Source organism: Cyphomyrmex costatus, unplaced genomic scaffold, assembly GCF_001594065.2.
Source record: "Cyphomyrmex costatus isolate MS0001 unplaced genomic scaffold, Ccosl1.0 scaffold158, whole genome shotgun sequence".
NCBI lineage: Eukaryota > Metazoa > Arthropoda > Insecta > Hymenoptera > Formicidae > Cyphomyrmex > Cyphomyrmex costatus.
Window position 1 is genome coordinate 983735 of NW_017275587.1, and position 61628 is coordinate 1045362.

The following is a 61628-nucleotide window of genomic DNA, read 5'->3' on the forward strand; positions in this document are numbered from 1 at the left end:
TTCGCGCACTAAAGCTTCAGTCGGCAGTAATAATACGACGCTCCGCGCGTGTGTTATCCATCGAAATGTGATTATTTCCTATGAGCAATTATCTCGGTTATTATCTCGTAACTTTCGCGATGTGGACGACTGTAAATTTATCGACAGTTTTCATCACAAATATTTCACGCGATTTATCCAGCTCACTTGAGAATTTCAACAATGAATATAGGAAATGGAAATTGTGAAGTGTGTAGTGTTATATCGCATTGTTTACACGCGCAAGCAATAATGAATTATTTAACAGTAATTAGAATTGAATGCATCAAATTTTGAAACATCCCTCTGATTTAATTTATATCGACACTTTCAGATTGAAGTATAAATATGTTAAATATACTTTAAAATATATTATATTTGTACAATATAATATGAATTTTTATTATAGATTTTCAGATAAATGCATTTTAAATCATTAATTTAAGTTATTAATTTAACTTTATTAATTGCTCTGTGTATTGCAGTTATTGAAACGCCAACGTTTTATACATATGTACATATATATAATATATTATAGTGACTTTCCTGTTCTGTAAAAATTAATGTCAGTGCATAGTGTCCTGTAATTCTATTCTAATAATATGTGCAATAATTGACAAGTTTATCACTATAACGAACGAATCTGAAAAGAGGGAGAAATCTAGGAAACGATGGAATAAACATGGTATGAGTAAAAATAGATCGAAATGAACGTTGAAAATGTTAATATCTATTAAGGTAACTATAATTATAAAGTATTGATTATGAAATGTTGTCGAGATATCTAATGAATGGTTTGCTTGGCTATAAATTACATCAGCTTGAACAAAAATAACTAATATTGGAAAAAATAATATCCTGTGATTAAATTCCAATATATGTATCCCACATTATGCATTCGTTTACCATGTATAAATAAATAAAAATAGCATCATACACTGCATCGCGAATAAGGAGATTAAAATAAGATTGCAAACTTGAAAAAGAAAATCAATAAATGTTAAAGTAAAACACAGGAAGAAGATATGTGAGAAATACCTACAAACTAAATCAGTATAATTGCAATAAATAAGTGTTGAGTATTTAACATGTCTATTATGCTTCTTGTTATTCTTACAACCTTTCGCACGCACAAATATTTATATTTAGGTACTGTTTGTTCACCTAAATACCAACCAACTACGAAACTGTCATTTGCACGCTACCTGGCCGCGACAGGTGTATTTGATACGCCGCGAAATCGGCGGGTAAATACATAACGGCGGTGCGACGCGCATCGAACGCGCATAACCGACCGTCGAGAGGGAAGGAGAAAACGACCCTGGTTAAGAGGAACCCTTATCCTCTTTCGGGGAGAAAGAGAGAGAGAGAGCGGAGTGAGAAGCTCCACGATATAACACACATCGATCTGCTGTGACGGCGAATGCGCACTAGTTCGGCGCGAGAGCTGCGCCGCGGCGTCGCGCCGCTCCACTCAGCAGCGGTATTTTCAGTGTGCCACCCCGTATAAAACCGTGACCGGGGTCACGGCGCGATACCAACAGGTGATGCCGAAGAAGGAGGAGGACACTCCCTCGAGCGGCATCTCGTCGAGCGTCTCCCACGGGTCTCGCCGCCGACGACGACGGTGATTTAATATCGTTCTCTCGAGCCTACCGCTCACCCTGTATACCCTACGGATCGCCGACCAACCAGCCAGAAATCCATCCAGCCGGGACTCACCGCCAGGATAAACTCGCAGGAGGTCGCATCCATTTAGCTCGGAGCGGAATGCGGGAGGAAAATCAGGCGAGAAACGTCGACGCGGCGAAAGTTTCGATCGGTCGATGATTTAATGGACAAGGCCGTTCATACAGTGAACTCCCCGATTGCGATTCTCCTCTGACGCAGCTTCCCGCGCGCCGGTTCCACCCGCGAGAGCCACCAGACTCTCCGAGATGTAGTTACGCGGTTGTCACGAGCGCGGGAGCGACGTGTGGATGTGCAATGATCGAGTGTTCCCTTCCACGCGCTGGATTCTGACAAGGTGAGCACAATTTTAAAATCCTTAGATAGCAGCGGGTGGAAAGCAAAAGCTTTCTTCAAAACGTACATATATTATAGCGACGATCATTGGATCGAGCAAGTAAATCTTTGCGATCATTTAATACTATCTCAAATTCCGATTGACCAATATTCATAGTCGATTTTCATTTCAAGATCATCTTAATGTCTTAAGATGCTAATACAGTACTCTGATTGATTCAGAACATCTTAAGATTGTACTTATCCTAGTTATAAGATTCGACAATGAATACCGCCCATAAATTTCCCTTTGCAAGAAAGTTGTTGAAAGTTGAAAATCTCAAATCCGCGATACATGATATTCTATTTTGACTTACTGCGCACGCTGGGCATTTATCAAATGAAAAATATCGGCTACGTAAATTGAAAATAAACTACCTTCCGAAAAAACGAGGAAATATTTATGAAAATAGATACGTGTACGTAGAGATACGAAATACGAGAGTAATGAGATTATACGATTGCGAAAACAAGATCGAACGGCGCGCATATCATATAAGATGAGCGCAATAATAAAAATACAGAATTCTTTCCTAGAGATGGATAATATTCTTCATTGGTAGAGATATATTAAAAGTGTTTTATGGGAATACATAAAGGAATCCAAAGAGCATTGTATTCAGACAGGATATTTCACTGTTCAACGGGCTGCACACATAATGGACATCTTCACTTTATACATGAAATCATTGATTTCCTCTTCTCGCTTCGCCTTCAGAGCCCGATTGCACGGTACTCTGACTTATTAATAACCGAATCCCGATCTCAGTATAATTTTTTTCTTCGGTTCGCTGGCTCCGTTAAAACTATTGAATAGGTATACGAATCCATCTGCGTAGTAAGGATTTAGTCTTGGCCAGTGCAGTTTCTTCTGCTATACGTCGCTATTTCTGAGCAAGCAAACAGGCGCGCGGAAAAATATTTTTCCTTTAAATAAGTACGATCGCATCGACCCGAGCCGATCTAGATTGTAACAAATTAAATACACCAATATCGATACATCACGTATTGCAAACTGTACATTCGAGAGAAAGTTGTAAAATGTGATTTGTGAAGATCGCATCGCACAGCCAATGTTACGTTAAACATTTCTATTATACGTAGCTGTCAGAACAGAGTCGTGAAAGGCGTCTTTAGAAAAGTTGACGGTTTAATTATATCGCGCAGGATGACGAAAGTGAAATGACGAGAGACACACGGCACGAGTACGAATCGCCCTGAATATATTATCGTATTTTCTTAGTTCGCCCGCGCAACACGTGTCGACATAAAAATAAAGCCCACGTCAATGCTCTCGGTAAGGTGCCTAAAATTTCCGAGTTTATCGTACAGCGTCGTTGATTAGCTCTCTTGTGCGTCTTTACCACTACGGAGTAACATAATAGCACCGCCTGAAACTTTACCAGCGAGATGTATGTGGGCGGCACGTTAATTTCAATGTAGCTTTTTGATTCGGGCATCTGACTCATGAGCGAGGAGAAAAGTCAAAGGTGACCGATCGTAATCATCGTCGAGCTTGCGATTCCCTCAGGCGCGAAACGCGAAATGCGCTGTGACACCAGGGAAAAGGTGCATGAGAGAAAAGATAGCCGTAGTTTGAATAATTCTTGAAATAGCTTTCTCTGCGCAAATAAAAATTTTAGATCATTTGAAATATGTAGATATAGGAGAAATGTTTTAAAAGCATATTATACAAAAGCAACACGTAGAAGCAACATAAATTGTTTAACTTTAAGTACTATTCTAGATATAGAATAGTATATACATATATATATATATATAAAGATATATATACAGTACGCGAAAATGGCGAGATAAATGATGAAATCGTGCGCGACTGTGTGTGCACAAGGACTCTGCATCAAGAAGATTGCGTTACGAAGAGTAATTAAAAATTCAGATTCAACGGCGAAGCGATAGCGATCCATTCTCTTTCTCTCGCCGTACTTGTACGTATATTTTTATATTATTTGAAGTAACGCGTGGAAAAGCTAAATATCATAATAAATACATATCTCTATGTACATAATTATATCAAATATATACACTGCAAATATAGCACATTCGTTTGCTAAATATATGTTAATAGGTATATTCTTCTTTGTGTAGGAATCTTTATTAATATAAAAAAAAATTTGCAAAAAAAACCCATTTTTTATTGCATATTTTACTAAAATATCTGCAGCTAGACACAGATCTAAAAAAAAAATAATTTTGTTGGATTATCAAAATTACTATTATTAATAGTAAAACGCTCGAACATAATAAACAATGCTGCAAAAAATTTTAACATTCAACAACGCTTTAACGTCCTAATTTTAATAATATATCGAAATTTATTTTCAGATTTGTATCTAACTAAATTTTTAATTACTTTAGCAAAATCATTCTTGTATGGAGGTTTTACAATCTAAATTCCAACTGAAACTGTATCAGAGCAAAAGATACGTAGATTATTATCGCATGTTGAATACATCAATATCCGTAACAGCCTCCATAAAGCCTTAGAAAGCTTTTTATGCCATTCTTTATATGAACATTCGGCATGAATACCGAAGCGATATATGGAAAGCTAATACTATAATATATATATATATTATATAAAAATAGCACTCTTGCTAAATATGGACATAGTTTAATTCTTTTTACAAATCTGTATTAATATTATATATCATATGAGGGATAAAATTTCTCAAACATTGATTAAAAGGTGCCCGTTTTTTTTAAGTCAATTACAGAGATTTACACGCTCTAATACAAATTTCATCTGAAACTCTATTAGAGCGAAAGAAACTCCCGATGTTGATTACGTCGATATCAGTAATGGCGTATTGGAAGCTTTTTTATTTTGTTCTTTTCGTAAACACTCGGTGATTACTGAAGCGACATGTGGAGAAGTCAAATACTATAATAAATTAAATAAATATATATGTGTGTATACACACACACACAGGGTGTCTCGAATTTAAATGACCAAACTTCGGGAGTGTGTAAGGAATCGATAAATAAGAAAAAAAATTCTTTAGAGATATGCTCATTTTTACTTCATTTTGAAGGAAATCGCAATCATACGAGTAGAATATGCTGCAAACAGCACACTCTTTTGTAAAATATAATCTTTTTTTAGAAAATCTGTATTAATATATCATGATAAAAATTTATCAAATATTCAAAATAACAGACATTATGACAAACTCGTAAAGGTAATTAATAATAATAAGTAATTGAGGACCAAATAACTATCATAAAAAATGTAAATGTATATCAAAACAATTTAATTAGAAAAATTAAGATATATATAAAAACCATTTTTATCTCTTGTGTGAAGTTTTTATAAGTACATCTTATAATTTTTATATATCTTAATTAAATTGATTTAATATCTTTACATCTTTATATACACATTATTTGAGCCTTCGATTACTTATTATTCTCAAATATTGATTAAAAAGCGCTCGTTTTTAGGCAAATTTTACAAGGATTATGCTTTAATATAAATTCTATCTAAAGTTCTATTAGAGCGAAAGAAACTCCCGATGTTGATTACGTCGATATCCGTAACGGCGTAGGCCGTATTGGAAGTTTTTTATCCGTTCTTTTCGTGAACACTCGGCGTGAATACCGGGTGGTTTGCTTCGACATACCTCAAAGGGTTAAATATAGATTGCGACCTCTCCAGATATGATATTTGCACGATATTAAGGAATAAGAATATAAGACTTTGCGTGTCCAATGTATTTATATAAAATAATAATGCTATAAAAATATAATTAAAAAAAACATTCAATATGTCGTCTACACAATTAGCGCTCATATGCTGAAAGAACGCGTGTATCTCAAAATTTAGATTATATAAACACAGATCTAAAAATAACTTTGTTAAACCAATCAAAATAATTGTGTTAGAAACTCAAACATGACAAGCCAGTGCTGCATAAATTTTGAAATTCTAGCAATCAATATGAGTTAATTGAGTATCCTATACATAATTGCTTGGATAGTTTAACAAAATTATTTTCAGATCTACATTTAGTTAAATTTTTCGATACTTTAACAAAACTATTCTTTTTATGTACGCAAAAATTTTAGTAATAAAAAAAGAGTAAACGACGTTCTTTTATAATATACTAAAAAGAAACATGCCACGTGTTTTCAAGCTTTTTCAAGGTAATGTTGGAAAAAATCATTCACGAGATCTTCGCGAACTCGATAAAAACCTTGTACGGCAACGGTTTGGAAAACGATCGGGAAACTATTGGGAATTCGACATTTTCCCACGATGCATTATTCAAACGAATCATTCGGTAGATCGGAAGTCGAGCTTTGATTGGACAAGGAAGAACACGCGGTTATACGACGAAAGGTCGTGGTTATGCAAATGGCACTCCAGTAACCGAGTCGGTCGTTATGGTAACCAATCCGCTGCACAAGCATTGGAATTCATTATTTATCTCGCAGTAACGTGGGACACTCATTGGTGAGAAGTGAGCACAGGTGTCAGATTTTAATAATCCAGATGGATATGAGCCCGAACTACGCGAGATTACGTCGGAAATACTCGGCGTTGCCTGAAATCATAGATAATTCGATCGTTTCGTAATTCGCGTCTTCCACGAAAGGGATAAATCACGCTCTCATATGAAACGTGAGCCATGATATAAAATCGATATTTTCTCAGCTCAATCGCTCGTAAATGATTTGCGCGCGTACGCGTGTTAGATAACAATTGAATAAAAGAAACGGCGAATTTAGTTTAATAAAAAAGAACGGTTGAGATAGGTAAGTTTAAGAAAAGATTTACGAGGCTAGATCGTAAGTTTGTTGCATCTTTACTCTGTAATTAGAGTGACTAACTCTCGATCAATCAATTTCGGAATATCAACTATAAAATATTGGAATACAACCAAAATTCGGGATGTTTTCATTGTTATACGTTGAATTACAAAAATGCTTTATAACATTAACAAAATTAAATAAATTAAATATATATATGTATATAGGAAGGCTCCTTTCAAATGTAATGAATCGAATATCTCAGACAATATGAAAGATACGCAAAAAGATTTCAGATAAAAGTTGTACGATCTGAACAAATGCAAAGATTGGTAAAATTAATTTCGAAAAAATCAAGTTTTTAAAATTATATAAACGATATCGCCATTTTTTTAATGAAATTATATGATTCTTTTACATAATATGATTCCTCTGATTATTCCGCGAAAAGATTGAGGTAACATTAACAAAAAATCAACAGTTTATGAGATACACTTGTACACTTTATACTGACACATTTTGACATAAACTGTTAAATATCTCGTTAAATAAACTATTAATGTATCTTAATACTTTTATAAACAAAGTTATAAAATAAATTAATTGGTATAAAAAAATATATAATATCGTCTAAAAAAATTTGTAAATTAATGGATATTTTTTTAAATAAGCAACCATCTCCGCGTTATTTAAATATACTAATATTTTTAAATATACTAATAATTTTACATTAATTTATATTTTATAATAAATGGGGACAAACGATGCCCCACCTAAATTTCTTTTAGTGCAGGAAAGTCTCCTGCACTAATTATATGAAAAAATGGCTTCATCAAATTGGCTGAAATTATAATATATTTTGTAAATTATGAGATGTTATTCAAAAGATATATGGATTTTGCTGTTGTATCATATAAAAGTTGCTAAGTTGAATCTAATCGGACTGAACAGAGTACTATTTTTACCTACTTAATTGATCAATTTTTGATAACTGCATTTTATACACAATAAATCAATTAACATAAAAAAAAGACATAGTTGTTTTTCAAAAAAGATATGCATGTTGCATATTGCAAACTGTATAATTTTTTTGAAAAGAGCAACTACAATATATGTTTTGTTTATATCAATTATAATTCATCGATTATTCTATATATATAAAAGTATTAGGGTATAGTTATCCAAAAATAAATATTTTAAAGAATAAAATAAATTTTTCAGTTAGATATTATAAACCTAAAATAACAACTTTCAAATTATTCAAAACCAATCCATTTTTTATGATTGTGCCTAGACTGAAAAAAAGTTGAAATATTCGCAAGGAAATGTTACATGTGACCTTTTCTTTGGTTATAAAAAAAATTTGATTCTGATGACAAAATATACTAGAAATACATTTTTATGAAATATGTCCTATTAATTGTAAAAAAAAGTATAATAAATGATTTATTTGCTAGAAATAAAATTTTATTTCGTCGTATTTAAATAAGAATTTATTTTAGTGAAATATAAACATTATACGTATTTGTAAATTTTTAAGTATCTTTTTCTCAGTGTGTGTATGGAAACTTTTGATTAACATCTCATAATCTATCACAATTAGTGAGAAATTCTTTCATAGGTGATATTGTTAGATAATAAAGAGAATTAATATTAGGCATCTAGTTGTAATATATAGTATGTATATATATATGCATATATATAAAAATTTCAACTTTAATTAAAGTCTATTAAAATGAGTTACAAGTTGTAGTTAACTGTATACATTTTGTGGGAGTTTAATTCTTCCAAATCTTTTTATTCTCAGGTGCTTATAATTCTCTTCGAAACTTTGTTTTTCTAGTTTGAACTTTAATGTTTACAATATATATGCAAAAAAGTTGCGCGATAAATCCATTCTGTATTTATATTCCCTATTCTGTATTTACAATTCCTAGCTCTATAAAAAAATTCCAATTTTAAATAAATAATCTTTTAATAAATCTTTAAGAAAAATTATTAATTTATATAGGTATCTATCAGAATAGGGGGAAAAATAAAAATCGTAAACATTTATTTCATTTACAAGGAGAAAGAGTGCGCGATATTTTTAAACCGAAAGGTTTGCTATATTGATTGATTAGCATTATCGATAATGAACGATATATGGTAACATCTCGGACGTTATATATAAATCAATCCAAGTTAAAGTCTTGAAATGCCATAACGTGGAACGTTCTCTTGAATTAGGCGTTATACTGTACGGAATGAAGTGCGAGAAGCAATCCGGCGGAAAGCAGTTTCTCCGGAGCCCGTCGGATCGAATCGTTCTGAAATAGCAGAGTGGAGTTCGTAACATGCAACTTAAGTAGACTTGTGCACGTGCGCTTGTGGATAGACAAGGAACAAGAGCGATTGTGAGCTATATCGTTAAATCTCGACTATTCATCATTCTGCACGAGATTTCGTGTTGTATCTAACGCGAACTTATACGCAAATCTTCACTCTCGCCAATAGAAACCATAATTGTTGAATCGCATGCGTGACCATCGCGATTGTTTTTAATTAAATTGTGGTTTAGTTAAATTGCATTTTGTGGAATCACTTTGCTTTTTCCATCTATGCATTCGTTTAATCCTTTTTTCTCTTTTTTTTGTGTGAAATATAAATATATTTTGCTCGCGTGATTTTTTCCGCGCACAGAAAAGCAGATATTTATACTGTAAATGTCAATTTTTGAATTAATTTTTTACGAGAAAAGTCTACTACAAAACTAAATAATTAATATCTTTACTCGCGCGTAAATTTGTAAAAATGAGAAGAATAGCGAGTGATAATAGATGTTTTATTATATAATATTAAGGCTTATTACATCTATTGTGTTTTTGGGCGTAAAAAATTGATTAGTCAATTATTCGCCATACATTCGACAGTGATTGATCAATTTCTTGCGGTTTAAGAAATTTAAATTAAATTTAAGTTTGACGCCTTAAAATCTCACTGTAGATGCCGCTTTTAATAGACTTAAAACGTATCGATTTCTCTTTTCTTTGTATAAATTGTAATAATACCTTCGTTAAAATATCAATTATTTTTAGGCCGCGCAATCCTCTTCTTACCTTATAAGAAAATTATTTAATAAAGTTTCCCTCGAACGATTTTACTGACGAGAAAAACAGATTTAGGAATACAGGCACAAATTACTTTAGTATTAGTGCAGAGATCTCGATGAATGTTCGAGAGACAAGCTTACAATCACCAAGAGAGTTTGTCAGGTGAAAATGACCAACTTTCGAGACGTTATAGAAAGATCACTGCTGCAACTGTAAAGAGGGATTTGAATCGATAGGACGCGCAAGAAGTTTCGACGTTGAAAGACGAAATATAGGGAGGCGCACGAACAATGCACTTCTACAGCGTTCGCTATATACAGGAGCGATGCACACTGGCGACGCAGTCAGATAATTTTCACGTACACATTGTGCTGGGTTCCGAGTGGCGTATGCGTGGCTAGACGCGTGTGATGTACAAGTGAATGTCAGTGTATTGAAAAGCGCACTCGACGCATTCGATGTGCTCGAACGTCAAATTAAAACGACGTCATGGACGATACTGCATGACAAAACGTTGAAAGATCCGTACACAATACTGCGAGTTCGGAATTGCTAATTAACAAACTTGTAACATTATTACATTCTTTCATTGATAATCGAATATTTCTTCTTCTAGTGTCAATTGAAGGAAAAAAGTGTATCAGATTTTTTATGAAATCAAATGAAAAGGTGACGAGTATTGTATAGCAATCACTCCCAGCATGATATAAAAAAAATTTGTTACGCAATATTTGATGTTATATACAAGATGTTGCGTGTGCATAACTTGCATGTGACACCACGATTTTTGGACAAAAAGCGTTGATAATGAGCACAATTAAACGTTTTATAGCAAATTCGATTAAAAGCATTAGTGCGCACTATAACTACTGGTGCATATTAAAACCGTTATACACTGATTTAATCGTAAGTGAAATGCAGCATTTTGAATTATAAAATACATATTTTACTTAATAACACAATAAAATGTATTCACACATGAGGATATCATAGTTTTACTCGTTTCTGTATTTATATCACACATCCTTATATCAATTTATGCACGATTTAAGTATGCATTAATGTACACTAACTGCGTCCAATTAAATTCGCTCTTACACAGTAAAAATAATTTCATATTGGTGTTGGAAATCGTTTTTGCATTAACATTTTATGTTGAATTTTTTAACATATTCAAGTGTTATTTGAATATAATGTGTATTAAATTGATATCCAACATTTCTTACTGTTAAAATAATACATTTTATGAGTAAGTGAACAAATAACAAAAATAATGTGTTTTAAAACGTGAATTCTAAAATAAATGAATAAAATATGTATTAAAGTAACATATCATAAACGTTAATTTTATTTAAAAAAATATATTTCCATGGTTCGTTTACAAATCCTGTCAGTATTAATTTTTTTGTGTTTATCTTTTTATATGATGTGTGCGTGTTATCTTCTAACATATTCATCATATGTTAAATTAACAAATAAATTTGAGTAAGCCGCCTGAAGGAAGTGAAATATATTATTTGATACAAATTTTCCTATAAAGTAGTCTCGAAACATAATAAGTCTAGTAAATCTTAAGCCGTAAGAAATCGCAATCATGATCGATTATTCTCCTCACATTCGATCGTGATTGGCCAATATCTTACAGCTTAAAGCTTACTATACCTATTGTGCTTCAAGACACCATCCAGTTCACTCGTTAACCAAGATACAGTGTTTAGACTGAAAAGATCATTTGATGAAGAATAACGTGCCTGATACGTTTTCTAACTAAAGCACAGTACCGACATTCATTTCGTGGCACGCAATCTTTATTACATACGGCAACCATTGTACGATAAATGCCAAACGACATGATGTTTTCAGCGATTAGAAAACGTATTATCGCACGTTGTTCATCACGGACGAATTTTCCAGACAAAACGCCATTTCCCCGCTTAACGAGTGAATTGGATGTAAAACAACTATGTTCGTTATCAACGTCTCTCCGCTGTTCAAAGATATGTACGTGACGTCACACGCAAGTCATGCATACGTAATCATGATATCACGTAGTCAACATCAAATATGCATAACAGACTTTTTGATATCATGCCGAAGGAAGTTTCTACGACGCTTGTCACTTTTTCATTTGATCAAACATAATAAATAGAAATAAATACAAATTTTTAACCCTATCTCTTTTTCTATATTATAATTCGTATGTGTATGTAAAATTACTCATTTTTGTTTTTATAATCTTTTTACATATAATTATTTTTTTTTTATATTTTTAATACTTAGTTGGAACATTTGCAGAATCTGAGATCATATGTTTCTGAGGCCTAAGGATTTGGAAAACGTGAGGGTAAGCAGCTACAATAAACTTTAATATTCAGCGACTTTTAATGTCTTTCCAGATTTACGTCTACTTCTATAATAGATTAACTTTAATCTCGATTTAATTTACTTTTTATTTTATTCGAATTCTAAGAATTAGAAAAAGATAAAGAATAACCAAGATTAAAGTTAATCTACATTGGAACAAATAGATATTAGTCCTTTAATTAAAAAATCATGATTTAAATAAGAAATTTACGTAATCTAAATAAGTTCGTAAAGAATTATTTATTTTTTACTATTATTGCTTTATATTATTATTACTAATTGAAATTGAAGTTAAAAAAGTTTATCAGACGTCATGAATACATAAGTGTATGAAATTTTTAATAAAAAAGTCAACTATGTATTTCTTATAAAGGCTTCTAAGATATAACATTTTATATTCATCGTAAGATAAAATTATCATTATCAATTTGTATTTATTTTAAGAAATGATGTGATATTGTCTAGTACAATAACCCTAACGAATTTACACTTTTAAATCATTGTCTAAATTTTATCGTTTCCTGTAGTTTTTTTTATATGCTAAACATGAATTTGTTCCCAAATTAATAATTAAATAGTGTCATAATTTAAAAAATAGCATCAAAGAGACTAAAAAAACTATGATTTTCATAACGTTGTAACATCTGCAATAAATTTTTTATCTAAATTCACATTACAAATATTAAATTATGATAAATAAAAAAATAATGAAAAAGAAAAAGGGCTACGAGCCAAAAATTCGTTAAAATATACAATTGTTAGTAAATAAAAATTGTCATTTGGTTAAAAATTACATAATTTAATTAGACAACAGACATTTCGACCTCTATTAGATCATTATCAATGTTACAGAAAAAAATAATCGCAAGTTGTTAAAACAAAACAACAATATACGAAATTATAAAATTAAAAATATAAAAATTATATATAAAATAATAAGTGTCTCTCACTCGATAATAAATAAAATTATAATTGATTAGAGCAAATTGTTATTGGTAAATTATTAGAATATTTATATAAAATTAGGTATAATTATTTTTCTCATTTTTTAGGCTTCAGAAATGTACGCTAAAAAGAATTTTTTACAAAAACTAGCATATAAACTAAATATCGGCTATTGGAAATCACTTGAATTTTTATATAAAAGAACGAAAAATATAACTTGTGTATAAACGCGCGCATACGTTTGACTATATCAAAAAATTTCTGAGATATCAACAAACAATATTAATATTACAGTAGTCTGTTTAACATTTCAATAGTTCATTATAGCAAAGTACTAATATTTTTATATAACTAATAATTCGTAATTTTCGCGCGTGAAGAAATTTAAAATATAATTTATATTAACTTTGTTTCTACGATATAGTAGATATATTTTAATTATATTTGAGTATGAAAACTTAAATTTCCTTTTTGTTTCTGCGTTGCAATATTATATAATAAAACGTTTGTTTTTATGAGCACACAGGATGCCACAAGGAAGCATTCAATGGCAGGGGACGCAGAGAAGAGCCTGCGGGCCTGGGGCTAATTGGAACGTGCAGGTATCTATATTTTCACCGCTTGTAAAAATTCAAAGTATTGGTTATAGTGATTATACATATACTGTATTACAAAAGCTTGTTCTCTTTATCAGTCTCGTTAGCAATTATTAGGGAGTAGAATGATCGATAAGAATATCAGCCGTAGGGAGAGAAAGAGAGAGAAACTCCAATAAAATGTGCATATGTAGAGAGCATGTACGTAGATATAACATATCCGTACTTTAATCATCTCTAGCACGTTTACAAATTTCGCCTGCAGAAATTACTTCCGACGCAGAATCCGCCTTAGCGGAAGTATACGCAGATTACATGCGAACAAGAGCAAACTGCAATAATTGTAGCAAGCTATAATTATTGTATTATTGCTGGTGAAAGGGATTACTATAATATCGCTCTCTGCTAATGATATCTACACACGATTCTGTAAATATATCTATATAGAAACATATATATATATATAGTATATATTCTCAATAACACACTTTGTAGAAACAATTTTTTTCCTAATTAATCCGTAACAAAATTAATTATCCTAGCACTATATGCTATCACTATGCAATAATTTAGATAAATACTACATAAGAATACGTCGCTCGTGGTTACCAGCACCGAAAAACGTTACTATGCCGTTACACCGCAATATAACATCGTAAATCGTACAAATCGATATTTAATGGCGCCATAAAATCGGTAGACGTACGAAAGTTTACCATTGGGTAAATAACTGGACTATATCGTCCAGATTTATTAACTGTTAACGACGGCAATTAAATCGAACAGGTGGTGAGAGGCAAGGTGACAACGCGGTGCTTGTGGCACGCCTGCAAAGCTCTCGGAATTGGGCTACTGCTATTGCTTTTAGGAGCTTGCATGGCGACCATAGGTGAGTAGAACCACGTAAATTAAATATTAGTCTAAGTCGAATGCTATTCCATTTTGTCCTCTGACAATAAGTCACTAACCGTTTAGAGACGTTTGCAAACAGCACTTCGGAAAAATCAATCCCTTACAGATCAATTCTTTGTAGTTTACAGATTTTCGTAATAGAACTATGGAAAAAAAAAACATATTATAATATATTAACAGTATTAATCAACAGCCTTCCAATTGAAAATAATTTTATTTATTCTATAACGATATTATAATGAAACAAATATTACATCTATAACGGTATTAATGGTAAACGGTATAAACAAATAATATTTTATTAAAATAACAATATGGTATTTATTTCATTAATACTGTTATTAAATTAACAAAGTTACTTTCAATTAGACTGCTGTCGGGTAATGCTGTTGATACATCATTATTTAAGAAATTTTAGAGAACTTTTTATATAATGGATTGCTATTCACGATAACGAGAAAATAATTGAAACAACTTGTGTGTACATTTTAATGTAAACAATTAAAATGTATCACATGTTTACACGTGAACTGCAAAGAGAGATCTTTTTTACGCGCAAGCTTGCAATCTGCTTATGCCTACGTGCATGAAACAAAATTTAAATTTCAAATTTATTATATATTCAAAAACAATTCCACTGTATATTAACAATCAACACAAATAGTTATTTTAGGTATTAAATAAAATATCGAAAAACAATATCCAAATTTAATACGAAATGTGTTACGAAAAATTTAGCTACTCTTTTAAATATAAAAAATATCTCTATCGGATATTTATGTTATATTAAAAAGAAATAGACAAAATATGATATAACGGAACAATGAATAAAATTTACTTGAAGAATATGTTCTCTTTTAATATGTAAGACAACTCTCTTCAATATGAAACAACTTACTTAGCATTTCAGAAATTAATTTTATTTATTTAAATTTTAATTTTTAATTTACATGTAAATTTTTAGTTTTTAATTAAAATTAAAATTTTTTTAATTTCCATAATTTTTAACGTGTTAAATATAAAGTATCATATTATCATTTAAATATATAACTTTCTGCTATTTTTTCTCATTCCATTATGTCCTATCATTGTATATATGTATGATGGAAGATAAACATGTTTCTCTTGTTTCCTTCATTAGGATATTACGCAGATCAGCTATCGGTGGCGCAAGAGATTAGAGGTAATATCACAGTAAAAGTGAAGAACGAGTCGCGCGGGTTTCACCTGAATAATCTGAGCTACGCTGGCCCTGTAGTTATGGGTCTGGGAGGTAATAGTAACACACATTGCACAATTTACGAGCACGATACACTTGTTTGACCGAGTTTGACCGAGCGAATTACACGACACTAATCTCCTTGAAACGGTAACTGCGGGATAATAGGTAGGTGCACTGTCGCAAAATGCACATAAACCCCGAGATCATTATATGTATAATAGCACATAATGTTATAACGTATAATATTGATACAATCATCATATAACATGATATAATAAGATTGTGAAAATTGAATTTTTAACGATTTTTTGTAAATTGATTTTTTAAAACAGAATTAATATTTTCTCTAATACTAAACTAAGATTTAAATTATAATTCTCTTTATATGTATACATATATTGTATATATACATAACACTTAAAAAAATAACAAAAGTATTGAAAAATATTTTTAAATTTTGTGTAAATTAGTGAACAAAATATCGTAAAGACAAAATTTAAATGCTAGTTTAAAGTTCTATTTTTCTTCTTTAAAATGCATTTTTAAAAACTTTACGATTTTTTACCTCACCGAGGTACTTAAGGTTTTATAAAATGTATGAATATAAAATGTGAATTTATAAACGGTAGTGTATGTATATGTATACATACATATATATATATATATATGTGTGTATGTAAATATAAAGTACTTTATTTTAATCTTTACAAGCAAATATTTTGAAAATATACAATATAAAAAAAACATTCTAAATACAAGTTGTATAGTTAATTAAAGGGAACGTACAATGGTGATGTCCCCCCTAATCATACAACTTGTATTTGTGGAATAAAATTGTATGCTTTTAAAATATTTGCCTGTTAAGATTAAAATGCATCACCCTATATATATGTATACAAGATCAATAAATTGAACATGTATGTAATATATCATGACAAAGATATTAATTTCATAAATGCATCTTTCGTGTTTTTGGTTATATTGATATATAAATAAATCATATTGATGCGTGTGCATGAACAAAGATAGAGCTAAAAAAGAATAAAAATGCAAATATATAGTTTTACACAGAGAGAGAGAGAGAGAGAGAGAGAGAGAGAGAGAGAGAGAGAGAGAGAGAGAAAATCGAAAATAGCTACAAAATAAAAGCATCAAATAATGTAACGGATGTAGGGCGGAAAATTGCAGGCGAAATGCGAAAAATGCGCAATATACTACAGCACTCCACGAACAAGAACACTCGATAAAAACTAAAATAAAAAAAATAATGATTGCCCCCAGAGAGATTTGAACTCTCGACCCCTGGTTTACAAGACCAGTGCTCTAACCCCTGAGCTATGGAGGCTCACGCTCGGTTATCGGCGAACAGTCTCAGATATAAGTGCCACGTATATTTTATCTTTTCAAATAATATTTAATTATGTTGGTATTAAAAAGATATAGTTTTTTAAATATTCTAACTTGCATTTTTCTCATTTATAAACAATATCGAGTTTTAACAATCTTAAAAAAGGGGAAGATAATTTCACAATAATTAAATTATATAAAAATTACGCGTTTCAGTTAAAAAATTGCCATTGTAACGATATTAAATCTCGTATGTTACATTATACTTTTGTTCTACTTTGAATTATTCAATAAATTAATTATTTAATTATATAGAATATTATTGTATATGTATACTTCGCTTTATAAGCTTTCATTGACATTAACATATGTTCAATTATTAACGACTGCAAAATTTAGCGTTCAATAATATAATAATATGTAAATATACATCATATAATGTAAAATTCAACATTCTGTTACATATTATATGAATAACGATATTTCCAGGCTTTATTGTGGTAGCTGCCTGTGTGATGACTTTCGAAGCGCGTGACAGCGCGGCCAAGGTAGTACCAGCTCGCTATCGCTACAGCCAAGCATCAACACTAAGGAGTTCGAAAAGTGGCCAACGCAACAGAAGGTCGACATCGAGCCAGACGACAAAATGGGACCATCAGCTGGGTCTGTTTAGGGTAAACCGCAGCCCGAGTCCCAGTACGCACGAAGTTTCCAGGAAACAGCTGACGGCGGAGTTCGTGCAGTTCTCAAAGAATCTGCGGGAGAAAAGCATAGCGCATTCCATGAAAAAGAGCCCGAGCGCACCAACGTTAATCGACAAGAAGTCGCCGCGTCGAAGATCGCCTAAATACGCAGGTTGTTCGTTACTTAATCCAGAGTTGCTCCAGAGACACGCTCTTTCGGTCGACAATCCAAGCTACAATCCGCATCAGGTAATCAAGATAGAAAAATAAACGTCTTACAAAAGAAAAATATTTATAGATCTTTATTTATAGGAAAAATATGTATAGATCTACAAAATTTTTCGCGCACGCGACTAAATTAATTATAAGTGAGACCGAAATAAGAATAAATGAATCAAATAAAAGGAGGAATCCTATTTTCGGTCGAAACTTAATGCTTGATAATGTTTATATGAAATTTGCAAATACATTTTTTATTTTATAAACTACGCACCAAATCGGATTGTCGGATTTGAAACGCAATCACAAACTGAAGTTGAAAATAATATTTGAAACTTCTAACACGGTTTCATCTTTCTTCTTTTCTTTTCACATTGGAGAGAAAAAGACACACAAGATATGAACAATGGAAGTAGTTCAATCTTGTAGTATAGAAAAAGAAGAGGTCTTTTGTGTTTTCTAATAACAATTACACGTTACTAATTGCTGCAGCTAAGTATAAATAAGGTTGGGGAATATTGGATGACTGGCATTTTTGCGTTTTTTTTTCCTTCAATACAAACAAAAAGAGCTACATACTTTTTAATTTGATCCAAAACCGCGCACGGTGTACATATTCTGTTCCAAGTGATTCGTGCACTGATATATTCCTATATATGTGTTAAGATGTGTTAAGCAATTATATAGAAAACAGCTATCAATTCTAATAGTCTTCTTTGTCTCAATAACTGTAATTGGAGATTATCAGCAAGACCATTTTTTATAATTAACAGGTCAGCAGAGAAAGTCTGGAGCATCAAAAGATGAGCGGTAGTCAAGCATCAATGGCGATGGATCTGCATATTCCGAACAAAGGTCCTGTTACGCTCAAAGTGAAGGACCGATCCGATACAGCGAGACGACATCAGCTGCTTCGTCAAACAAAAGTGGAAGACGTCGAGGAAGTCGATGAAGCTGTGCGACCACCGCCGACTCTCGTGCACTCGCCTAAATTGCCAGGTGGCTATTAAATAAATGATTTAAAACATGTGACCTGCACTCAAATATGTAAGATCATCACTGTGATCATCACTAACAGACATATGTAACACATTTTAAAAACATCTAAGAGTAGCTATCATTTAGTTCAAAAACTACAAAACTATGAAAATTAAATTCATGCACGAAATGCACTATAATGCAAACTAAACTTTATTCGAGCAACCGGAGTCCGGATCTTAGAACTTTTGTGGACCAAGAAGATTGCCTTCCATTTATACCAGACAAGGAGGTTGCCCGGATAAGCGTTAAACAACGTGTACATGTTTAAATATCAATAATCATGAACATCTCGATCAGGTGCCTATTGCAGATATCCAGACGACTTTGTGCCAAGAAAAAGAAATTCGATAGACCTGAGATTATTAGAAGAATTGACGGTGGTCACGAAAGAATTTAGTAAGGCCTCGCCACGAGACTTCCGCAAAATCTCCTCGCCAAACTTCCGTAAAATGTCCTTCGACAGAATCGGGGGTGATCGCCGCTTCGACAGAACAATGGGACATCGAAAAGCTAGCTTCGAGTTTCGAAGAAGCCCAGATTTTCGAAGAGGAGACTATAGGTATAAGCAAAAATTTTCAGATCAAATTTTGCAATATTTTTTATTTTTATACTTTATTCATTTATTAGAATCTTATTTAATGATTATTATTTTTATCTTGCATATATATATGGTATATATATTATTTACCGGATGGCTACGTCTACAATCACGGATTTAAATTTATTGCGTTTTATAAATTAATGATATTTAATAATAAAATTATTAAACCTTATTTTAGAAAAATAGTTATTTATAAATAATTTATTTCAATAAAAAAAATTATCTATAAGTATTTTTTAAGATTTTTTTAAGATGTAGGTCGATAATTTAATATGAGATTTCATTTGCTTAGTTAGTAAGATTATATATTATGAAACATCTATATTATAATGCCTAATCACACAAACGCTTTTTTTATTTGTCAAAAGACAAGCGACGAAATGTTTCTTCTAACCGAATTTACAGGAAACTCTCGATAGATAGATTCAGCGTCGATTGTACCCGATACATGTCCGACGAGACAGAAATGAAGTCACGAGCGAGCAGTGGGGAGAATTTGCGAAGGCAATCGCGTCATCCTAAGCTACATCATTCCAGATCGGACGACAACAGACGACGATCCTTCGACAGGCATTCGAAGGATCCACAGTCGAGTCGACATTCCCTGAACACTCAGGCCATCATGAGTTCCGGATCCGATTGCGAGCCAAAATACTTTACAACAGTGTCCCTCGACACCGAGGAAAGTCGTGGCGACAATTCTGATGAGAGTCACGTTGTAGACATCGAGAATGCTAGTGCTTTATCGTCTGAGGGACCTACAGAGGGGGACATGCTGCTCGAAGAACCGGAATTGGAGAACGTCACGGAGATCGACGTGGAAAGCTCGGGGGACGATCTCGACAATGGGAAAACCGATTCGCACAAATCGGCGAGCGAGAGGACCGATACGACGTTACTAGGACAAAATCCGATAATTATCGCCGATGACATGGACTCGACGATAGTTGAGGAAGCGTCGCACAGTTCAGGGCAAATCGACCATAATAAGAAATACGAAACGACCTTATACATAGAAGATGACGAAGTGTGAAGAGCCGAAGGTTTTCAAGGATTATAACAATGTACTCAAGCTATCCTGGGAAAATAACGAGCGTTTGCAAAGTAAGGGAATCGATGGTGTTCAACTTGGCTAGCGATGTTGATTCACAAATGTGAGAAGATCACGCAAGGATTTGGCGATGATTGTCGATCGATCGCGATTGTCTTCGAATACGACGTCACGTCATAAAACATGCTCAACGACTTACTTAACACACGAGATCACGTACGAATTGCGTTTTGTAACGAGACAATCATTTTTTATCGGCATCTCACTTTGCCTTTCGCGCAAAGGTAACGAGAGTGTAACATTTGCCACACTGATGACAAATAATTGTTATCCAACAAATTTTGACGTAGCGCATAGACGGTAATAAACCGGACATTTAAGGTATAAGATTCGTTGAAATGCAAACGTGATTAACCATACCAAAGAGGTTTTTGTACGGGAAATATACAACATTCGACTGTAAATACGTTTCAGACTAACTCGTTCGGACGTTTGTTGATGTGTCAAATCTCTGACAATAAAGTCAGAGCAATATATGTAGCGCGATTCAAAATGAATCTTGTATGGTAGAAAACAGTGTTATTAGAATACAAAGTGTCTCAGATGGCGCACTTGTTCTCAGCTCTTAATTATTTCGATAAAGGGAAAGAATAAGAATTTATTTATTGAAACAAAAATTATTTGTCAATGCTAATTCAATTTTGTTGGATTATTGTGAAACGCACAGGTAAATAAGAAAATGTCATCTTTTATGAGATTTCAAGTGCACTTCATTTTAACACGTATAGTATATGAATACTTATTATATATACATATATGGAATTTTTATTTATTTTAAATTTACGTAGCTAGTCTAAAGTACGCGGTAAAGTATACGGTAAATCCTATATACATGTACACTTGATGAATATTTACAAAGATTGGCGATGTTTTGACGATGAGAGATCTATGAGGAATATATTAACCGTAATTGTATTTATATATACACATACGTTACTCTTTAAACAAGATTCATGCATTTATATGGCACAATTTTCTCGTACGAAAGCAGAACACTATATAATCTCTTCGACGTGTATACAATAATTTGAGAGAACCGATAAAAGAGACATTTTAAAAAGGATACGAGTCAATAAATTATACTTATTATAGATAACAAAGCGCAGAGAAGATATCTTTTATATTATATGATTAAATTATCTCCTGCTTTTTTATACTTATTTATTCTATATTTTTGTTCCTCGCGTATATTTCCTCTATATTTCCATTACATGTGCATTATTCATTCCCTTATACTTTAAAAACATTGATTCATATTCTTTTTAAAAATTCAATCGATTTAATGTATAATAGTTTCCTAGCAATAAAAAAAAAGGTTCAACAACTTTCACATGAGATCCATAAAGGCATAAAAGATTCAAGAAAAATGTTGATATTAATTCATCCGTTACACACACAATGAATTTAATATTAAATTATCTAATATGTTTATAGTTATGTGTTTTTCAGAGTTATCACATATAATTAATTATGTATTTCGACCAAAAAATACATTTGTTCTTTTTTTTAATGAAATAATTCATCCGTTACACACACAATGAATTTAATATTAAATTATCTAATATGTTTATAGTTATGTGTTTTTCAGAGTTATCACATATAATTAATTATGTATTTCGACCAAAAAATACATTTGTTCTTTTTTTTAATGAAATAAAGTAAGATAGGAATCAATTAATCTAGAAAATGACTAGTCATTTTTGGGTCAATTTCAAAAGCAATTTATGTGTATTTATTGTATAGAACTTTTTTTTTAATTAAGTCTTTTTATTATATAAATATATTAAATGGAAAATTCTAACATAAATGATTTTTACAAAGTGAATTTTTGCAGAATTCTATTTTGTATTTTTCTCATCTTATCTCGAAACAAACTATTTATGAAAAAAACAAATATGTAAAAGTAGTTCTTGCTCTGCCCCCTTCTCTCTCTCTCTCTCTCTCTCTCTCATCTAATGTATTATTAAAGATTAAAAATAGTAACGAATGGATCAATATGAGTCTCATCTGGTATTAGTATATTGTAGTATCATCTGGTATTAGTATATTGTAGTATCATCGAAAGTATCTTTAAGACTCTTCTTAAAATCAACTACGAAACATATGTAGGAACTAAATATTTACAAATCTTAGGTCTCTTCCGATCTGTTGTTAACATATTTGCTATTCGTAAACGCGAAACTGCGGCCTATTCCGTACTTCTTCGTTAAACATTTAGGTGATGACAAATCATCGAAAAATTTGAAATCATAGAAACACATCGAGCTCGAATCTCTCGATACACTCGAATTGTCCAATGAAAAGAAAAATCATGAAATTTTGACAAAATAATCTCTAACAGTGTCAATAACAGTTGTTCTTAAACTGACGGCCCAACCGCGCGTGTAATATATTTTTATATCCCGCAGCGACTTCGTACAATGTTAATTATATACGTATATTAACAATTTATCTATCGAGAAAAGCGCGAGATCGTTTTTATTTCGGCAAATGCCCAGTGGTCGATTGTTAACGAATTTTTACAAACTTTTTAACTTTCCACTTTTCAACTCACCTAAAAATCTCGTTCAATAAAACATCACCGTTTCACATTAAATAATTACGCGACTGCAATCTCGAAAAATCCATGTTAAAATGTTCGCTTCTCCTAATAGTTACGAATAGACTCAAGAAAAACGTGTTGTATTTTGAGAAATATATGTTGCATTTTAGAATGTAGTTATCTTCGTTTCAAAATTGACAAAATAATCTCTCGAGATTATATATAGGTTTAATCAATTTACTTTTGTGAAGAAAACATAACATACCTACTGCCCAATTTTTATTTTGTCAAACTTCCCTGAGAATGAATATTTCTTAAGAATTTTTTGGAAAAAACTTTATTTATTATTTATAATAAGTTCACCGAGAGAGAGTTCATAAAATAAAAATCCATGAATGAAGAAATCATAATTTCAAATTTTTTGAAATATAAAAATTTTCATAAATAAATAATTATAAGAATAATGAAGAAATCGTGCACAATGCTAGAAAGATCAGGACTGTCTGTTTAAATAAAATCATTAAACAATAGAACAGTTTTGAAACAAAAATTTTTACAAAATTTTGAACAAAATTGAAGCACAAACAAATAACGAATCAATAAGAGAATGCAAAAAAAAAGTACAAGATAAAAAATTCCTGAAAATTTCATTGCTCTTGCGAGTACTTTCAATTACATAGAAGAAATTATTAGAGGTATCGCAATTGATCTTAAAGATAGAATTAAGAAATTAATATTATATAAAATTATTTGTTGCAATGCTCTAACAGTAAATAGTTAACTAAATTTATCTTGATAATTAAATAGAAATCAAAATTTTGAAAAAATTTATTTCATCTGTGTTTAAATGAATAGTAAATTTAAATCATGAAATTCTTATATAGTTTGAAAATGGTGCCTCCATATCTAATTCATAAAACTATATCTTCAAATTAGTTAAGAAATAATTATTATTAAAATTAATGTCGAATTGTAAAATATACTGTATATTAATGATTGTTTAAATATGATTGATAGATAAATGTTATGATCAAAACATAAATGATCTTTGTATAGGATCTCTCTCATTGTTTTCAAACGTAGAAAATAGTATCGAGAACGCGGTAATACAATATAATAAGAAAAATACAATCCTTTGCAATATATTGTTGATATGTAAAAATTAACAGTTCAATATCGATAGATAGCATAGCGCGTCTCTTAAAGTCGTCTGGTATTTTTCTACCAGAAATGTGTAAATTTAGTATATCAAATGACCGAGATACGTCAATGTCTTTCATAATTTTCTAACCCCTCGTTGAAACGGCTTACATGTTTGCAAAACCGCGGTTTTACATAGTAGAATTAAGCTACATCTACAGTTATTACTCTGTAGTGGAATGTATGTATGAACATGTAAATAACTCATATTTAACGAAGTAAACATAATTGAACTGTGATCAAGGTATAAATGGTATAACTCAATAAGAAATACTATTAGATGATCGATGTTTCTTGCAAATATGCAGCTGTTTCGATCCGCGATAAAATTGAAAATGCAAAAAAGCACCAGTAATTGAAATAAGAATTATCAAAATTATTAAACACGTGGAAGATATTCTTAAAGCAGGTAATATACTTTTATCCGTACGTAATAGACAAAGTTAAAATAAGAAGCTTCATTAATAATTAAGTCTCACACATAGTTTCCCAGTCGACACAAATTAAAAATAACAACATCAATATTATAATTTTGCACTCAACATAAATGTAATATAATATATACTATGTATATATATATATATAAATTAGTTGATGTTGACTGAGCTAACAATAAGACATTTAATAATGTATTAATTGCATTATATAAATCTACATAGTTTATAAAAAAGATGATTATTCTCTCAATATTTTGATAAAGATTTCTTATAAAAAAAAGCGGAAGATCAGTTTACTTCAGATCATTAATAATATAAATTATTTTTCATTCATTCGTATTAAATCAGAGTATGCATCTTGATAAAAAAAATTTAGATTGTTTGAACAATTTCTCGCGGCTATGTTAAAAGCATTTTAATTCTTTCGAGAATTTTAACGATATCGTTCACAACATAGCAAGGTATCTTAAACAGTTCAGAGTTATCTGAAATCTGAAATTCTTCAAAGTACTACCAGTTCTAATTCTGGTATAATTAATGCTGAGACGCGGATAAGCATCGATGTAAAATTTTTAAGTCAGTGTAACCCTTGCATGCTAATTGTTGTAACATATCAATAAAAAAAGCATTCCAAAATTAATCATGGCTGTGTTTTTACACAAAAAACAATTACATACATACATATAATTGTATTATTTTTTTATAATAATTTGTTATATTTCATATTCTACTATTATAAATTCATACTACATTTTGATTATCTATTTGATCTATTTCTAATTGAAATACTTTGTTTTCAATAGTTTTTCAAAGCTGTATTAAAATTTTACTAAACTATTCACTCGTGATATATTTGACTTTAGATAAATTTAATACAGATATTATTAATCTTAATAATAATTTATAAAAAGAGGTTTTTATTAAAATAATTTTAAATAATTCTTTGCAAAAGACTCTTTATTAAAAACTTTTAAGACTTTACAATAAAAATCGATAATAAAATATATTAAAAAATTGTTTATATATATTACTTTTTAATATACTTTATATTACTGATCAAATTTTTATAGCGTAACTTATAATGGTTTGTATGAACAAAACCTCTTGTTTATTATAAAAAACAATTAAATTTTCAATTTTTCAATCTTTGTACAATTTCCTAGAATCCTATTATCCAGCTTAATCGGTTTTGCTGAATAAAACAGATTATCCAGCTTTACCGGATAAAATCCAGTATTCGATTTTATCCGACAAATCATTGCATCTCTAAAAATAAACTTTTCTAACAGACAACTAGCACTATCTGCAGAGAGTTACTTTCCTCACAGTGAAACTTTAATCGTCGGTAAAGAATTTACCTATATGATCAGTTAGAATACGTTATTATCGTGCGGTATATGATCGCGTATACTATACATTCATGGTTCAAGTGATAAAACTGCCAGTTTCTTTTTTTGGAGCTTGATCTTTTTGAGACTATGAAAAAAATTCTTTTCTCTTGCCTCTTGAGCCTTGCGTTTTTTATATCTCTTTGTTTTTCGGACAAGAGGGAGGGAGGAAGAAATTAACTTTACCGCAATTACGGAACAGATCAAAATAGATTCCGATCGGAATTATTCAATTATTCCCTAGATTTCTATTTTCTACTACTTTTTTTTATGGAAAACGAAATAATTTCGATAGCGAAATTCATTCCGACATATTCTATGATAGGACATTGAATCAAATGATTGCTATCAATTAAATATCGCAATACAGATTATAGTGACTGTAACTTACTAATTAATGTCGCTAAGATACTCCTGAATTCCTGATTCGGAGTCGATCGCGTTCTAATCCACTCTGCATCCGCGATGTAAAATAATCAAAGCCAGAAATGACGAGAATTCGCGAAGCAGCAGCAACTGCACCCCGTACAACACGAGTCAAGCTAACGTCTAAACATTTCGCTATTCTCATCAATTTCTTTTTTCGCAAAAGGAAAACATAAAACGTTTCCCGACTCAAAACAAAGATTATAAAAATTATTGTACCTGCATCATTCATCCTTGAGCGGACTCGATCCATTCTTCGTCAAAATGTAGTCAAATTACACGCTGCAGGGTTGACGCCACGCCACGCGCCGCGCAATTTGAATCCAAGCCGTTCGCTGATTCGGGGAGTCTTACAGGACGCACTCCAGGTGGCGGATACAGCGCCCGTATACGACGGCAGAAACAAATCGCGCGGTGCGTCGCGCGGTGCGTCGCGCGAGCGAGAGGTGAGGTTATCGATGCGGCGGAGCGAAGCGTAACAGCCAGCCAGAGGATGGGGAACGTGCGGGGGACCGCGCGCCGGGGCCCCCCAAGTGTAACTCATGCAACTTGCCGCTCGCTCGAACAGTGCACCGCCGTCCTGTCGCGGCGTCGTACTATCGCCGTCGTTTCCCTATGCGTGGTCCTTCTCCTTTTTTTACACCGAATTCTTTCTGTCAGAGTTCTTATCGAGCGTCTTCCAGGATCACGGACGATGCTGTCAGGATAGCCGAAATCGCGGAGCAACAAGAGACGCGTTACGAAATGTCATCCGAACGATTTCATAAGTGAGTACACTCGTCTTCTTTTTCACGGTTTTCTCGTATAGTCGCTCTCTCTTTCTTCCGACTCTTCCTCTGCTCTTGTTTCCGTACGCGCTCGCCCATAGGACTTATCCCGGAAAGCGGAGAAATGCTGTGGAGCAAGGTACTTGCCTTGGGATTGAAAAAAATACCGAGTCTTGTTGACGGCGCGGCCGGTCGCGCAAAGCGATTCGATAACACGGGGAGAACGGCTAAATACACTTCATGAATAATAGGTTTGTTCTTTTTACCAATGTAAGATTAACTTTAATTTTGGTTTAACTTTCTGTGTTTATATCTTCTTTTTTAATTCTTACAATTATGCCGTTTTTATAAATGTTGATTAATTTTAATCTTGATCCAACTTAATATTACTTTTTATTTTTTTTTCTAGTTCTAAGAATTAGAAAGGAATAAAGAGTAAATTAAACCGAGATTAAAGTTAATCTACATTGGTAGAAACGGACACTATAAGAAGATAAAGAATAAATTGAATCGAGATTAAAATTAATCTCTCTCTTATAGCGAATTCGATTGGACACACTCAATATGAACTGGACTGAACATTAAAGCCGTCGAACACAAATGGACATAAAGATATGTTTAATATAAGTATAGAAACCAGTTAAACCGTGAAATCCTCAAATACTTTATCGTGCTGTTAAATAAAATACGTATAATTTTGTAATTTTAAAATATAATATGTATTTTATAATTCGAAAAAAATATTTGGATTTCACTTTTATACTTAGATTGAAACAGTGCACAACAATTTTAATATACGCCAGTGAATACTTTAGTGCGTCCAACCGAATTTGCTATTACATTATTAGTGAAACCAAGCCTTAGCTGAACTTCTTGCACAGTTCATTTTTCTCTTCTTCAGTGTGAAAAAAAAAGAAAAAATAAAAACCATGTAAAAATTTGCAGGCTGAACCTCTGACAATATTTAATCCCTACAGAAATTTAGTGCTGGAGAATAGTGATCATTACTTACTTTGAATATCAAAATCACTGAACAACGATGCTTTTACTCAAAATAAGTAATCAATCACTATCTCTCTAATCTAAATCCTCGGTACAGTTCGATATTTCTTATGTTCCATAGTTTTTTCATAAGGTACGAATTAATATTTCGTTCCAGCGTCACAAAGAATGTCAAAAGATTTTTTAACGACATATACGATTCAAATAAATTAAACGATTCGCACAGGATTAATGGTAATCGCTCTGTCTGATCAAGGAAATCGGATCAAATTTATCAAGCAACCGGAACGAAATGAGAAGACATGAACCGAATCGAATCTTTCATATTCATAATCGCGAAGTGCAATGAGCTGTCGGAATAAATGAAGTCACATTAAGAACGATAATTAATATATTGTGTTTTAACAACGTTTATTAAAATATCAATTGTGGACAGAGATAAGAGAAAGCCACGGTAATCCTCAATAAATATATATGCATGCGGTTTATTAAATAAAGAAATTAGAAGATTTCGAATAATACAAGCATAAAATAATCATGATTATGGACTGTTTCATGCGGACTGTATCACGTATGTACATCGGAAGAGCGCGTGCGGAATTCATGCATGAGAGGAGACTTGTGCTATTATTTCATTTACTACGGGAGTTTATCACACAGATCATCTGTAAAAATTTCTAGCGGACCTAATCAACTTTCGTATTGCAATGGAGAATGCTAGACACTGTGCGATTTATATGTTAATTTTACAAAAAAAAAGTCTGAAATGCTATACGAGTACAATACGTTTATATTTCTCTAATGAATTTTCTTCTCATGATTTTTAATTCACAGAACTGATTTTTTTAAAAGTATACTTTTTAATATTATAATTTAACAGTTTCAATAATTAATTAAAAAAATATCTCTCTGAGTTTAGTTATCTAAGTTGAATTTCGCAATTAGATTTAAAAATGGTAGGGATTCATAAGAATTAGAGCAAGAAATTTGCATTTGTAAATTTTTAAAAAACTTATTTTATTTCAAATACAATTTACCACCTAAAATTAAGAAATATAAAGAAAAATAATAACACATTAAATTTTTATGTTTTTATTATAGTTTGTATGAAGTTACACTGTTTAGGATAACAGAAGTTTATTGATGTTATAATTCAATGACATTGATGAAGTAACGAGAAACGATATATGCTGAAATCAGTTCGTAGAATGCAACATCAGCGAAACGAAAGTACTTACTGTCTCGCCTGGCAAATCGTGCATATTTTCCTTAACATCCTAATTTCCCTAATTAAAAGGAAAAAAAAAATGCGAATCTCCTTGCATCGCGTTATTGCGAGCACTTTAATACGTTAATTAAAATATCGCGAGCAAGCCGCCACGGATTATCAGATGTTGAGACGCGTGGTTCTATAGTATGCGAAGCTTTCTGCTCGTGCTGAAATTTGCGATTTTTTCTCGAGCAACGTGACGATAATTATAAAAAATAACCTGGTTAGAATCAGATAAGGCATCACGCGATGCATCGCACGATAACGTAATAGGTACAATTTTCACAATACCGTACTCCGAATACCCTGAAGAAGTAAAAATATTTTTCTTATAGGAAGAGAGAGAGAGAAAAGAGAGCAAAAATACTGCGCAGATGTAATAAATAAATATTTAGTATCGATATTGATTAAAATTTAATATCCAGATTCGAGGTCTACTGTATAAATACTATACATCAATCTATATATTTTCTACATATTTTTTTATATGTACGTTACTATTAATATAATAGTAAATTATTAATAACAATAAATAATTATTGCAACACAATTGCAATTAAATTAATTAATAATTACAATTAATAAGTAAAACGTTTTTATCAACATACATCACATAATTCTCTTTGTAAATAGTTTTTTAATATAAATATTATTAATATTTATTTAAATTTATTACATTTTTAACGTTTAATTTTTAACATATGGAACAAAATATGAGCCTAGAAATATCTAATAATTTGCAAAGAGAATAATATAATATACAGACTACTCTTTATCGAAGGGCCGCGCAAGAAGGCACATTGGATGTTCTGAAGGAAGCCACGAGAAAGGATTGTAACACGCGAGATGAAGGAGGAATGACCCCGACATTATGGGCAGCCTTCGAAGGCCACGTAGATGCTCTGAGACTGCTGGTCGCTAGAGGGTACGTGCATGTCTAATCTTATTTTTCCTTTTTACAATGACCAAGTATAACCAGCGTATCGTATTTTACAGCGGCATGCGATAGCTGGTGCATGCAACAAGACGTTTCTTTCCTAATAGTTTTGTCTGACTACGTACAATGCATTTGATTATTGCAACTTGTTGCACACTAACTTTACATGATTAATATTGCATTATAATAAATCGAAATTAAGAATAAATCGCACATGTATAGTGCGACATGAAATTTTCTCATTACAGAAACAAAGCACATTTGACGAAAAATATAACTTCGTGTTTTATCTACTTACACGAAACATTGGTGCCCATCAGGCACGAGGTCGTCGTGCCTCGTGAGCACGATAACCCCACTACTTCATAATTAATACTTACCTCAACTGTAACCTGCTTTAAAATACTAAAGTCCCTCGACGCTTCCGGCTGTTTATCGCGAATACTTAGTCGGATATCTGCAAATTTTTAAAATAAACATTAAAAATAATATTGATCTCTAATAAATTAGCAAAAAACGATGGATCGATTCGAGTTAGTCCGCTCCTGAAGGTCCCATCGGGCCCTTAGTTTTGCTATTGTATATCGTAATAATACGTGCACGGAACCGGAAGCACGCATTACAGGTGTCCATCGACTGCACAGTTGCGGAAACCGCGGTTGAGTGAATGAAAAACAATAGAACGCATACTTGATAAAAGGTAGGTCGAAGCAGACCTCCGAAACTCCTGCACAAGTATCTGCATCCATTTACGATAAACAAATAAAATACGTATGTCTATCTCGAATAACGAGTAAAATATCTCGTTTCTTATTCGAACACTTCAAGTTACCATTTGTTTTCATATTCAAACAATTCAATAGAAACGTCAATAAAGTTTTATGAGATCACAGAAATAAAAATTTTTCGTAAAATTGGTTAATGTATTTAATATAAGAACGAGTGTAAAAATTAAGTGTATGTTTGATCGTACGAGTTCTTAAGTGTTTCTGATCTAATATTATCAGAAATAATAATATATAAAATATACCTTGTTACATTTATAAATATTCTTTTTCTTTCAAAGCACAATACTTTATCAGATATCATGAAATAAAAATCTGCCTTTCTTCCGAAAAAGAAAAAAATATGAAAAATATATTATTTAATGTATTTTGTTTTTATATATATTCTTATATATATCATATATTTATACATTTTTATACGTTATATATTTCTTTTCACATATTCTTATATATATGTTTCCCCAACTCTCCTAATTAATCTTTAACTCGAGTTCTCCTTCTCCTTACTTCTATTTCATATTGTATCTTTTACCTCTTTATTCGCTGAATTATTCAGCAATCAGCATAGACATTATCATAAATTTTCTGTATCCATTTATATTATTTTCCTTCCTCTTTCTTAACTATCAACATTACTAGCTCCTTCTTTATATTCCTTCGACCATTCCTCTCCCCTCCAAACCATACCATTTCCAAGCCCATTTCTTCAAGTCCTCGCCTCCATGTTTTTATACCTTTCCCAGTATTCTATCCCATCAATCCTTATCCTTCGAACTCTTTTCTTTCTATTCCCTTCCTCTCATCCTATTCGTTTCTTCCCTGTCCTCTTTCTTCCCTACTTTTCCTAATGCCTCTATGAAATGCTCCTACTTCTTTTTCTCTACTTTTTTTTCATCGCTAGTATTTACTCCTTTTCTTTTTTTCTTTTACTATGTATTATTTCCACACTTTACCCTCCTTCGCTTTTCTTCACTTCCTATCTTATTTTTTCTTTTTTTTTTTTTAATGTTAACCTCAAGTGACAGTTGTACGTATCAGAAAAAGTGAATTTTTTAAATTTTTTTTCTGATTTTATGGTTAAATCGTGTTTATTAGGATGTCTTTTCATGCGTACTTTTATTCTGTAAAAGGATTTTGCAATCCGTAAAGCCAATTCGAATATTTCTCTTAAAACATAATCGTGATAAAACAGGACGACTTTAGGATCCCCTTGACAACCCTGTTATTTGTTTCTTTTTTCCCTACATTTTTATTCTTCTGTCCTCATCTTTTTTTTCCATTATTACAGTAGAACTTTCTTTAATTTTATTGATTAATGAATCCATTCTCTTCTCTATATTTCCGTTCTTTCCTCTCTTTCCTATCCCCTTTTACTAATATATCATAATCGATCATCTAATCCCCTCTTGCCTCTGCGTAGGAGTCTATTCTTCTTACTTATCGCCTTTTATATTTGCATTCAATATTATTCATCCTTTCTTAGTTATACATATAATTCTAATAACTTCCTTCCGATTTTATTTGTTTTCCTATTCTTTGATCTTCTTAATTGTACTTATCTTACTCCTCTCTTTCTTCTCTTATTTTCTTTCCTTTTGGAACGAGCAATAAATTTATTCTAGTAGTTTACTCTTGCCTGTACATTGAACAATAAATAAAGATATTAATGAAATTAGTTTTACTCATGTTGTTCCGCTAACTTATAAGACGTCATGATTGCTTTATCATAGAGGCGATCCGGACAAGACCGATTATTTCGGAAATGCATGCTTGCACTTGGCAGCGGCGAGGGGTCACGATTTCTGTGTAAAATTCTTGGTGAAATTTGGTTGCAATATCTGGTCGCTGGACATCGACCGGCACTCTGCCCGTGAACTTGCCGCGATAAATGGCTATGAGAAGATTCTGCAGTTCCTAGATATCGCTCAGGCTGATCAGGAATTAAATAATCGCAAAAAAAGCCGGATGCTCCGAGAAAAGGCAGAGAGAGATGCGGAGAAGAGGTACAGTTGTGGAATGTGATTTGTTTTTGCATCTCCTACTTGGAAAGAGAGAGTGATAGAGCGGTAATATCGCTGCCATTTACGGATCGTTGAATTAAATCGTTTCCATCGATTATGTTTCTATGATAATATAGAATACATATACTTTCTTTCACAGTTTTTAATTTTTTTCTTACTATGATTAGCATATCACATTATTATATAATAATAATTTATATTAGATTTTAGTCCTGTTTTTTTTAACATTTTATTTTCAATTTTAAATATATATAAAAATATCTTTTTATTAAGACTGAAAGAATATATGAAGAAACAGAAAATGGCTGAAATTAGGGCGGAAAAAGAACAGAAGAAACTTATAAAAGATCGTGCAAAATCAGACTTTGACGCAATGAATGAGTTGAACTCTCAACGACCCGGGGTACTGACCTTTAGAGGCCGAATGAAACCTTCGCCAACATTCAGCGACATCGTTGGTACTACTACAAAGAAACACGGCAGTACAGTTTGTCGGAAAGCATTAGCTAAAAAAGCCAACAATGACTTTAAAGTTGTAGAGGTAAAAAAGATATATAAGTAACACAAAACTTAACAATTTTTTATGACTCAAAACAAAAGTGTCAAAAAAGTATCTAGAAATTAAAAAAATCTTTAATGTCATAGTATATTAAAACAAATAATAAAAAATTAATATTTTTTTAATTAACTCGTCTCAAATGATTTTTCTTTATTTCATGCTCAATAAATATTACGTAATATCACATGTACATTATTATAGGTCGAAGTAAATGGAAAGAAGTCAGTTCGAAGTCTCACTGGCGTTCGCCGAGATTCTGAAGTTATGTACGTAGGCACGTATGACACCCAACCTCAATACATGGGCATTAGAAGAGGAAAGATTTCTGACGTATGGGGCACTCTCAGTAAATCGCAGAGCACGCCCGATCTCTTAGGTGAAAGGATATACGATGAGGAGGAGGAGGATAGAGAGGAAGAGAACTTGAATGTTACGAAGGACACTGCTTTTCTTCAGGAACCAGCCAGTATCTTCAACCGACCTGGTTTCGGTTCGGTGGCTTTCAGAAGGGCGGTTAGTTTTAACATTCATACTTTAGATCGTTCTTATAATCACGAATAAACAACAAGTACTTTTCTTACGATGAAATCGATATCCAGCTAAGGAAAATTATAAACAAAGAAATTATTCTAAAAGATAATTTTTGTATGTTGAGCTACTTTTTATTTTTTTTAGAAATTTTGAGTTATAGAAATTTATGTAATCTACATTTTTTATTTTTATAGTCGTTTTAATGTCATGCTTTTTACGCTGTAATCTCTTCATCTCACAAATGTAACCGTTCCGCATGACTACCTTCGTAATAACTACTCAACTCGTAGAAATCGACTTTAATATTATATAGCGTTTTCTTTTACGACAAGATGAGCTATCGCTTATTTTATTTGAAACATTATTCAAAAGAAACAAAGAAAGAATTGTGGGAATCGTTGCAGAAACGCTAACGATCTTTTAAATGATTACAGCATAGAAATACGTAATAGATATTCATCGGATGCGCTAATAGCGTAATTATGTAACAAAGTGTGAGCAGACGTTAGATGAGCGAATTAACTTTTTTCATATTTGTGTGTAAGTTAATTTGTAATCTTCCTTTGTAGATAACATCTACGCTGGACAATCTACCAGTCACGCAAACTGCAGATGTTCATTTGCAAAACAACAATCTTTCTGCAAATGGTTCTACAAACGGTTCCATAAGCAGTAACAAGTTCAGCCCAAACGGACACAATGAAGAAATTAGTATAGGAAGTGCTGGCAGTTTGGCACGCAGACAAAGCTTGTGGGATGAGGATCTTCTTTCAGGTAAGTTCAATGAACTTTATTACAAAGTGCAATTGGAATACTTATCCAATGACATTTGCAATATTAAACATGACAATGCGTTCCCTATCGTAAGAAACGATGCACAATAATCAATCATCTTTCCTGATTTTTGCATTATAATGTTTTGTGTGCAAAGAAAATCCGAGTACTACAGTGTCGAATTTATCTGTGAACAGAAGGTGAAGAGACAGACGAGGAATGGACACCTTTGCAGAGATTTTTAGTCGCCAATAATCTCACTTCCATACATTCTATTTTGGAATCGGAGCAAATCGATCTGGAAGCTTTGATGCTACTCACTGAAACAGACATAGCGGCCCTCAAACTTCCGCTTGGTCCGAGACGAAAACTCACTAATGCAATCGCCAACCGAAAAAAAGCGCTAAACACACCGGAGAATGTTATCAAGGATAGTAGATTGTGAAAGTAATATATTACATTAGCCATAGAAGATGAACTGCTGTTAACGAAATTATCCGTCCATAATGAAACTATTAATGATGTAATTATTAATGATTTTTATACAAAAGATAAAAGTAGGGAATGATTGTTTTAATTGTTTGAAACATGAAACATAAAACTGAAATTTTTTAAAAATCATAGAAAAATAATCATTAGACATAAAAAGAATTAAAAAATCATTAAATATTTCAATATCAAAAGAATTTTAATATCGAACTTTTTGTGTTTTGTAGTAATTGCATATTGTTAATGTATTTTCCTATATCATTACTGAATATATTTTCCTACTATATATAAATTTAATTAATCACATTGGCTGTACACAATCGTAATTATGTAAATAATTACTAGAAAAATTTATATAAAAGTCAGAAAAACAAGAAAAAGAAGAGAATTAAGTACCGATTAGTATAGTAAATGAAATAGATATGTTAGATAGAACGAACAGTTCATGCCATAATCAAAGAAACAAAAGATCAATAATAACATTATATTACACTGCCATAAAATATATTGTCGTTAATAATGTTCTACTCAGCCTGACCCGTTATTCTACAATAATTAGATATGTGTATCATACTGTACTAAAATTACTACATGAAATTTCAAAATTGTTAGATATGTAATAGAAACATATATTTATTCCAATTTTTTTATATTTAATTGAATTAAACAATTTTTTTCACAAAAAAATTTAATATCAAATTTAGAACATAAAGTATTACTAAAATAAACTGTAAACACATAATACCAAAGCTTGTGCTTTCCATCATTTACATATGTCCAAGGTATAGTTATTAAACTAAACTTTACTGCAAACGATAATAATAATAATAAAACATTGACATTGTTTATCTTTTAAGATTTAATGCTATTTTTAATGAGTGATCGTTAATTGCATGTGATATATTAAATTCTTATCTACATAGTTTAAGACCTTGGTACTAATTTCGGATTATATTACGGATAGTTATGGATTGCAGTATTTTATGTAACGTCATGTATAGTACATATTGTATCCACAAATAGTGTAAAATGTACAAAATAATTGTAACAATAAAGTATGTATACAGATATATATATACACACAACACATGTTAGTTTCTATTCAGAGTTGTAAGAGAAGTGTGAAGTAGGTAGGACGCCACAGCAGATTTCGTTTTCTTGTGATTTATTTGTAAATGATTATCTTACAAACAAGAGGCGCAAAAATATACAAGCTTCTTATGTTCGCAAGAAAGTAACAGCACCATTTCACGCCTTGCCATGAACGCGTCGTGCCCGACCAAGGCGTCATGTTCGTGCAAGTCTCATGTCACGGTACACTCGTTCTCGCGATAGTGCACCAATGCAACTTGCAGCAATGTGCATCGGAATAACAAGAAAAGGAAAGAAAAGGATATGCTCGTAAAAAATTTTTTTGGTGCCTTGCGTCCGTTAGACGTACGCGTTTATACGTTCCTGCATATCATGAACGTATTAGTATAACTGTGAACGATATAAAATACAAATGATCCCTCCTGACTCTCTTCACTCACCACCGCTTTTTAGCCTATGAATACAATATTACACCGGTCCTTGTATTGTATTGATTTTGGTATATTCTTAAATCAACGGTCTGTATTTTTTTTTTTTTGTTGAGATGTCAGGCGCCTTAATTGTCTCGCATTATTATACATTCATATATTTTTATATATTTTATAAACATATCGTTGATATCTCATAAACATAAAATGATATTTCATATCGCATTTTGACAAATATTTTTTATATACAATTAAAAAGAATCTTAAATCTTTTTACAATCTTCATTTGTCGAATTATTAAGCTAATTTTGAATTAAATGTATTATAATACGTAATATAAATTAAAAATTACGTAACATGTCCAAACTTAATTATATCTTTATCAACAAAATTATTTGAATTTTATATTTGCTCGATGTGCATGATATCTACATATAATCTTATAACGGCTAACAGATTTCCGACGAGATAATTCATCCATGAGAAAGGGAAAGCTTTCTCGCGTGTGGGAAAATTTTTTCGCCAACCTCCAAGTGTCGTCTCGTACATATGGGTGGCTATTACGCAAGACAGAAAAATGCCAATTATAAAACGCGAAAACGCGTACTCAAGTTACTTATTCGCTAATGAAAAAAGGGGAGCACAGAATTACCACTGATCTGTCTACTTGAGAGCGACTCTCGGAAGTAAAGAGAATGAGAAGATGCGAGCGAGAGAGTATTATAGCTCTCCACAGCATTTTCCAGTGAGTAATGTATGACTCTCTCGAGAGTAATTCAATGATATTTCTTTCAAATGGATATTGTATATATAGACGTCACGAACAAGGATGGACGTTTCGATTATGCAGTCAGAAGACGTATCACGAACACATGGAACGGAAACGAAAAAAAAAAAAAAAATCGGTGTTTCGTAAAGTTGCCCCGTCGTCGGGTTTGGTGCGCTCGCTTACGGATAAAGTGTACCTAAGTATGGCATCTTCGCATACGATAATATCTATGTATTACTTTCTTCTATATTATAGTTATACGAAAAGAACGACATTTACACGGATACTTCCGATAACCTGGAACGGGCGAGAGAAGAAACGTGTTAAAAACGATACGAACGTACAAAGTATTCAATATCGATTTGTTTTGTACATTCATCGTAAAAGCAACACCTTTCTTCCGTGATCGTTTAATTCGCATGTATAGTAGACATGTAAGTGATTCGCTCGCGAAAAATAAATTCTCCACGGTTGTTGCGTGTTCTCACTGAGGCGTGAGGTTTTCGGACTCTGCATCGCATCGATCTCGTTCAAGGGCAATACGTAAATCGAAAGCAGAGTCCTCAATTCTATTAATTGCCAATCGCACTGTATTATTGATAAATATTGTTAAAGCTATCGCATAGTAGTTAATATTAATAATAATAATAATAATGTCAGCGATATACCTATAATGTTTATTGTTTACCGTTATTAGAGTATACGCTATATTTACAACTGAACAACAATTTTTTTTATTCCTCTCACGAATGACGCTTGAACAATCTTGCGAAAAAACGAATAGAAATGTACGCTGACTTCTGACATAATTTTCGAAATATGGTTCACAAACAAATACGTAGATATTGACGATCTCGTATGTATAAATCGAATCGCAATTAGTGTGTCTGATGAATATACTTAATATTTTTGAATGAATGAGTGAATAATGATTTTAAATACGAATCAGCAGCTTAAGACGATTAAAATTATGAATACCGCCCTATAAGTTCTTTTTTTAAGTTACATCAAGATTTATACGTTCCTGTTACCAATTCTTCATACTTAACAGAACTATCATTATTATAATTGCGTGTGTTTCACATCTAAAAATTACAGATTACAATTTATAACTGAATTACAAATTGTATTCATCAGGTGTACTAATCGCAACGGATTCGATGAGATAAATAACAAATCCACGAATTTGTGTGCAACATCTTTAAAAATTCAGATAGAAGTAATTTGAGGCGTAGTTAGAAATAATGTACATTTATAATCATTACCTTCACTGGGAAGGGTCTCACTCTCTGGCACGAATTGTTAAACGCAATCGTTAAGCGCTTTTTTTTTACAAAATATTTCATCATATGTGTATGTATATATATATATATATATATAAGTACATAACATATATATATATATATGTGTACACATATATACATATATTGCAATCATTATCACACCTGACAAAGTCTACGTTTACGTAAGTTCTATATAGCGAACACATTATGCTTCTGTGGAGTTATGGAATATTAAATTCATTATTCCTTAGTAGAATGTTAACGCAGACCTTGTTCAGGATGTAAAGCTTGATATCTTCCTGATGATTCATTCCCTTCTCTTAATAACCTACGCATCAACAAAAGATAAGCTAAATTTACGCTTCGCCTATTTTTTCTTCAACATATTGAATTCTTAAAACAGACACGCTTGCCCTTCGTCTGCTTCTCGCACAATATAAATTCTTATACTAAAGTTTGGTTTACCACGGCAAAAACTCATAATGAGATCTCTTTAAAAATTATTTTTGATGCCTTCGTAATATTCAGATAGCACTTTTTTCATGCAGCTGGAAAACAAAATATCTTAATATTCTATTTTCTCTTCATGAGACTTTAATTTCTTATAATTTGAATTATATAATTATTTTAATAATGTAAAAATTTGACTACGTAAAATAGAAGCTGAACAATTTGGGCAATAATCAAACCTATCTTACGATGACGTACACGATAAAATGCAACAGATGCAGGATAGAAAAAAATGTATAAACAATGAATTATATAAACGAAAAAATTATATATAATATATCATACAAGAAAGATAATAGATTCAAATTTATTATACATTCGGAGACATTTCAACAAGAATATAATGAATTAATTTTGATAATTGACAAAATAAAACTTAAGAGTAAAAAATATTTGAAATTTATTATTATCATATTATTATTATTATTATTTTATTATTATTCTCTATCAGTTTCTTATTTTCTTCGTATTTGGCTATCATCAATAAAGTGATATGAAACAACCATTTCATTGATTGATAAACGTCCAAAGAATTAATTCCATTGCAATTACAACACAAAAACAATATTTCTAACAAACAACTTGATGAATTTTAGTTTAATGTAAAAACAAATATTTTGCACTCGTATCTTCTTCTGCCCTATTCTGACATAAATTATCTATCAATTTTCAGACAAGACAAAAAAACATTCTTTGTTTTATTTTCGAGAAACTCGACTTTTCACATGTGTGAGGAAAATATTAAATTATCAACAATATTAATTGATAGATACTAGAATGTTTCTCAGTCGTTACAAATTTTGATACATATATCGATATACGTATTGACATTTAAAGACTTAACGTTTCGGATGTCATATATCTGACTAAAAAAATTCTTCGTAAATTTACAGATCGACAAAATGACAGTCTCATATACAAATTCTTGCACGTAATGTCAGACCGATCATTGTATATGTGGATGTGTGTGCGCGCGCACATGCGTGTGTATGTGTGTGGGTGTGTATGCGGGCACTTTAAACAGTAGTTATTAAGACACGTTCGTGTGCTCTCACTAATTTTGTGTCGATAAACAAAAAATACTCAATTTCATATACATATATACATCTATATTGTACAAGATTTCACGAAGTTCAAATTTTCATGAAATCGTATACGAGGAAAAAACTTTTATAGCGTAAATACAATCAATCAATTTACCAATATACACAAAATAATTATTCCATAAATATATTATGTGCGTGATAGACTAAAAGTACATCATTTTACATTTTATTTCTCAGGTATATGCATTCTACATAGTTATTATGAGTAAAATATTTTTGAATGTTATATATAAATCGAAATCGACAGTAAAAGCTACCGGAGACACATACGAACGTGCTTATCTGGCAGTATGAACCACTACCGTTTCCCTCAAATAGTTACACATAACCAGAAGTTATGTAGGGGAGCTGAGCTATTAGTCATTAATCGGGTCGATTAATTAACAGGGGAACAAGGGAGTAAAGCTACTGTACGCGTCGCGCGCCGTTACAGTGTAGTACGCATACGTTTGTGCGTGGGTGATCCCATATCCACGTCATGCGAAGCAGGCCGTTTATGATGCCGAGCCAATTCGTTGCTAATAAAGGCTGACAATTCGGCTTGTCTTCCGCCACGTCGAGACACTGGAGAACCTGGAAAATTTAACGTTTCTTTCTTAGTTTTTATGGACATATTATATCAACATATTAAATCATATGGACATATTAAATCTTTAGTTTCCATGTATGCATTGTTGTACGTTATTGTGCGGGTCAAATAGGCGTCTCTATGGTTACTCATAGTGGAAGAAACTCTACCACGGGCAACCATAAAGGCCTTGGCACATAAAAAAATTTAAGACTTAAGCAGTAAGGAAAGCAACAAACACTACTGCTTACGTGATGATCTTACGATCTCTTTCTACTGTAATTGATCAATTTGCTTACTGCTTAAGTCTTACGTCTTAAGCTTTTCTATGTACTGTGGCCTTAAGTGGAGTTCCTTCCACCATGTGATTACCTCGATCAAATGTGCACTTTCAAACGCGTGCTTTTGACATGTAGATGTAGTATGAAGAATGATACGTGGAAACTGGAGGGAGAGATTAAAATAATAAAAATATTGTGAAAAAATAAAAATTAAAAAAGTTTTTAATATATCTCGTATGAATCTTCGCGTGATTCGATTTCTTAGTAAAATTCAATTAAATATGATATTAAACACTTTGATTAACTCTAAAAAAAAAGACTTAAAAAGTTCATAAAAAATTAAATTAGAGGATAACTTACCCGACAATGCTTCTCTAAATGTGTGCAACTCAGGATCTGGATCAGTGCCTGTTGTCGGTGCGGGAGCAATCACCATACTCGGCGTTTGACTTTGTGACGACGGAGAACCGCACACCATCATACGTGGTTTAGGTGAACTTCTGCAACATTACCAACATAATGCAACCTTTAATAAGCAATCAACTTATTTTATTTCGCCCAATTTATTTATTAATTTACCTGTTTATATCTTTTAATTTAACAAAACATATTACCTACGTTTATAAATATATATATATTAAAATTAAAATACACAACAAAAATCAATCTTTTTTTTTCGGGAACTACAGTAAAGAGGTAAACCTGTGTGGATGCGAACGAGGTGGAGGTGGTTTTCCAGCGAGATATGCAAGAAGATCTTCTCTGCGAATCATACGTCTTTTTTTCCTAGCCCAATTCATTATTTCTTTACAACGTTTCTGCTTGCCCATTTCCACTCCCAAATCGCTGCATCGCCTCATACAGTCCACTGAATCTATTTAAATAATTCTTGATTAATTTTACAAATAAATGCAAATAAATGTTATATAATAGCAATGCTAAATTGCAAAATTTAACATAATACAATCCATAGAAGTAATATCCAAATTATTTTATTATGTTAAATTTTGTATTTAAATTTTATGATTATTAGTAGATTGTGAAAATTAAGAATGTTAAATTACACTTCGTTACTTCGCATAATCATACAAATTTGCGTACGTGTGCGTCTTTTCTATACAATACATATTGGATTTTCAATAAAATGATAGGAATTAAAATTAAATTTCAAAATAAGAGAGAGCGAGAGTTACTTTGCAATTATTAAACTCCTATAAGCGCGTGTAAAAATAACAATTAAGTGCATTCCTCACACAGATCTCTGATTACAAGAAACAGATTAATTCATAATATTCAATACCAAAGACCGTTAATGTAAGAACATAACTAATACAAATATGAAGCCTATAACAGTCTAGCTTGGATCTTTAATTATTTATATATAAACTACTGCGGTACTATCACGAATTAAGACAAATTAATAATTAATTAACTAATATACGTAGTCTCTCCAAACTGCGCGCCAAACAATCGTCGATCTTGAAAATTAATTCATATTCAGTAAAAAGTTAAAAGGTAGAAACAGTACACTCTGATATGAACAAAATAATACAAATAAATAATTACTTAACTTATTATCCGCTTTATCAAGTTTACTACCACTAGATGGATCGCGAATATTTACCGTTTTAAAAAGTATGATCAATAACAATCTATAAATTTTTTATGAAAGACCTGATATATAATATATATAAATAAAAAATGAAAAATTTTTAGAAGAAATATTTTTTAAAAGAATTTTTTTTAATTTTTATAGAGAAAATCTCTTTTTTAAAGAAAAATTAAAAGTGATAGAAATAACGCAAAAAAATGGAAAATTATAAAGCTATTATGCTGATGAAGAAAGAGCATGCCTTTCTGTTGTCGCAACACCGAGTTTTTTACGGTTGTTATCTCTACCGTCATTGATAACATGAATAATTGTACATCTTTAAGAACGTTATCAAAGTAGCCATTAGTCATCAATATTTAGATAGCAATAATTCCAATGTTCTGGTTACAAAATTGGCTTAATTTCTCTCTTCCATCTGTTTTCAATTAAAATTTCTGACTGATACATGTTATCAAAGGTTCTTTTTTCAAGAACACTACGAATAACCAGATATTTATTAATTAAGAACTTTTTAGAATGTTATTATTTTTTCATATAAATACATTTTAGTAAATAGTTCTTTTTCACACAAAAAGACGATTTTGCTCTAATCGTTATATTTCAATATTAAAAAATTGCGATAATAATTTCTCTCATTTTTACAAGAATATGTGAAGCACGCTGTGTTATTTTCCTAAATATTTCTAAAATGTTAGATGAATATTATTTATCCTTTTTAATATTCATATAACATTCTAAGAATATATATATATATATATTGTGTCTTATAGGGTTATTGATTGAGAACCTAAATTTAAAAAACTATATTGTTTCAACCGTGGCACTGGAGCAATTCTACCGAATTAAATACTCGCCTACGTATTATAAATTAGAAATTATTCACAAAATTTTATTCAGTTATTTAGACGTAACATAAAAAATCAACATCAAGAAATTTAATAATTATCTAATATACGAAATAAATATGAAGAAAATAAATCACAAGTATAATTTTTAATTTATTCGAGTAAACCATAGTTTTTTTTAATTCATTCGAGAGCTATTACAAGGAATCTTTCTCATAGCTTTTCCATTAATTCACATACCCGTGAACTTAATAGTTTATAGTTAAATCATTAAAGAAATAAAAGTTAAATTTTTCTCAAAGTCTATTTTCAACGATTTATGCGCGCGCGTTAGTCTATGTATTGTGTCACAAAATTAGTACTAAAGTAGAAGAGACAAAGAAAAGATACAGATAGATATATAGATAGATAGATAGATAGATAGGTAGATAGAGCATTTACTACAAATTTAGAGTGGATTTTCAAAGAACTTGTATGCACAAATATGGCGTTATAACAACGAAGAGAAAATAAAATAACAATATATATATAAGCAAAATAAAAACAGAAAAAGAAAAACGAAATACAATACAAAATGAAGTTTAAATAAATAGCAAGAAAAAGAAATTTTAAAAAAATATATACATGTATAAGGAATCATAATTAAAAACAAAATTTAAAAAAAAGCAAAATTATATTAAATAAAAAAATTGGGGAAGGGAAGGAAAAAGGAGAGGGGAGGGAAAAGAGAGAAAGACCGCATGAGGCGGGACGTCAATTCGTAAAATTTCTCCGTGCTACGTTAATGTCGTATTTAACAGAATAAACAGCTGACCCTGAGCTGTCAGTTAAAAGGGCCATGATGTAATGACGGTCGCACATTTCATTCATTTGCTAGTACAATTGAGGGATAAACAGAAGCGCAAGTAAAGACAGTAGGAACAAAGATTGAGCACGGAGAGGAAAATGACGCTCCGGAGCGCTGCAGGATGAGGAATGGAGAGAGAGAGAGAGAAAGAGAGAGATGGCGGTACGAAGAGGAAGGGAAAAAAGCGAGGAAAGATGGTCGTTTATCTATAGTGGTCATTGTTGACAACGCATCACCAACTTTATCACACACACTACCATGTCCCATAAAACCACGCACCTTTGTACAATGATGTGACGGTACCAGCGGCCGTCTGAAACGGCACCCATAGCGAGACACCCAATGTGCGGTCTGCAAGAGAATAAGAGAATAATAAACCAGAGGAGGTTAAACAGATCCGATCGATAATTGCAGAAATGGGCACACGTTAACGAGAACGAGACTCAATGACGAGCGCCAAAATACATTTCATAATGTTGCTGCTCGTGAACGGAGAGTATAATATCGTTCTCGTAACGGCGCGACAAAATGGATGTTACGCGAGACGGATGGAATTCGCGTTAGGGGGAGGGAGGAAGCGACCTTGGGGGGGGTCACTGTAGCGAACGAGGGCAAGGAAAAAAAAAAAGAGAGGAAAGACATAGGGACGGGAGTCACGCGAGGGGTAAACTCGGAGAACATCGTTTAAGGGGACCACCTTTGTATAACTGGGCGATGGCCGACGCGGTAGTCTGGAACTTTGTCCACATCTGCTGCGAGTAGAGCTCCTTCTCGTTGTGCAGCTGATTCTCGTAATCGGGCTCGGACTCGAGCGCCTCGACGCACTGCTGCTCCCAGTTGCTGTACCAATTAAAGTCCATGATCGGTTCATCCTCGCTCCTGTCGTCGCTCATCGCTGCCAATCTGCACGATCGACGCACCGCTGCTGCTTTCGGAGTGCAACCTCACGCACGCACTCCCGCACACCACGCGCGGCGCACACCACACAGACACACGAGAGAAAGAGAGAGAGAGAGAGAGAGAAAGCGAGAGGGGAAGAGGGAGAAGGACAGAGAGCACCCGCGCGCGAGCGAGCGAGCGGAGCGAGTGCCCGTCGCGAAGCTTATATCTCGTATACGAGGAACCAGAGCGAGAGAACACGCCTCGCCCACCCACTCGCGATACGCACGCACGAATGTATGCGATATTACGCACACACAACTCCCGCAAAACTAGCCTTCGCTCTTGAGAAGCGCGAGCAGCTGAAGTTTCGATGACGACTATATGATGATGATGACGTTAATCACGCCTCGTCTCGTATTTTATCCAACAAACCACCTCTCTCTTTCACACTCGCTCTCACCTCTCCACGTCGCCTTACGTAGGCCTCCGTCTGCAAATCAAGTTGCGAACATTACGATATTTATGACACACCTCACGTCAAAGGCACACTCGCGGACATAAAGTACGTCACACGATCATTCGATACCGAGAGAGCCCGAGAGAGGTCCAGAATATACTACAGATTACATACACGAAATAGACGGCTCTCCGCTTCCGTTCCGCTGCGGAGGAATAAACCAAAACCAGTAGTAGCAGTACCACCGCCACTATACTACTACTACCAACAGAACAAAAAGAAATAAAGCCCGAATCAGAATAATGTAATTTTTTTTCTCTAGAACGGAATAGTGAAAAGTAAAGATAGGTATACATACGTTCGGCCAGAGAGAAACCTGAGCAGGAAAAAGCCAATCCAAACCAGACCATTTCAACATTTGTAAAGATTTTAACGATTTTAACGATTTATTTCCACCTGCATGGGTATGCAGTCTAATGGTACGTTTCCACTGAGCGCGTCACGCGTCGCGTCGTCGAAGGAGAGAAAGAGAAGGGTTGTATATTTATATAAACTTCTCTCTTTCTCTCGTAACGATTTTTCTCTAGTAAAACTGTCAAGCTGAAAACAATGAAAAGTACAGATAACAGAAATAAGAAATTTCAACCTATCAGGAAGCGTCCATTCTAGCATACATGATTTTTGATAGCTTAAAATCTCTTATTCCCTGTTTCTATTGCCTGTGCTTTTCATTGTGTTTTCCGGCTTAAGGGTAACTTTACTCCAATTAAATTTAATCAGCTGTTTAGTCCATTGGAATTGACCAATCGCATCTGTCATCAAACGAAATGACAAATGCGATTGGTCAGTTCCAATGTGACAATCAATCGATTAAGTTAATCGGAATGGTGAGACCGGACTCTATTCTCAGTTTACTTAAAAGAACGTGTAATCAGAGAGTCGCCAACTCACCACGTGATCCGAATCGTGCTTTGATTGGTTCGAGGCACATGGATCCAAAAATGACTTAAGTTTTCACCGAGGATTAGAAATTTTAATTTCACGAGCTGCTTAAACTAGCCGTTTCAGCGACAAAAAGGATCAAATGATCCAAATTGATGTTTGATATTCGTCAATTTTGACCATGTGATCCTTTTTGTCGCTGAAACGATTTGAGCAGTTCACGAAACTCTTAAGAGTTTAGCGATTTAAATTGCGTTTTACTTAACGTTAATAAGATAATATACATATATAATTTTATTTATGCATGTCCATTTACGTAATATTTATTTTACTATGGCATGAGTATATTGATTAACATCGGCATTAACATACACCATCGCTCAAAAATATTAAGTGATCAGTTAAACTCAGCACTGAAAAAAATCGAATGAAAAATTACGTATGTGCACGAAAAATGGATGCAGAGTGATGTTGAAGAAAAGCTTTTTAAAGCTTGCAGTCTTATTTTTCAAATGCGTCAAGTCCTGTAACTCTGCACCGATTTCTCTATAAATTTTTGTATTACTTTAAAGTAAACCTTGAAGAATAGAAAAATTATTTCAACTTTTTTAATGCCAGATTATGACCATATTCCAATATACAGTGCTAGTATTAATATAATATACAGTTATATAGTATATATATAACTATATATATCAAATATATAAATATGTAGTACATATTACGTGAACTATGGAATTTCATTAGGATATTATCAGCTTTTTTGCAATAATAAGAACGTTAATAAATTTTCTGATAACTGAATTCCTATTCTTATCATAGCTAAAACACCATGTAAAGGAACGATTGTGTTCTTCTTCAGCATTTATTATACATTTAAAAATTAATAGTTTATGTGTTACAAAGTATGTTGGAATCAATTGCTTAAGCTACAAATCTCGACGTTTACAATATAATTGTAATCACATGTATTTGTGTATGTGTGTGTAAAGACTATAGAGATTTATTTTTACGAAAGCGTACATATTTACAAATGCTTTGCATAAATGTTACTGCACATAGAAATTACAAGATGCTTTATTTCACTATATTGAAAACGAAATAGAACACTTTTTCTTTTAATAAATGAAAATCATGTATTCTGTCTTAATACACTGAGCATACAACATATAAATAATATATGTATAAATTATAAATAAATAAAATCTAAAAACAATTGAAAACTTTACGTTTGACCTTAATTTGATTCCAAAAGACATTATTTACATTATTTTTTTAAAAGAATCTTGAGATGTACTAACTTTCTTTTACTTTTACCATATCGTACAGTCTTTGCAAAATTCATGTATATATCTATAATTATATGTTAACACAACCATATATATATATATGGTTGTTTAGATATATATATATATATATATATCTAAATGAAGTTACGTTAAAGCAAAAACAAATTGAATCGGTTTTTGCACTATATCGTGATCCTAAAAAATACGATTAGAAATATCTAAATAATGTCTCCCTGAAATAATGATAGAAATTATGAATTACTATTCAAAACAATTACGAATTATACTGCGATACATTTTGTTATCGTGCCGAGTGTGCCATTTTGTATTATAATAAAATTATTCGATATATAACGTTCTCAAAAGCTTCTTTAAATTAAGTTCAAAATGTTTTACGATGAATAGCCCGTATACCATCTTCATCAAACTCTCGTTTGCTCACCCACATCTTCTTGAAGGTGTCTAAAGAAGCCAAAATCGAACCTCCGATCCAAGTACTATACAATCGTTCCTGAGGCGCTGATATCTGTCATAACAGAAATAAATCCATAATTTTATCTTTGAAAATCCTTCTTCTTCGTCTTATGTTAGAACTTTGGCCTGTGTTACACCTCTCTCAAATACTTATAGTGCACACATTAATTATTCAATTGCCACAAGCATAATTAAAAAAAATTGTTCATTCATTATTTTATTTATTAATTTTATTTTCACACTTACCCTTATTTTAATGTCTTTCGGTGACATTCTACGAATCTCTGATAATAATCTATCACCAAAACCCTAATAATAAATATAAGAATCTGTTATATTACTATTACATTATTGCAATAATTTTTTATAAATATAAAGATAAGAACATAAAAAATATATTTTTTTAGATTCTTTCTTTGTTTTATACAAATGCTTGTGCTTACTCGGAATAGTGTCGATCCTCCTGATAATACGATATTTTGGAATAGAACTTTTCTCAAATCCAAGTCGGACTTTTGAATAGAATATGTTAATACTTCATGAAGGCCTTCGCATTCTTCACCTATTAGATCTGGTCTAAACAGCACTTCAGGAGCTCTAAATCGTGCCGGACCAATCTGTATTGAATGAGAGATGTATGTAAAAGCAATTTAAACTTTTTTGCTATTTCAAGTTATGTATGACTAATGCTTATGTATGACTAATGCTACAAATGTAGAATATTAATTTGAATCTGGATTCAGTTCACTCAATGTTTTTCTAATTCTTAGAATGATAGTTGAGCTTAGATTAAAATTAAAGTACATTAATGCTTGTTTCCATTAATGTACTTTAATTTTAATCTAAGCTCAACTATCATTCTAAGAATTAGAAAAACATTGAGTGAACTGAATCCAGATTCAAATTAATATTCTACATTTATGAAAATGGACATAATATTTTTCTATTAATTATTACTAATTCAAGTTATTTTATTACCTCCAAGTGACTGCCATCAGGTAAAACATACTGAAATTTTTCAGTCTCTATTGTTTCTTCTTTTTGGGGATTACTGGCGAGGTAACACGCTCGCTCTTTAATTATTCTGACAATTTCAAACTCTGCAGTAGTTTTAAAATTAATACCTTCCTTGCGTAAAAGTAACCTAAGATGCCTTGTAACATCACGTCCTGCTATATCAACTCGCATTATACTGTGAGGCATAGCAAAACCTTCATAAATAGGTACAGCATGTGTAACACCATCACCAGCATCTAGAACTACTCCTGTGGTTCTGCCTGTCGCATATCTGTATTAATAAAAACAAAAATAATTGTCGTACAATCTTTTGAAACAATATATCAAAATTTTAATTTTAAAATTGAAAGTTGCAAATTATTATGACACTGATTATTACAAAAATTACTCACAAGCTAAGTACAGCTTGCATGGAAACAAATAAAGCTGGAACATTAAATGTTTCGAAAAATATCTCGGCTGCCTTTTCACGATTCTTTCTGGGGTTTAAAGGTGCTTCTGTAAGCAAGACTGGATGCTCCTCACTAAATGTAGCTAACTGGTCTTTACTATAAACATAAGACCAGATACGCTCCATATCGTTCCAATCTGTGACTACACCATGTTCCATTGGATATCGAAGAGATAGAAGGCCACGATGTTCCTCTGCTATTGGACCCACGAACAGATCTCCTTCCAAAGCACCAGCCATAACACGTACATGTTTTGGCCTACCAATGCTACCAAAGAATCATGTTCTTTTTTATCAATCAATAATATCAATATTGCACACTAATGTATAAACTAAAAGTTGTGATTTATTTTTAAAAATCTTTCATATCATATACAATGTTTTTAGTACAAATTTATCTTTTTTTTAACATTTTAATTATAATTTTTAGATAGTATAATATTGTATTTATTTGAAAAAAAAAAAAAATAAAATTTGCTTCATTAAACAATAATAAAATAGAAAAACTCAACTAAATCATTTAAGAGAGACCTGTCTAATGTGAGCTCTGGAGCCAAAATGCATAGTCATCAACGTAAAAAAATCAATATGGGAGGTAAGATTTCGGAGATTGTAAAGTTTTGATATATGTGTGTGTCTGAACGACACTTATCATTACTTTACAGTTCATGAAATCTTATTCACACTGAATTTTTGCATTGATGGCTATGCGTTTTAGCTCTAAAGCTCAAATTGGACACAGATCTATCAACATATTATCACCTATCAATAATTTCCAAAAACAGAAGACACTGCTACGAAATATCAATAGTTTTTCCTGCTACTTACTAATTTGGAAATCTGCATTTAGGTATCTGGTCACCTGCAAATCCCGCCTTAATCACGCCAGATCCCTAAACAGAAAAAAAATCAGATGTAATGATAAGGCTATGGATCCTAAACCAGAAAAAGTCGTCACAGCAACATCATAATCATTATTATTATCGATCGGACTGCCGACAATATAATCTTTGATGACGTTTTCGTATACGAACAAGAATCAAGATATAAATAAAAATGAAGACGTAAAACAGCAATGCAAATGCGAAGGAAAGCATTCATGTTCTTTATTATACGTCCTAGTAAAACGTTGACAACCGACATTGCAGTTTGATACATCACTCGCTTTCTAAATGGTAGAGGAGTTCGATAGCAAGTACTTACGTTATCGATAACCACCGGCTGATTGATGATTACATCATACGGCTCCATAATACGCAATTGGAATGTCCACGCGATTTTATTTCGATCGAAAACCTACAACCCACGATCGTAACCCCAACAGGCACACACCTATCCTTCGAACGAGGCGTCTGAACAGTCTGAACTCTGAAGGGAGTCATCAGTGATGACAGCGATTCTGCGATACGATACGAGAATCGTTTCTCGAAATGCATCACGAGCAGGAATACCAACTATCAACCGTTGTGTCTGTAATCTGTATTTTATTCCTGCACTGTCTGCACTAGTGCACACTGCACATGGTGGCGATAAGTGAAGTGAAATAAATATATGTTTGTTTCATTTCAACTTATTGTACCGCGTATACTAGTTCAGACAGTATAGAAATAATCAAACAGTGCAGAAATAAAAAACAGATCTTGTTTTTTCGGCATTTTTCAGTGAGAAAGGAAGAATGGCTGTTTAGCAAAATGATTACTTTTCAAATCTTGGAAGTCTTTTTCGCTGAAATGGAACTATTGCTTTAGATCTAAAAGTATAGTCTAATCAGCGCGAAAAAGCTTCCAACATTTGCAAAATAATAATAACAATATTCTGCTGAATGCAAGTTCAGTTAAAAGAAATAGAAAACATATTTCTAACAATATTCTAAGGATTAGACTAGAAATTCAGATTTTGAATTTGACCAGAGCAAAAGTTTAGAAAAAACAATACATATGATTAAAATATTGTTTCTAAAACAAGGTTTTTTATTATTTAGAGTTTTTTTTACAAAATTAAAAAAGATTTTTATCATTTATATTTTTTTTTTTTAACGACATTCAGGATTATATGAATTTAATTACTTCATGATATAAATTACTTTTATTACATAAATGGTAAAATTAATTTCTAAAAATCAAAAGCTGAAGTTTATAAAGGTAAAAGAAAAGACATTCATTCTTTGTCCCAATTTGTAAATAACATTTTATTATGGTAGGTACACATATATAGCTTAAACTTATTTCGAAAATTATTTAAAAATGATGGCTAGAGATTAGTAAGAGCATTTTACACAAAAATAAGTGTTATGCTCCGAGTTATGCTACACTGATAAAACATAGCGCTTCCTCAATAAGAGCTTAAGATTATAGATAAGAATATACTAGTTTTCATAGTAAATCACAGACAAGATTTTAAATCTAGCTTTTTCCCTCTTGACAATTATACTTCTTATTCTTAGTTTAGGGCAAGTCCTGTATCAATACATCTCTTTCATATGCTTGTGGTGTGCACGTTGCTTATTTAAAATATATTAAGAAGGATTAATAAGAGTCATGCATCAGTATTATCATTAAAAAAATAAATATCTTTAAAACTAACACATATATATTAATAAATATGCAAAACGCTAGAACATTTTTAAATTTAAAAGTTACAAAAATAAAATAAACATGAAAATGGCATTGTAAGAGTCAAAAGAAAAGAAAAATTAAGAACAATACATATATTCTAAATTAATGAACTTATAAAATTAACCTAAATATAACATTATATAACAGGTGTTAATTACATAACTAGTTTCGACCACCAAATCTGGTCCTCTTCAGATGGAACACTTGACGTTGAAATATACAAAATTATGTTTTTCCATAGGACCAGATTTGGTGATCGAAACTAGTTATGTAATTAACACCTATTATTTAATGTTATATTTAGGTTAATTTTATAAGTTCATTAATTTAGAATATATGTATTAATTTGTTGTTAATTTTTCTTTTCTTTTGACTCTTACAATGCCATTTTCATGTTTATTTTGTTTTTAAAGAAAGAGTCCTTTATTTAATTTATATTTGTTTATAAAAATAAGAAAATTAAGAAAAAATCGGCGCTGTGAAAATATTACATGTTTCGGCCTTGTATTTTGACCCTCTTCAGATATACAAAATTATAACGCAGAAATTTGACGAGTATGACGGTTTTGTTAAAAAAACTCCTGCAAATTTCTGCTTTTAAATTTAAAAATGTTCTAACGTTTTGTATATTTATTAATTTGTGTTAATTTTGAAAATATTTATTTTTTTTGTGTTAATACTGATGCGTGACTCTTATTAGCCTTTATTCCTTCTTAATATATTTTATCAAGAGTCTTTTAATTTTTAATTGCTCATTCAATTTTCACAAGCATATGGGACCTACAGTTTTAATGCCGGTTCCGAACGGCGAATTTTTCGAGAGGTGTTTCAAGAATCTGTGGGCAAGAATACTCTCGGGAGGTTGCCGGCCTTTCTCGAGAGACACGAGCATAGATATTTTGGTTTCTACCACAAGAATCAAACCCGACAATTATACAATATATATAATAACATCATTATACCCCTCCCCTCCCCCCCCCTTACACATACACACACACATACATTGTATCATTTTACAAAACATACATGTTAAATATACAGACTTCATGATACTAACAAAATAAAACTCAAATTTACTCAAGTGTAAGAATAAATTTTATCTAAAATATATCTAAAATATATTTTCAGTAAGAATATAGAACTTTCCACTAAATCACTGTGCCAAAAAATATGTACATATGACAGTACAAAATGATTATGATTATCTTATTTAGTACTTATAAAAACATTATAATTAGCGCTTTTATTAGATAAGATGCAATTATCTAGAATTTAAATTTAACTATCAAAAACATCAGAGGCCATCAAGATATCAAAGTATATCACACACACATATATATATATATATATATATATATATATATCTTCCCAATTAATATAAATGGTATGTGCGAGTGTATCATGTATCTATACATAGTAGTTTGACATTGTTACAAATTTTCTTTCAGACAATACAACTCCCATATAATATATTATAACATAAAAGACTAAAATAATACACACATAATGTAATATCAATATAACAAAACAATATAATTTTTCTATCTTAAATGCAAGCGTTATTCAATATCGATAAACCCATGTGATAACTCTGAATGAACACTGTCTTTTGATTTCATTTTCGATGAAGTAATTTTGAATGATCAAAGTCAATATATTGTTACGCCCAGCCAGTACTAGGAACGCAAAGACGCAACACTATATACATTAACATCACATTTAATATATTTCTGCCATAAGTAATACTACCAAAGAAGTCCAACCAGTAAAAGGATGACTTCCTTTACCTTTTCCTTCTGTATCATCATACTGTTCCCACAAATATCCGGTCTTTTTATATTGTATAATAATATTTTGTATCAAATTTTTTCGCAACTCTTGGTATATCTTTTTTGCGCTTTCCTGGTACGGTCCCTTTACATTAGAATAATAATATGCTGCTCGCACTGTCAAGTAATTCAAGTTTATCCAGATAGGACCGCGCCAGTAAGGCGCGTCGTGCTGTGTATTATATTTCATGTATAAAGGTGACGTTTTCGCGAGCGAACGCAGTCCGTATTTTGTCCATAGCAAATCAGGATCTCGTAGATCCTGCAGTATCTTCCCCAACTGAGGCGAATCGGGTTCGACAATCTGAAGAATGAAAGGAAACAATGATACATATCCAAAAGTTGTATCGACAAATTTCAACAATGGTTTTTCCAGTACAACACGTGTCATTTCTGGCGTTATTTGCACATTAGATTGCTGTTTGCGGGATGGCGGTGGCACGATTTTTTGTAGAACCACCTTGTCAGTGTGCAAACCGTAGTCGGAATATGCTTGCGCATTCGGCGACCAATGTAGCTCGTTCAACAAATTATTGTCGGATAGATACCGATATGTTTCTTGATACTTTTTGGCAGGATAACTCAACATTTCAGCAATGTTAGCCATAACGCGAGCAGCGTATGCGATCCAGCAACGCAAATCGACGTGACGCTCAGCGACACTCGGATGAGAAGCTCTGGGGTAATCATCCAAGCCAGATGTCAGCGTTTTGGGATTCAATTCTCTAGTAGCCTTTTCATCTCTGCCTCGCCATCTGTATGTACCAGGTAGCTCGCCGATTTGCGTGGTATTGAACCATGAGAACCATGCCTGCAGTCGTGGATACAGTTTGTCAAGCAAATGGAAATTATGTTTCAATAAGTCCTGCTCGCTACGCTGGAGCAAAAAATCTAGCGTCAAAAAAAATGTAGGCGGATTTGCATTCGTGTTGATTTGAGTTATAAACTCCTTGGGAACTTTAGCTACAGCTTCTTCACCAAGAATCATCTCTCTTGGTATCCAGCCCTCGATATTCATTAAATCAAACCAATGGCTTATAATATCCAATTCTATCTCTGTGTCCCAAACAGAAATCAATAAACCGTGAAAACCTTCGTCCCACAAAAAACCTCGTGGAAAAAAGCTTCTACTTGGTACGGCAGTATACAAAGGTGCTTTCCAATAAGGCACAGGTCCCTGAGTATAGGTACTTTGCACCTGTGAAGTTCCATAAAAGTAACCTATCGAACCTATAAGATTCGAAAACGCCATCTTCGCGAACGCCACTTCATCGTCCTTGTATCCCTTAGACTTCAGATTGAAAACACTTTCAAATTTCTTTGAGAACTGTTCTCTATGTTCTTTAAGAGCCTCATCATAATTGTTTCCTGTTAATTTATCCATCCTATTACTGAAACTGCCAGATTCATAACTAACTTCGATCTCAAAAGGAATTTTTCCCGTCACTTGAGTCACAACGAAATTCGGATCCTCTCTCTTGCCTTCGGGAAGCAAAGGCAACTGTTCACCAGCTAAAACTAAATGTTTCTTCAAAGATCCCTTCTGGGCCGCGATGCGGAGATTTTGCAAAACTGTTCCTTTCAACACATTTAGACCGAGAGCGACTGTCGATAGAAAGGAATGCTCTTCTATAGTACCATTTATTAAATTCACATTTATACTAAAAGATCCCAATCCCTGCGTATTTCCTTCTATTCCTGTCAAGCGATCGTAATCTCCAAGATTAGCTTTTATCCAACCCTTTGTGCCATCCTCGATAGCGGTATAAAATAACAATGATATCTCTTCGAGGAATAGATGGTCCATAATCTGTGGGTTTTCTAATGACACCGCAATTCTTGCAGTCCAATCACCGCCGCGATATCCACCACGCTTTTTGACGAATGTTGTTCTTATGAGTACGTGATTATCTACTATTTCCTGAACCCCAAATGTTCGTCCGTCATGCTCCAGCCATGCATATCTAACATTTATAAACTATGATTAGTGACATTGCTAAACTCTTTATTCATCTGAAAAAGATTCTAACTATATAGTACCTGTTTAGTTCATCACTTTGCTCACACCAGTGTCTAAATCCAGTTCCATCATAACGTACAAAACGTGGAAAATACCACATTAAACCAGTCACCAAGGAATAAGGGTCTCTTGTTTTTAAACCAAAATATGCTCCAGGTCGATAGGTGCCCCAATATCTGTCTGGTACTTTCAATCCAGATGTATATTTAACTAGCTAATTTTCAAAAAATATTCAAATTAATTATATATAAAATTATAAATCCTTTTTATATTTACGTTTATATTTACAAGATATTAGATCTGTTCTTTTTCCACACCTCAAGATTGAACTCTGTGGAGTTCATATTTTGTCTTTTTCTCTAATATGAAAAAAAAAAAAAGAAAAATGAACTGTGCAAAGAGTTCAATTTTGAGATATGGAAAAAGAACAGGCCTCTTAACAGTAAATAACACCCCAACACCTTCAGAAACGTTGTAAAAATGTTCAAAAGTTGTTGCATATAATATGTTTTAAGAACATTCTAAGAACATTTCCAAAATGTCTATCGGATAAAGTGTGCTATATAGAATTATTTGATAATAGATTCTACCTTTTGTCCATCATATGGAGTATTAACTCTTGTTTCGAGATATCCTTTGTACCCAAACCAACCAGCAATAACCATGCTCACAATGACGATTACACAATTGATTGACAATCGCATTTTCTTATTTGTTTTAGCCCTGGCTCTTGTTTTTGGGACTCTCTCTTGTGCTTTATTTTTCACCATGCTAGAAGTATTCCGAAATAAAGAAATCAAGGAATGACATTCTTATTATAGGACAAGCTGATATAATAATATACATATTATACAAAATAATTTAAAACAAAAGTGTCTATATCTATTAAAATAACAAATATATGTGTACCCACATGGCATGAAATATTAATATAAATCATTTTTTGAAATATTTCAATAAAATTTCAGAAATTCAGAGATGCAATAACCATAAACCCTTTGGTACCTCTAAAGAAAATATCAGTGAAAGTTTCAAAAGTATATTTCAGAAATATAAAGCATAAATATCTCAATAAAATATTTCAGAAATATTATATAAATATATTGTATGAAAAAAATAAAAATTTCAAAAACTCAGATTTCCTGACATTTATGTCAGAAAGATGTTATAAAATATTTTAGAAATATTTCTGAAATATTGCATGCTGTGTGAGTATACTGCTTTCACGAAATCAATAATGCGGTCAATTAAAAACATTTAACTTCCTTTTATGTAATCGATAATTATTTTTTTTTTTTATTTTTCCAGTCACTGATAAAACATTATTTTATCGAACACTTTGTATTTCCTGACCTATCCGACATCATTGAGCAAAATTTAATTATCTATTCGCAAATATACTGAAACATATACGTCAAGATTTCGTGTAACAGTATACGAAGAGAAGACTAATGGAAAAATTCACCGAGCTAGACGGATCAACAAAATCCTCCGAGCAAAACATGACATAAATGAATCATCGATCGCGAAATCGAAGCAAGTAGATGTCTAAACTGTCGATGGCTGGATTGGAAACATATTTAGACGTATTACGTACCTTGCGTAGCAAAATAAAGAATAGAAGGTAATGTCTCGTTCTAGTTTCTAAAATTCGTCGAAATCGCTGTGCTTCTTTTGACATATGGCACGCCGGTTTAGTTAGGTTATCTCTTACCGCCTGTCACTCGTATCGTGATAACATATCGTGAGGATTTCTCGACTTTACGGCGCCGTCGTTAATATCATATCCAATCGTGTCTCAAATTGGCAAGATAAAATACGAAACATCACCACACATCACTCTGATACAATTATTCAAAAAAACTCCGTATCCTTTGCTTCAAATTAACAATCATTTCATTTCTCGAGCGTTTGTACGCTGAAAGTCAACAGAGGATAATTATTTAGAATACCCCCTTCTCCCGCACCTAAAATCTTAATAAAAATACATTCATTCGAAGCGTTTTCACTCAAAATGAAAGAAATCTCGCAAAAAAAATACGGCCTTGTGAGTCGAAATATTAATCGTTAAAGTTCAAGATTTTAGAGGTTAAGATACGAAGAATTCTGAACTAGTTCTGAAATAGTGTAATAAGCTAATAAGCAGGGGGGTCAAACTTCTATCAGAGAGAAGCCTGAGTGGACATTGAACTATGTAGCCATTGTCCACGATCATGTCGGTAATGTCCACGATTTCTGGTTCGAATCTTCCCTATATCTATGATTTTTTTGGTTCGAATCTTCCCTATGTCCATGATTATCGGTCAAAGAGATTATATAATCTCTTTGTTATCGGTCCATTAGACAGACAAAGACAAACGATTGATCGAAATAAGGCAAAAAGAACAGGCCTATATGCATGCACAATGAATAAACGCTAGTAAACGCATTTTACATGCTTTTTATGATTATTTACTGGCTGACAAGAGGAGTGAGCTTTGACCCACTTTTACAGATAATCTTATTATTTTGTTTTACCTAAATTTTCTTTATTTACAAAAAGCATACCAGAAATTTTAATGTATTATTATTTTGTTTATGACGTCACAGTCCAATGTAGTCGCAGCGATTACTCAGGTTCCTTAAAGAAGAATTAATTTATTGTAGTAATTAGCAATTACTAATTATTGGTAAAGGGAAAATTAATAATTTCTTATTTTACTTATATCGTCCTTAATATTCATTTTTATTCACATCGTTCTACGTTATTGATACTGCATGCGAACAAAGGGTGGAGAGACGTAAATAAAAAATCATAAAATAGAAAAATGTAAAATCAACGTTATTTATTGATACAGTCCACCTTTCGTACATGTATTTAATTTTGTACGTTAACTAGGCTCACACTTATAATGTTGTTCCCAGCTGCGGATAAGAAACTTCTCTTTCAGTTTTTTAACATGGCCAGACACACACTATACCGCGTCTCCTGATATGAAACTTTACGTTTTTTTTTTATTATGGCATCTCAATTATTTAACATAGCATTTATTAATGCTTCTAAATGTTGCTCCTCTTCGAAATAAGATTTTATTAAATATTTACAAGTCAATAGTTATCTATGCAATTTAAATTACAAAACGTATATCGCTCTATCATGAAGAGAAAAAACAAATATTTAATAATTTTTATCTTTGTTTTTCTAAAAACACGCTAGTATGTAATCTCTCTCTCTCTCTCTCTCCCCCCCTCCCTCCCTCTCCCTCTCCCTCTCTCTATCTATCTATCTATCTACCTCCTGACATTTGAAATATAAAAACAAATACAAAAATGTTAGGATTTCAACAGAATGCAGTGTTGACTTTTTTATAAATATAAATTTAAGATAAAAAAATAAATTATTGTGCTCTATAAAATATCCTTTAAAGTTATTAATTATATTAATTATTAATTTTTTAAAGTATTTTAATGTTTGCCGAAAAATAATTAGTTTTTTTTTAAATATAAAAGCAGTACTTTTAAAAGATTTAATAGGTTTTATTAGAATATTAGCAATTTTGAATAAATATGTAGATTAGTATAGTATATAGCTAGGTAATTATATTCAACTTGTAGCGGAACCAGTTTATTCACCACAGTTTTGACATTTGATGATGGCCAAACCGAAGATGAAAAAAATAGCTTGCCGAACATGGACGGTTTCCAGAGTAAACTTCCACCAGGAATATTTTCTCATGGATTAACGCAAGTTAAGGAGGTTCAGTCTACTGTTACACAGATAGAGCAAGAGAAAGAGAATCCTAAAAAAGAAGGTGCGCAAATTATCGATCTTTTACATTTTATTTCTATTTATTAATAAAAAATTTTGTTTTATTAATTCTGTAGTATGAGGAACTTAGCGAAGAAGAGAAGCAAATAATTATCTTATCGGAAGACTTTCAACGATCACACTAGCAGAATATTAAAAAGAGAATTGTAGAAATTGAGTGAATCGGTTGATATCTACACCGATTATGCTAACACTATGGACGGCGAAGACGGAATGTAAGTAGAAAACAACAAATTGAAAGACTCTGTAATAAATTGTTCGCAGGTTAAAAAATTCTTATTAATATCTAATTACTAATATTATGAAGATGTTTATTAGCATAACAAAATATTAAACCAAAATAGTATAATAACACTTTTATTAAATTGCTTGTTAATTTAATAAAAA

At 32.0% G+C, this 61628-nt stretch overlaps 5 protein-coding genes and 1 non-coding gene across 8 annotated transcripts; 2 read left to right on the top strand and 4 right to left on the bottom strand.

Moving 5' to 3' along the window:
* The first annotated feature begins 12261 nt into the window (after window positions 1-12261).
* On the top strand, window positions 12262-21552 carry LOC108771412 (uncharacterized). Its single transcript, XM_018536689.1, has 8 exons — window positions 12262-12291; window positions 13783-13858; window positions 14639-14741; window positions 15906-16037; window positions 17823-18265; window positions 19009-19234; window positions 19574-19835; window positions 20283-21552. The coding sequence occupies exons 2-8, from the start codon at window positions 13784-13786 to the stop codon at window positions 20908-20910; spliced, it is 1869 nt and encodes a 622-aa protein (XP_018392191.1). The 5' UTR covers window positions 12262-12291; window position 13783; the 3' UTR covers window positions 20911-21552.
* Window positions 17259-17331, bottom strand: TRNAT-UGU (transfer RNA threonine (anticodon UGU)). Its single transcript has one exon. It is a non-coding gene; the product is annotated as a tRNA-Thr (tRNA).
* Window positions 21553-27455: 5903 nt separating the features above from the next.
* Window positions 27456-36124, top strand: Sans (SAM_USH1G_HARP domain-containing protein Sans). Of its 3 annotated transcripts, XM_018536685.1 has the most exons (8): window positions 27671-27748; window positions 27850-27999; window positions 30802-30945; window positions 33473-33745; window positions 34037-34304; window positions 34524-34835; window positions 35423-35627; window positions 35825-36124. In XM_018536685.1, exons 2-8 carry the CDS (start codon window positions 27989-27991, stop codon window positions 36070-36072), a joined length of 1461 nt encoding a protein of 486 aa, XP_018392187.1. In that variant the 5' UTR covers window positions 27671-27748; window positions 27850-27988; the 3' UTR covers window positions 36073-36124. The 3 variants fall into 3 exon arrangements, with proteins under 3 accessions (XP_018392186.1, XP_018392187.1, XP_018392188.1); XM_018536684.1 differs by lacking the exon at window positions 27850-27999 and having other exon boundaries at window positions 27456-27748; XM_018536686.1 differs by lacking the exon at window positions 27671-27748 and having other exon boundaries at window positions 27847-27999.
* A 5399-nt stretch (window positions 36125-41523) lies between these two features.
* Window positions 41524-46356, bottom strand: LOC108771423 (UPF0472 protein C16orf72 homolog). The gene is made up of 5 exons (XM_018536704.1): window positions 46155-46356; window positions 45737-45808; window positions 42856-43027; window positions 42514-42653; window positions 41524-41877 (listed from the first exon to the last, which is right to left on the bottom strand). The coding sequence occupies exons 1-5, from the start codon at window positions 46348-46350 to the stop codon at window positions 41732-41734; spliced, it is 726 nt and encodes a 241-aa protein (XP_018392206.1). The 5' UTR covers window positions 46351-46356; the 3' UTR covers window positions 41524-41731.
* Window positions 46357-49260: 2904 nt separating this feature from the next.
* On the bottom strand, window positions 49261-52236 carry Arp1 (Actin-related protein 1). The gene is made up of 7 exons (XM_018536667.1): window positions 52173-52236; window positions 51798-51862; window positions 50911-51237; window positions 50480-50789; window positions 49945-50118; window positions 49748-49810; window positions 49261-49553 (listed from the first exon to the last, which is right to left on the bottom strand). The coding sequence occupies exons 1-7, from the start codon at window positions 52218-52220 to the stop codon at window positions 49410-49412; spliced, it is 1131 nt and encodes a 376-aa protein (XP_018392169.1). The 5' UTR covers window positions 52221-52236; the 3' UTR covers window positions 49261-49409.
* A 2961-nt stretch (window positions 52237-55197) lies between these two features.
* On the bottom strand, window positions 55198-58203 carry GCS1 (mannosyl-oligosaccharide glucosidase). Its single transcript, XM_018536698.1, has 3 exons — window positions 58024-58203; window positions 57454-57647; window positions 55198-57377 (listed from the first exon to the last, which is right to left on the bottom strand). The coding sequence occupies exons 1-3, from the start codon at window positions 58201-58203 to the stop codon at window positions 55304-55306; spliced, it is 2448 nt and encodes an 815-aa protein (XP_018392200.1). The 3' UTR covers window positions 55198-55303.
* Window positions 58204-61628: the final 3425 nt, after the last annotated feature.

Bases quoted from the DNA above. Each gene is read 5' to 3' on its own strand.
- LOC108771412 (XM_018536689.1), top strand. From the start codon at position 13,784: ATGCCACAAGGAAGCATTCAATGGCAGGGGACGCAGAGAAGAGCCTGC. The intron at 14,742-15,905 runs GTGAGTAGAACC...TTCCTTCATTAG, and splicing joins AGCTTGCATGGCGACCATAG to GATATTACGCAGATCAGCTA. The intron at 19,836-20,282 runs GTATAAGCAAAA...CCGAATTTACAG, and splicing joins TTTCGAAGAGGAGACTATAG to GAAACTCTCGATAGATAGAT.
- Sans (XM_018536684.1), top strand. From the start codon at position 27,597: ATGCGTGGTCCTTCTCCTTTTTTTACACCGAATTCTTTCTGTCAGAGT. The intron at 33,746-34,036 runs GTACAGTTGTGG...CTTTTTATTAAG, and splicing joins GAGAGAGATGCGGAGAAGAG to ACTGAAAGAATATATGAAGA. The intron at 34,836-35,422 runs GTTAGTTTTAAC...CTTCCTTTGTAG, and splicing joins CGGTGGCTTTCAGAAGGGCG to ATAACATCTACGCTGGACAA.
- LOC108771423 (XM_018536704.1), bottom strand. From the start codon at position 46,350: ATGAGCGACGACAGGAGCGAGGATGAACCGATCATGGACTTTAATTGG. The intron at 45,809-46,154 runs GTGGTCCCCTTA...ATTCTCTTGCAG, and splicing joins CATCGCCCAGTTATACAAAG to ACCGCACATTGGGTGTCTCG. The intron at 43,028-45,736 runs GTGCGTGGTTTT...TTATTTAAATAG, and splicing joins CGTCACATCATTGTACAAAG to ATTCAGTGGACTGTATGAGG.
- Arp1 (XM_018536667.1), bottom strand. From the start codon at position 52,220: ATGGAGCCGTATGATGTAATCATCAATCAGCCGGTGGTTATCGATAAC. The intron at 51,863-52,172 runs GTAAGTACTTGC...TTTTCTGTTTAG, and splicing joins AGCCGGTGGTTATCGATAAC to GGATCTGGCGTGATTAAGGC. The intron at 49,811-49,944 runs GTAAGCACAAGC...ATTTATTATTAG, and splicing joins GAGGATCGACACTATTCCGA to GGTTTTGGTGATAGATTATT.
- GCS1 (XM_018536698.1), bottom strand. From the start codon at position 58,203: ATGGTGAAAAATAAAGCACAAGAGAGAGTCCCAAAAACAAGAGCCAGG. The intron at 57,648-58,023 runs GTAGAATCTATT...TTTGAAAATTAG, and splicing joins CTCCATATGATGGACAAAAG to CTAGTTAAATATACATCTGG. The intron at 57,378-57,453 runs GTACTATATAGT...TATAAATGTTAG, and splicing joins CAAAGTGATGAACTAAACAG to ATATGCATGGCTGGAGCATG.